General features: G+C 47.9%; 2 protein-coding genes across 5 annotated transcripts; both read right to left on the bottom strand.

The window, feature by feature from the left end:
- Window positions 1-11,699: 11,699 nt before the first annotated feature.
- KNCN (kinocilin) lies at window positions 11,700-16,602 on the bottom strand. The gene is made up of 4 exons (XM_070362384.1): window positions 16,452-16,602; window positions 15,343-15,411; window positions 14,605-14,679; window positions 11,700-11,779 (listed from the first exon to the last, which is right to left on the bottom strand). Exons 1-4 carry the CDS (start codon window positions 16,600-16,602, stop codon window positions 11,700-11,702), a joined length of 375 nt encoding a protein of 124 aa, XP_070218485.1.
- A 6,412-nt stretch (window positions 16,603-23,014) lies between these two features.
- On the bottom strand, window positions 23,015-68,904 carry MKNK1 (MAPK interacting serine/threonine kinase 1). 4 transcript variants are annotated; one of them, XM_070368115.1, is made up of 14 exons: window positions 68,798-68,904; window positions 59,405-59,586; window positions 51,218-51,324; window positions 48,939-49,040; window positions 46,398-46,495; window positions 43,596-43,675; window positions 41,608-41,681; window positions 39,424-39,528; window positions 33,885-33,940; window positions 29,432-29,527; window positions 27,732-27,926; window positions 26,912-27,076; window positions 25,673-25,716; window positions 23,015-24,342 (listed from the first exon to the last, which is right to left on the bottom strand). In XM_070368115.1, the coding sequence occupies exons 3-14, from the start codon at window positions 51,231-51,233 to the stop codon at window positions 24,093-24,095; spliced, it is 1,281 nt and encodes a 426-aa protein (XP_070224216.1). In that variant the 5' UTR covers window positions 51,234-51,324; window positions 59,405-59,586; window positions 68,798-68,904; the 3' UTR covers window positions 23,015-24,092. The 4 variants fall into 4 exon arrangements, with proteins under 4 accessions (XP_070224216.1, XP_070224217.1, XP_005894291.1 ...); XM_070368116.1 differs by lacking the exon at window positions 39,424-39,528; XM_005894229.3 differs by lacking the exon at window positions 51,218-51,324.
- Between the last annotated feature and the right edge of the window lie 478 nt (window positions 68,905-69,382).

Here is a 69,382-nt window from a genome sequence, read left to right as displayed (position 1 = left end):
CTCTGGAACCCTAATTGTGTACATGTTCAACCATTTGGCATTGTCCCACACGTCCCTTACACACTACTCTATATTTTCTAGTATTCCGCACCCTCCCCCCCCCACCGATTCTCTCTGGCTATTAATTCTACTCATCTGTCATCCAGTTCACTAATCCTGTCTTCACTTGGGTCTTCTCTGCTGTAAAATCCATCTATTCAGTTCTTAATTTCAATTGTTATAACTTTCTAGTTCTAGAATTGCCACTTGATTCTATTTCATAAATTCCAGTTTTCTACTAAAAAACTTCCTCTTATGTATTTTCTTGAACGTATTAAACTCTTTGAAGTCCATGTCCGAAAACTCCAACATCTGGCTCTCTTGTTTCTATTGTCTGTTTTATCGCTCTTGGTTTTGGGTCATTAAGTCTTATCTCCTGTAATGCTAGATACTTTTTTAATTAAATGCCCAACATTGTAGAGATAGCTTGAGCCCTGGATAATATTATCTCCTTTTAGAGAAGATTTACTTTTGCTTCTGACAGACAGCTGAAGAAGGGACAGGCCACCCTAACCCAATCTGTTATTGCATTGATTTCGAGCTATGGTTCAGTCTTCCTGAGTCTGGTCTATATCTGTTTAACCAGTATTCCTAGAAGATAGTCTTTTGGGCTCCCAATTAAAAACTGGAGGTGTTTAACAGGGCCTTTCACCTTTTTCAGCCCTAAATCCCAATTCTGACTTTCCAACTCCATGGTCACCATTGCCCCCTACAAACCGGAAAATGCCTTAAGGAAAAAAGTGAAATAAAATATTACTTCTCTTTTCTTCAAGATCTTGGCCCCTCAAGCCCTTACTTTACTTGGTGAAGCCCAAGGCCTTTACCAATTGCCTTGGTAGCTCTCCCATGCCTTTGAACAGATTTTTAAATGTTTAATCCAGCCTTTTTAGTTATCCTCATTGAGTGAGTTGGTCTGATACAGGCTAGTCTTTCTTAGCCATACAAAAGTCTAGATGAGAATCTGAAATTAGCATTTTTAAATTGCTGACTAAGTTAGTTGTGTTATGTTGAGCACTTTGTAATAACACATAATTTAATTTTCACAGAATGTGATTAAGCATTATTGTCATATCCCCATTTTATATATGAGGATTTTAAGGTGCAGAAAGATCAAGTTTCCCAAGGCCAAGAGTATCAGTGGTCATGCCAGGATTTGAAAACTGGTGTCCTGATCCCGAAGCACAAGTTCTCAACCCAGGACACTGCTAGGTTTGCTAAGTGCTTATTGAATGACTGAAGCACAGGGCACAGGCTTTGTAAATAAGCTCCTGTAATTAGCATGCCAGCAGGGGACAGGGTGTGTTTTGTGTATCTCTTAAGGAAGGTAAGAGATACACTTAGTTCTTTCCTGTAATTAGCATGCCAGCATCGGACAGGGTGTGTTTTAAGTGTATCTCTTAAGGAAGGTAAACTCACTTTGCTCTTTCCTTGGCTTAGTACACTCAGTTCAGCTCAGTCACTCAGTCGTGTCTGACTCTTTGCGACCCCGTGAACCGCAGCACTCCTGGCCTCCCTGTCCGTCACCAACTCCCAGAGTCCACCCAAACCCATGTCCATTGAGTCGGTGATGCCATCCAACCATCTCATCCTCTGTCATCCCCTTCTCCTCCTGCCTCAGTCTTTCCCAGCATCAGGGTCTTTTCCAATGCGTCAGCTCTTCGCATCAGGTGGCCAAAGGATTGGAGTTTCAGCTTCAACATCAGTCCTTCCAATGAACACCCAGGACTGATCTCCTTTAGAATGGACTGGTTGGATCTCCTTGCAGTCCAAGGGACTCTCAAGAGTCTTCTCCAACACCACAGTTCAAAAGCATCAATTCTTCGGCTCTCAGCCTTCTTCACAGTCCAACTCTCACATCCATACATGACCACAGGAAAAACCACAGCCTTGACTAGACAGACCTTTGTTGGCAAACTAATGTCTCTGCTTTTTAACATGCTGTCTAGGTTGGTCATAACTTTCCTTCCAAGGAGTAAGCATCTTTTAATTTCATGGCTCAGTTCAACTAAAGCAAATACCTGCCCGAGAGCTAAGCTTCCAGGGGCTAATTGCCAAGAAGTGATTCTTATCTGCTCCTAGGAGGCAGCACTAACTCTGGAAGACAGACTACTCCCAGAGTCTCCACCCTAGGCAGAGAATAGGCTAAGGGCAGATGGGTGCTGGGCTGATTCCTGAAGTTGCCTGTGCTGTGCTGTGCTTAGTTGCTCAGTCCTGTCCAACTCTTTGCGACCCTGTGGACTGTAGCCCGCCAGGCTCCTCTGACCATGGGGATTCTCCAGGCAGGAATACTGGAGGGGGTTACCATGCCCTCCTCCAGGGGATCTTCTTCTCAACCAAGGATTGAACCCAGGTCTCCTGTGTTGCAGGCGGATTCTTTACCATCTGAGCCACCAGGGAAGCCCCCTGAAGCTGCCTCCACCCTGGCTAATTGGGATCTGGGGCACACAGGGCGGTGTTGGCAGTTGTTCAGCTGTTGCAATCCTGTCTGCACTACCCTTTCTGTCTGGTGGACTGTAGCCCTCCAGGGGGGGCTGTTGGGTGATGTTTTGCAGTGGGTGCTCTGGCTTGCTCTGCTGTGGGTGTCACTGGTGCTATCCACTAAATCGTTTTGGTACTCTGCCCTCTGAGCACATGTTATGATTGCATTTCCTGGCCAATTTGTGATTTCCTGGCCAATGTGTGATTGTCACATTCATCACTTCTAGGATTGTGCTCAGTTGCTCAGTCGTGTCTGACTCTTTGTGGCTCCATGGATTATAGCCCGCTAGGCTCCTCTGTCCATGCTATTTTTTAGGCAAGAATACTGGAGTGGGTTACCATTCCCTTCTCTATGGAGTCTTTAAATTCAGAAGCAGGATCCTCCGAGTTTGCACCATTGCTGTCTCTTCAAATATCCCTTCAAACTCTGTTTCATCCTGAGTCCAGTCCTCAACCCCATTGCCTGAGCAGGAGGGAAGGTCATTGCTTTGAATCTTGAATTTTAGTGAGCACCCAAGCTGCTGAACCTGTAGAAATCATCTTGTTCAATTCCATCATCTACATAGTGGTGACACTGAAGTTTGGAGTGAGGAAGGTCATGGAGGGAGCCTGTGGCCAAGCCAGACCAGACCCTGGCCTTTTCCCACAAAGTCAGGGCTCTGACCCCTGCTGTTCGCTGTGCCTGACTGACCCTGGTTAGGCAGCCAGACTGCCCCCTGCCTCACCTCGGCCTGGGAGACCATGTGGACTCTATTTGGGAGTCCAGGCCATAAACTCTATTTGGGGCAGAGGCAGACATGAGGGACTCTGTCTCAGATGACCAGGGTTCTTGACTTTGCTCTGCTGGGGCAACGCGGGCGGGCCAGGGCCCCTCTCTGGGCCTCCGCTGTGTGAATGTTAAGGGAAAGGTTGAACTGGGTGATTGTCTCTGAATCCGTCCTTCTGCTGCTAGTGGTTTGTGAGGGTGGGCATGAAACCTCTTCAGAAATTACTGCCAATATATTAAAAGATCTCAAAAAATGGTATATCCATCTGAAATATGGCTATTCTTTGCTTTGGGATGTGATTAAGTCATTCCCACTACCCTGCCCTGCAGAAGCAACCTGCTGCTTGACTGCTTGATTCGGGGGTGGGGATGGGGGGGGTTCTGATTTTGGGGGAGGGGCACTCACATTGAATAGCGACTCTGTGCTAAGCCCTTTCCCAGCACTAACATGTTTAATCGTTACTATGACCCTGTGGGGCTTCCCTGGTGGCTCAGATGGTAAAGAATCAGCCCGAAATACAGGGTTCAAGCCCTGAGTTGGAAAGAACCCCTGAGAAGGGAATGGCAGCCCACTCCAGTATTTTATCCTGAGAATTCCATGGACAGAGGAGCCTGGTGGGCCACAGTCCATGGGGTCACTAAGAGTTGGACACAACTGAGTGACTAAGTGACTAAGCAACTAACACTACCATGAACCTATGAGCTGTTGCAGTCCTGAACCCAGTTCACCCAGTGAGAAACTGAGGCTGGGAGAGGAGAAGAACATGGTTTACTCAACTGTAACAGGTAAAACTGGGATTCGAAGCCAGCTCTGTCAGATTGAAAGTCATGTTGTTTTGCTACAGCAGACTTTCTGCTTACTGGAAGGTACAGAGGTGTTGGATTATTTTAAAAATTAGCAATTGATTATTACTATCCAGCCAACAAGCTTGGGGCCCTGGGAGGGTGGTCCTCTGTTAGGTGGATGCAGAGCTCCTAGGGCGGGGGGCTCTGTCTGAAACCCCTTCAGGTCAGCCTGCCCCACCCAGTCCCTGAATCTGGGATGTCTGTGTTGTTCTAGAGCAGTTGCTTAACTGGGGGCAGCTGCCAGGTCTCCTGGTTCCAGATTCCTGCTGCAAGGGCCCCAGAGCTTCCGGGTGAGGGTGAGGGGGCTGGGGCTTTGGTCGAAACATCAGGCGCTGGACCATGCCCGCTGTCCTCCATGTGAAACCAAGTGCCTCATTTGCTCAGTCTGAACCCCTCACTGTGAACCCTTCTATTTCCCTGAGCTTTGGCCCTTCTGTTCCCCTTCAATCCCAGAAAGTCTGGGCCAGCCCCCTCCCCTGGTCTCCCCATTGTCCCCCTCCATCCCACCTCCATCCTCAGGGAACCTCCCACATCACCGTTACTCATTGCCGGCTTATTCACTACCCTGGAAACTCTCATCTTCTGCCAACTGAAGTCTGCCTCCTGGGAGCCCCCAGAGCTGTCACCACCCCCGCCCTAGCCAATCCTAGAGCTCCCCTACACCCTGTCCAGGCAATAGACTCATGTGTGCGTGGACACACACACACACACACACACAGGCTCACGCTGATTCTCTGGAAACAAGAGAACAGAGAGAATGAAGTCTGGAGGTGTGGCTTGCCAGCTCCTATGTCAGACACCTGCGGCCTTGATCCTCATCCCTGAGTGCTTGTGCACACATATACACACATACATCACATGTGTACACTCAGTGGCTGGATATACCTGGAAACACATACACAGGTGCATTACACACTGACAGCTGAAGACACAGGCCAACACATAGCCAGCCAGCCAGACACTCTCCGTTGCCTGCCTATCTGGTGAGAGGAAGCTGCTGCCCAGCAGAAGCACCCTGGAGACCTGTCTGCCTGGAAGCACGGAAATGGATAGCAGACTGTCTGCAGAGGACTGCCCTTCCTGCCCACCTCCTTCCAAGGCTTTGGGATGTACGCTTGCTCCTCCAGTGCAAATCCCCTGAGGGGCTTTGGCATCCTTTGCACAACTGCCTCACCCTGCACCCTCCTAGTGCCTTGGCTCCTCCTCTCCAATTCCCAATTCCTCCCTTCCACCCCAGCTACCCTTCCCCTCATCACCTGTGTCATCTCCCTGAAAGCCGTTCACCTCTGAGAAACCCAGCCATCTCACTCTTGACTAAACTGTTGCTACCACTATAGAAACACCTGTACAGCGCTGCCATGTGCCAAACACTGGTTTAAGTCTTTTATATCGTTGTTGTTCAGTTGCCCAGTCATGTCTAGTTCTTTGCAGCCCCGTGGACTGCAGCATGCCAGGCCTTTTATATCATTAACTCATTTAAGCCCTGTGACAACCCTATAGATAGATGCTATTGCCATCTTCAGCTTTGGATGGGGACAAAGAGGCTCAGAGAGGTTGAGTCACTTGCCCAAGGTCACAGACATGGTGATAATAAGTGGCAGTGTGGGGACTCAAACCTAGGCTGTGTGGGGCTTCCCTGGTGGCTCAGTGGTAAAGAATCTGCTTGCCACTGCAGGAGACACAGGTTTGAGCCCTGATCCAGGAAGAGCCCACATGCCACAGAGCAACCAAGCCCATGCACCACAGCTATTGAGCTCCAGAGCCACACCAAAACTACTGAAGCCCTGTGTTCCGCGACAAGAGAGGCTGCCGCAACGAGAAGTCTGCACACTGCACCTAGAGAAAGCCTGCGCAGCAAGGACGACCCAGCACAGCCAGAAATAATAAATAAAATTACATTAAAAAAATCTCAGGCTGTGTGTTTTCTATACCTGTGCTCCTCACCATGACTGCACAGCCTCCAGCTGTAACTGTGCTCTGATCTAAGGCCATCCTGGAACTCTGCTTTTTCTCCATGAGCCTCTTGTCTCTGCTTCTCTCTGCATCCACCCGAGAACCCACTCTGCCTCACTTCGCTTACCCTCTTGCAGTTTACCGTGTCTTGCAACTTGTTCCTTTGTCCTTCTGTCAAAGCTGCCAGAGATGCCTCAACTCTGCATGGGTCCAGCTTTCTGCCTCCTCCACATTTGTGCCCAAACTGCGAAGCTTTGTAGGTGAAAAGAAGATCAGCTCCTAGGCAGCAGGGCCTTCGTGCATCCCTGTCTTTGGTTTGACTCTGGCAGCCCTCAAGGCTCCTAGGGATGACATCCCCCTTCCTCGTCAGTGTCCATCACCCCCTCACCACACCTGCATCTCCTCCTGGAGGCACTCAAGCCTCTCCCTCTTGAAACCAAACAAAGCCCCCATCTCCCCTACATCTGCCTCCATTTAACCTTGCCCCCCCTTCTTGGGAGCGCTGGCTACACCCCTACTTTACCTCCTTCTCAAAGATCAATTCACTCCCATATGGCTTCTGCGCCACCACACTTGACTGCTGGCTCCAAGGCCACCAGCCGCCTCCTCGTTGCTGAATCCGGTGAAGATTGTTCGTGACCTCTCCACAGCTCTGGACCCGCTAGACCCTCCTCCCTGGAAACATTCTCCTCCTCTTGGAAAAAGGCCTCTTAAACTTCATCCTCTCCCACAAAGCCCAGACTGACAGCCAGAGACCCAGCTTCATTCTTGCTCCTCCTCCCCTGGATTGTCCTCCACACATTTCCCCTCTTGTCCGACACCAGCCCTGTAGGCGCTTCCCTCCAGGGGTCTCTAGAGCCCATCTCTTCCTCTCTAGTCTCACTGCTACCCCACGAAGCTCTCCTCCCTTCCCCCTCCCGAGGGAACCCCTCCTGGGCTTTCCCAGCCCTGGATCCCTCTAGGCCACCTCTCGATTTTGCTGGAGTGGAGCTGAACTCACCAGGTGTGGTCGGGTGACCATGCTGCTCCTGCTGCTTTACCTGGCTGACTCCAGTTCAGAGCGCAGCTGGGACGTCACTTCCTCCAGGAAGCCTTCCTTTGCCTCGGTGATGGGGAACTCCTGTGTCCAGGTCTGCATTCCCCCACTGGTCTACCTTGAGGATCAGAGTTATATCCTCCTTCTTCACTGCCACATCCCCCTGGTCTCCCCAGGTGCCCAGGGAATGTTGGTTAAACAAATGGTTAAGGTCAGAGGGACCACTGTCACCTGCCTTTATCTGTCTCCTGATTTGGAGGTTGCTCTGTGCCCACTTCTCTCTGATTCCCTCCTTACTTTCTTGGGAGGGTGCGGTGGGCAGCTGGGTGGGGACTGGAAGTGGATTCTAGGGCAGTTTCTTACTGAGTTAAAGAGTAGGAGGGGTTAGGGCAGAGCAGAGGGGCCCAAGGCAGCCTCTCCATGCTGTGCGTCCCCCTTCTCCTGTTTCCCCTCTCTGTGGTTCTCATCTCTTTCCAGAGGACTGTGCTCAAGGTACAGGTCCTTGCCCTCTTGTCTGCAGCTACTCAGTTCCTCTGGGGTTTAGGACTGGCTGGAATACCCCCTCTAGTTCTAAAGCTACCCTCCTCATCTTCTCCCCTCTCCTGCCCTCCTCTTGCCTTCTCTCCAGCCTCCCCCAACACCTGTAGCTTGCACTTGCCTGAGCCAGTTCAGTGAACACTTCTTGGTTGGTTCTGCCTGGGGCCCTTCAAGGGAGGAAGGATCCCTAGAGAGCAGGGCAGCCACGGGGCGCCCACTTGATAGGGCTGGATAGGGCAGTGGCCGCTGGTCCCCCTCACTCACCTGGTTGACTGCTTGCAGATCCCGGGCTTAGCGGGTGGGCGGGGGAGGAGGGCGCCAGGGAGCAGCCGCCAGGGACTGGGAGGGGCCAGTGGCAGGCTGCGGGCTGCGCAGGTTCTGAGCGTCCCTCTCAGCGTCGTGGCGGCTCCTCTGCTCCCTTTGAGCCCCCACGGATCATCGTTCGCACCGTCTCCTCTCCTCTCTGGCTCCAGCTCCGCGCCGCCCTTCTCCCTTCCCGGTTTCTAGGTTTCACGCTTTTCAAGCGCCTGGCAGTGAACTCCCAGCCGCCCACACGCTCTCCAGTCTGGACTTCTGGAGTCCGAGTCCGGGATGGATACCTTGCCATTCACTCTGGAGTGAGGGGTGTAGGTTGCACTGGCTCTGTCTTCAGTCTGCGGGAGATTCCCCACCCTGGGCGTGGGAGGGGGATGGAACTGTGGGAGCAGGAAGATTTTTCCAGACATGAGTCTTATTTTCAGCACCCTTTCTCCAATCACCCTCCACCAATCCTGCACCGTAGAAAGAGCTGTGGTCGTGAGCCCCTTATACAGCTCCTGGTGGGATTTGTAAGGGTTTCTTAGACAGTGGAGGAGGGAATGGGAGGAGGGAGTGCTGGGCACCAGCGCCTCCAGGCTAGACTGTGTTGGAAAGGACTGTGGGAGTCTGAGGTGCTGATTTTCCAGGATCTGGGGAGTTCAGCTGGAGGAGCATCTCCAACCCTCTCTTCATTCATTCACTTAGCCATTCATAAATCCGCCCTGTTGTGAATCACATGCCAGGCAACCTTCCTCCTGATAGTGGTCTGGGAGGGACCACTACCCTTCCATATGTGGATGAAGATACTGTGGCTCCAGGTTTCAGTCTCTGGTTCACCTCTTCTGCCCCTCACCTGGTGAGGGGGTGCACAGAACCAGGACGCGAGTCTTATCACAGGCACAGACTCCAGTTCTCTGGGTTGACCCAGTGGGGATGTGACTTCCAGGGGGCTGCCTGGACCCAGCACCCCCCACCTTTGGTATATTCTCAGCACTCAGTCCAAGACTGGCCAGCACAGCCACAGCTGAGGTCAGAGTGAGGCTACTGGACAGAACTAATTTCATTTATTGAATAGACTGCTGAAAGAGCTGGGTCCAAAGACCTCTCTCTGTCCCCTCACTCCCATGCTGAATGGAGGGTTCTGGATCTGTTCAGAGGGGAAGGGGCGCTTTCCCATCACACTGCCCACCACACCATCCCTGCCTGCTAGGCCCAACCTCACCTCCTTCCAAAGCATGCATGGGGAGAAGGCAGTGACTCCACGTGGCCACTCTGTGACGAGGTTGAGGAGGTGGGGGAGGTCAGGGGCGGGGGGTGGGTCAGTTGGGAAGGAGGTATGCAGACACTCACCTGGACTGGGGGGAAGGGAGGACTCAGGAAGCCTGGGGCAGGGAAAGAGAAGAAACAGGCCCAGGCCTGGAGAACTCCCAGAGCTTCAAGGGTCCTTTGAGCCCCCACACAGTTCTTCCTCAATGGACGTAGCTCTCGCCTTTTCATGTGTTCATTTCTTAATTTATTGCACTCTGATCCCCAGCACTACTCTGTATCTGACCCTGTCAGGCATCTGGGATACCATAGGCCAGCCTGGGGGAGATTATGTCTGGGAAGGGTTGATGGTGGGTGAGGTGGGGACCACAATCCCCATGGCTCAGGCTCCCCCTTCCCCACTTCTACCCCATCCACCCCTGGGCATCTCTTTGGGGTGCTGCTGGTGAAGACTGAAGATGGACCAGAGGAAGGGTTTCCTTATTGATTAAGGAAACCAGATCTGAATTATTGTTCATGATGATGATGTTGAGGGAAAGGAGAAGGGGCATGGGGCAGGCAGGAGGGACGTGAAAAGGAGGGAAATGGAAGGAGGGGAATGTTGACTTCCCTTGGGCTGGAGGAACCAAACACTCCCCAGCCCACCAGCATTTGGGCAACTGATTCTATCCATGGAGCTCTATCCCACTGTGGTCAGGCCCCTGGGGCCTGTGCAGAGGGCAGCAGAGGGTAGAGCTTTGGGCAGGTAGAGAGAAGGATCCTGAATGCGAGGTGTGGCTCCACAATCTCTCACTGTGGGACTTGATTCCTTTTCCTGCAGAGCCTCAACTCCCATCTGTACAATGGATGGTCTCTGCTACTTTTGATGTAATTTTCCAACATCCACTGGGAACTTTCCATGTGCCTGGCTGTCAGCTCCCTACTTTAATGAAGGGGGGAAATAGAGGCCACTAAGAGTGCTGTGGGCTGTGATGGAGCACAGAGAATCAGGCGAGGCTTCCAAGAGGAGGCGTCATCTGCAGTGATCCTTGGAGAATGAGACTCCTCATAGCTTGTCTTCTGCTCAGGACAGACAAGCTACAGGACAGGAGCTTTCCCCTACCAGGACAGGAGCTACATGGAGCAGAAGTCTGCTCAGAGGTCACCTTGAGGGCACAGGCGTGTGAGGAGCAGTGGGGAGGGAGGAGCAATGTTTTCTGCACAGTCACACACCGGTCAGGTCTGCGGCCCCAAACCCTGTGAATACGTGGAGCCTGAAGTGGCTTTCCAGGGATAGCCTAGGGAATTATTTCTCCATCAAACTGAAGCCATTTAACATTTACAGAGAAGGCCATGGCATCCCACTCCAGTACTCTTGCCTGGAAACTCCCGTGGGCGGAGGAGCCTGGTGGGCTGCAGTCCATGGGGTCGCTAGGAGTCGGACATGACTAAAGTGACTTAGCAGCAGCAGCAGCAGCAGCAGCCGCAGCAGCGACATTTATCGAGCATTTACTGTCTACGCTTATGCTAACTGGAAAAGGGCAATAGGCAGTAGGTTTAAACAAAATTAGTAATTGTTTTGTGAAAAAGGAGATTTCAACCTGTCTGGAGAGTGTCGAGAGAGGGAGACAGAGGCTGGTGGAAAAGGACGTGGAGGGCATTGTGGTTGAGGGACACTTGGAAGGGGGCCTTCAGAGGTGGAGGTTTGATAGGCAGAGAGGCACGAGTAGGGGACATCTAGAACACGGGCCAGGGCTTGGCAGCGCCAGGGCTTGGAAGCTCGGATGCGTTTAGGTTGCTCAGGAGCAGTGAGAGGGTAGGGAGGAGAGGAAGGCTTGGAGGTCTTATCTGCAGTCTGATCTTGAAAAGCCTTAAACAGTGGAGTCAGACCCCAGGAGTCTCAGCACAGGGGTCAGCTCAGGAGCCGCCTCCTCCTGAAAGCCTCCCGGCCTTGCCTCCTGGGCTCCTGTCAAGGCAGTGGCCACTTCGTTTTTCCAAGCTCTGCCCCTTGTCTGGTTCACTGCTACTCGGGGCCTGTCCCTGAGGAGTGGTTCAGAGCTTCTGATATTCAGAAGAGTCTGGTCCGGCCCCTCCATCCAGCCAGTGAATTCTTGAGGCCCGGGGCCAGGCCTTCGGGGCTGAGGGCTCAAAACCCGGCTGTGGTTCCCCAGGGCTTGTAGCTCACTTCCCTGGCCAGGCTGGAGCAAGGGACTGGGGCATCACTGGGCCCCACATTCCAGAGAAGCCAGTCAGGAGATCAGAAAGGGAAGAAAGCTGAGCTGCCGTCCAGAGAGAAGATCCAGGTCAAGAGCCTTCTGAAACTAGAGACACCTTGGTCCCAGCCCCGCCCATCACAGGAATCCATTTCCAATGGCTTTTGCGGATGCAGGTCTGGCGTCTCCAGGAGCTGGTTCTTCTCACGTTCGGATCCAGGCAGGCTCTGAGACTGGGGGAGCAGGGGGAAGAGCGCACAGGGCAGGGGGCAACCCCTCAGCCCCTGCCTCAGCCCTCCCCAGTCCCCCGGCCCCCAGCCTTCAGCTTCTCCAGGGTTCTGCTCACGGTGGACAGGCTGCTACGGGCTCCTGTGGGAGAGACCAGGACAGGGCGGCTGAGTGGACAGATTCTGGGTCAGAGCCTCCCAGAGGGACCTGGGGTCAGAGGGGATAGAATGGGGAGGGAGGGAGTCTTGGGGGGCAGCCTGGTTTAAAGAGACATGGATGGTCAGAGTAGCCCTTCAACAGGACAGCAACATGGTGTGGGAGTTAGAGGCAGGACTGGGGGCTGACGGCCTAGTTTCTGGCCCCACCACTTCCCAACTGAGTCTCATAACCTCCCTGGGTCTCAGTCAGTTCAGTTCAGTTGCTCAGTCATGTCAGACTCTTTGCGACCCCATGGACTGCAGCACACCAGGCTTCTCTGTCCATCACCAACTCCCGGAGCTTGCTCAAACTCATGGCCATCGAGTCAGTGATGCCATCCAGCAATCTCATCCTCTGTTGTCCCCTTCTCCTCCTGCCTTCAATCTTTCCCAGCATCAGGGTCTTTTCCAATGAGTCAGTTCTTTGCATCAGGTGGCCAAAGGATTAGAGTTTCAGCTTCAACATCAGTCCTTCCAATATTCAGGACTGAATATTCAGGACTGATTTCCTTTAGGATGGACTGGTTTGATCTTCTTGCAGTCCAAGGGATTATCAAGAGTTTTCTCAAAACCACAGTTCAAAAGCATCAATTCTTCAGCACTCAGCTTTCTTTATAGTTCAACTCTCACATCCATACATGACTACTGGAAAAACCATAGCTTTGACTAGACAGACCTTTGTTGGCAAAGTAATGTCTTTGGCTTTTTAATATGCTGTCTAGGTTGGTCATAACTTTTCTTCCAAGGAGTAAGTGTCTTTTAATTTCATGGCTGCAGTCACCATCTGCAGTGATTTTGGAGCCCCCAAAATAAAGTCTGACACTGTTTCCACTGTTTCCCCATCTATTTGCCATGAAGTGATGGGACTGAGTGCCATGATCTTAGTTTTTTGAATGTTGAGTTTTTTTTTTTTTTTTTAAATGTAAGAGCATGTCTGTGCTCCAATAATACTTTACTAACGGACAATGAGATTTGAATTTCAAAATTTTCACATTTTTGTTCTTTTGCTTTTTTTCCCAAACATTAAAAAATGTAAAAATCATTCTTAGCTTGCAGGTCATACAAAAAACAGACAGCAGGAAAGTTTAGACCTACAGGCCATAGTTTATGGCAATAGGTAAAAATTAGGATCTGAAAAATCACACTGGTGATTCAGAGTAATGTTGGAAGGCCAGTAACTCAGGTCCAACTACTGACAGTAGTACTGGAAAGCTTTTTTTTTTCCCTAACCCAGTGTCCCAACTAGCAGAATACAATGATCGTAACTTTTGAATCTCAGTGAATAATCAACAAGTATTGAAGTTTTGGGTACATTTTCAGACCTATGGAAACACATGAGAAAATACATACAAGAAATTTAAGGCTGTCTGGCAGGAAAAGTTTGGATAACTGTAATATGAATAGGAAAAAATTATTTTTTCTTGAAATCATTCCTTATACTCAGTAACCCTAAACAACCCTTGCTGCTGTTGCTGCTGCTAAGTCACTTCAGTCGTGTCCGACTCTGTGCGACCCCATAGACAGCCTCCTACCAGGCTCCCCTATACCTGGGATTCTCCAGGCAAGAACACTGGAGTGGGTTGCCATTTCCTTCTCCAATGCATGAAAGTGAAAAGTGAAAGGGAAGTCGCTCAGTCATGTTCGACTCTTAGCGACCCCATGGACTACAGCCTACCAGGCTCCTCCATCCATGGGAGTTTCCAGGCAAGAGTACTGGAGTGGGGTGCCATTGCCTTCTCCTGAATGTTGAGTTTTAAGCCAACTTTTTCACTCTCCTCTTTCCCTTTCATCAAGAGGCTCTTTAGTTCTTCTTCACTTTCTGCCATAAGGGTGGTGTCATCTCCTATCTGAGGTATTGATATTTCTCCCAGCAATCTTGATTCCAGTTTGTGCTTCCTCCAGCCCAGCGTTTCTCATGATGTACTCTTCATAGAAGTTAAATAAGCAGAGTGACAACATACAGCCTTGATGTACTCCTTTTACAATTTGGAACCATACTGTTGTTCCATGTCCAGTTCTAACTGTTGCTTCTTGACCTGCATACAGATATCTCAGGAGGCAGGTAAGGTGGTCTGGTATTCCCATTTCTTTAAGAGTTTTCCACAGTTTGTTATGATCCACACAGTCAAAGTCTTTGGCATAGTCAATAAAGCAGAAGTAAATGTTTTTGTGGAACTTTCTTGCTTTTTCAATGGTCCAACAGATGTTGGCAATTTGGGCCTCAGTTGCCCCATTGTATAAAGTGGGGCTAATTATAGGACCTGCCTCATATGGCTGTTCTGAGAATGAAACAAATCAACATATGGAAAGTGCCTGGAACAGTGTCTGGGATGGAACCTTTTGCTGAGTGCTCAGCATCCTACCATGGGTGGCAGACACTGGGGGCGGGGGCACCTTTGAGAAACTCTTGCCCTGGAATTTCCCAGTGTGGCGGGATGGAGGAGGAAGGAGATGCCCAGTTTAGGGTACCAGCTCTGAGAGTTGGATTCCACTATGGGAGAGGAGAGTGAGAAGATAACTGGGCATTGGGCTGGGGGAGGGAGGGCAGGGTGGTGCTGTACTGGGCCTGACAGAGAAATCTTGGGGACCAGAGGGGCTAGCTCGCTGGGAGCAAGAAGCGTTTTGACTAAGCTCGTGGAAGAACTATGCCACACTTCTGCCTCCCTGTGATTGGAGAAGCCCTCTTTGCACTTCCATCATGGTGGCTTCTCTGGGCTGTGTACCCAGAGGGGAAGATGGAAGGTAGACTCTGGAATTTCTGGAACTTACCCTCTTTATTTCCATTGGTGCTGGATCTTCCCTCCCCATGGTCTGCCCCTGGCTGGGGGTGGATTCTCAGGCTCCCTGTAGGAGGAGAGCACCACAAGCCCTGCGGTTACTAAGCCATTCTCAAATCAAGTCCAGCTACAGGAAGGGAAGTCCTTCCAGTTGTCTACTCCCCATCCTGGCTGCTGTCTTTGCTCCACTACTTCCTTTACGTCTCCCACATGATCTGCGCAGATTTAGGGAGGGAACAAAGGTGGAAGAAATGGGCCCTTGAAGGAGAAGACAGCAGATATTCAAGGAGGTGAGGGTCCTAGGGAGAACTGGGGATGAGTGTGTAGGGCTGACGAAGACGGGAGCACCTATGTGGGGAGCTGAGACGAGGTGAGGAGCTATTTAGGGTCCTGAGGTCTCAAGGGAGCTAGAGGGTCTTCATGGAAGCTCAGGGATGAAGTAGGGTTATCTGGAGGCCTCGGAGGCTTTGGGGAAGAAGAAGAACTTATCAGGGGACGTGGGGGTTCTAGGTGTTCTGAGCCGGTTCAGGGACTTAGTGGAAGGCTGGAGTCTGTGTGCAGTCACGACAATGCCTACACAACATACACACACATACACAGCATCTCTAACACACGCAGCCAGTACAGTCACTCATGTGGGCTTGGCTGTACTGCACAGTGGGCTGCAGACTCACACACAGAGGGTCTCACGCAGTTCTTGGAGGAGGTGGGGGTGGGGGAGAGGACTCACCTATCGTGGGCAGGATGTGGTCCAGGTTGAACCGAGACTTCAGGAAAGGGTAGGCCAAGATGAGGAGCCCTAAGAAGAGAGACACGGAGGGGTTTCATGGTGAGGAGGGAGCCTGTTTAGGCGAGCTGTGTGAAGCTGGGGCTGGGCTCTGGGTGTGAATGGGAGCAGCGTGAGTGAGCAGGGTTGGGACTGTGGGTGTGTGAATGTAGCCTGGGAGTGTGTGCACCAATGGGGGGCATTCCCCAACACCCAGCCCCAGGAGGGGGTGGGGAGCGGTGCCTTTGGGGGAAGGGGTTACTGGCTGTGAAGGCCTAGGCTCCTGGCTCCACCCTGCCCAGGCGATGGCAGATTGGTTTCTTCCTTCCTCTGCAGCTGGAAATGGGCCCATTGGCACCCCCCAGCTCTGGTTCCCCACCCTCCCCTAGGGCTCCCAAGGGCAGGACCGGAGGCTCCTCAGTGAGCTGGGGAGGGGGTCGCGGAAGAATGGGTCCTGCTCTGTCACTCCCCAAGGTTTTGGCCCCTGGCCTGAGTTCATAGGTGCAGATGCCAGAGCCCACTGACCTGGTGCTTCTGGTTCTGCCCGGGGATGTGGGATGTACCTAGCACCACTGTGGGGATATCAGTGGGCCTGGCTCGGACAGACAGATGCCTGGATAGACAGATCTGCTATGGCAACATTCCAGGAAAGAAAAGGAAACCCTTTGTCTGAGCTGGATCCTGTCAGGGCTCAAGGAGGGTCCCACAGAGACCTCTGTCCTTCTCTACCCACCCCCTACCAACTCATCCGGAACAAGCTTATGAGTCCTAACACTAACTCAAGAGCCCAGGGCTTGGGACTTGGGAACCGGAGCAGGAGTGGCCCGAGAGCAGTGTTCACCAGCTTCTGCTCCACGCCTCCTCACCCCTGCAGTGTGCCGTGGGAATCTCACCCCAGCCTCCCTCTCCCTCCCTGTACCCCTGATGGCTGCCTTGCTCACACCTCCAACTTCTATCCTCCCCAACTGATTCCTGATGACCCAGCTCTTCCCTCCATTTCTTGTTCACCTGGCTGTGGTCCCCTCACCCCACCCCCCGCCCCAGGTCCCTCTCTGAGCCCAGCACCTTCTTACCGAGACCAGCAGCGCCAATAAAGATCCCGCCCACGGCAGCTGCAGCTTTGGAGATGGAGACGCCGATGATGATGCTGCCCGCCACGAGGCCGAGGGCCACGCAGGCCAGCTGCAGGCAGCGGAAGTCTCTGCTGCTGATGGGGATGTCCATGCAGGCCTGCCTAGGGCACTGCCTCCACCAGCAGAGCCTGTCCCGAAACAGCTCTGGAGGTCTCAGTCCTCTAGGGTGTCTCCTTGCTGGAGCTTCACCTGCAGGAAGAGAGTCTAACCTTTGGGTTTATCTGCAACCCTATCCCACCACAGTCTCAGGGTCCCCACCTTGAGTGAGGATCTCTCCCAGGTCACCCCAACTTACTATTCCTCCCTTATAGGCTCCTGAAGCTGGAAGCCAGTCTCAGGATTCCTGCCTGACCACATCGGGCCTTGGCTGCCAGAGCTCTGGAGAGCTGGGCCTGCGCCCTGGGGGTTCCCCTGCCAGCCTTCTCTCTGGAGAGCTCAGCCTGAGCTCCCCTGCCCAGGACATCCTGCCCCAGGTCCCTGGAGCCTGATCGGCTGCCAGTGAGCTTCAGCCTATTAAAGTTTAAAGCAATGGTTGCAAGGGGGAGGGGGTCCAGAGGACCAGGCTTCCTCAGAGATGTAGGCAGCAGGAGGTGCTGAGTTATTCATGAGGTTGCAATGTGAGTTGCTGCCGACAGGCCCATGAGGGAAGTCAGCCCAGGTTCCACTGTGGGTCCTGGAAGGGGCCGGATGAGTCGGTGGCTTCATATGGGGCTCGGCAGCCAGAGATGTGAGGACTCCTGGCCACATGCTCAGGACCCACTCTGCTGCTCCTTTGATTGGAGGTGAACCCAAGGCCCCTGCTTGGGGTCCTGGAGACGGAGACCTGGAAGGAGACCTGGATGAGGCTCAAGAGACAGACAGGAACAGCGACAGGGCCAGGAGGAGGTGAGGGGTCCTTCCATGTCCACTCTTTACCCCCACCTTGGCCCTCTCTGGGCCCCAGGCAGGGTGAGGACGGTCTCTTCTCCTCAAGTAGGTTCCCGTTTAGTTGCAGAGGGCTGAGAAGGGGAGCCCCTCCAGCTCCCCTTGGGGTCCTTGGTGGGGAGGCTAACAGGAAGGAGCAGTGGTGGGGGCAGGGTGGGAGAAGGGGTTGGCAGGGGCCAGGTTATCAGCAGCTGGGATCTGGAGATTGGCATGAGGCTGGCGCCTCCTGACCTCCAGGCCGAGCTCTGTCCAGCCTGCCTGACCTACTTTCAGGATCCACCAAGTGAAGATCAGGCAGCGGTAACCCACCCCAGCCCGGCCCAGCCCTGTCCGGTACCCTGGGCCAGCCCTCAGCACTAGCTGCATTCTCTGGCCCTTTATGGATCACCACAATTCCCGGGGTCCCATCACCAGCCCCAGTGGCCTCTCTTTAGATCGCCTGTCTCTCCCCTCCATGTCTACCACCTGACATAGCCTGGCTATGGTAGGAAACCCTCTGGCTTCCTCCTGCCTCCACAGCCCCTGGCCGCCTTCTCCTCTGTGGCCCTTCTGCTGAATGTATGCATGGCTCCTGCCGCCTGGAGACCCCTCATCCTGCAGGACCCTGCTTGGGCAGCCCCAGCTCTGAGGAGCCATTCCTGATGGCAGCTGGGTGGTCACGTCACCATCAGTGTGGGCTACCTGTCCCTATTCTCTGCCTCTTCTGTAGACTGTGAGCCCCTTAAGGGTAGGTTCAGGGACTGAGCGCCATTGAATGGCTAGAGGGCACCTGGAGTGGGCTTCCGGACACAAGGACATTGCTCAGGGAGGTCTCAGACCTGCACAACCATCTCGGATTGATCGTGGGCACCATGGGAGCTCTGTCTTTAACTGGAGGCTTTCCTGGTGGGGATAGAAGCCTGGGAAGACCAAGGACATCTGACTGAGCTTCAGCTGAGGGAAGGGCCCGCCAGGAAGCTGGAGTGAGACCTAGCAGGGCAGGTGTGAACTCAAAGGTGTGGAGAAAGGAGGGTTGACCACAGAACAGCAAGGGGACCCTGAGCCATGTTCCTGGCCCTCGTTCGGGGAAGCCCCTGGGGGTGGGCATCTCCAGCCACAGCTGCAGCTGCCAGCATCCCCTCTGCCTCTCACCAGGATGAGGTCTGATTACTCTTCTAATTAGGCATCAAATGACAGCCCTGTCTCTGTCACACGTAACTGATCCCCCACTGACTAGTTTTAGAAAGAGCTATCAAAATAATTGTCCATGGAAATGTGTTCCTGAGACATCAAGCTCTGGGAACCTGAGCACCCCCTACAATGCCCTTGGCCTCCATTAAGTGTTTTCATAACTCTGGCTGGGCGAGGCCTGTCCAGCTCTTCTCCCGTTGTCAGGCTGAGGGTGATGAGTGCACGCCATCAGTAAGACAGCGCTCTGGTTCCACGTCTCTGAGGTGGGAGCCTCCCACTGTGGGCCTCGCCTTGCTCATCTGGTGAATGGGGATGGGGATGGCAGGGGAGTCGGGGGTGCCTGTACATTGCGATTTTCTGATTCCAGAACACTCTGATCTATAAAAACTGGAGACAAGTTCTAAATTAGAGATTTTCTTTGACACTGTAAATCCCTCCGGGCAGAGAGGCAGAGCAGAGACTGTGGAGGAGAGACACATAGAGCCATCCTCAGCGAAAAGATCAAAGAACCTCCCAGCTCCTCTCCAGAACAGATGGGGACACCGAGACAGGGGGAGGTGGATGGACAGCCCAAGTCCACGATGGGTTCTGGCATCCAGCTTCCCCGCTCAGTTGGGAAGGGGGCCAGCACATCTCTAAATTGTCTTCTCTGAGGTGGGACGAATTGGCAACCCCACCATCAGTGGGAGACATTGTGTTCAGAAGACTCAGCCAAGTCCTGCCTGGTTCCCTCGTGACAGGAGTGTCACTAAAGGCCACTGCAAAAGTGTGACATCTCCTCTTCTATTTATTCACACTGTTCATGGGGTTCTCAAGGCAAGAATGCTGAAATGGTTTGCCATTCCCTTCTCCAGGACTGATTACAAATGGAGAGATGGGAGACTTGCTAATTTTTTCCTGCAGCAATTTTGGCCATACCAGCTCTGAAAAAGCAAATGTATGCTTGCCCTTGGGTGATGCACTTGCTGTCACAGGTAAATGAGATGGAAGCCCAAGGCTCTAGAGCCTGACCACCCCACATTTCCTCACCCCCAAGCTCAGAACCGCCCCCCACCCCCCGAGCCTGGGTCCTCCAGGCCCCTGGATCCAGAGTGTGGCTGGGCCTTGGGTTACCACTGAATTCTGTCAGGAAATCTCTTTTTCTCAAGGGGAGGGTTGGAGGGGGCCTGCCTGTGCTCTTTCCTTCCCAGAAGCATGAAGTCCAAGAGTGGCATGGGATGGGGAGGAAGGGTGGGTGAAAGATATCAGCTTGGTTTAGTTCTGTTTGTTTTCCTTGAGGGCTAAGGACCCTGGAAAGGAGTGTGATTAATTCACTGATCCCCTGGGGGATGGGCAGCTTTCCCAGACTGTTCAGAAGCTGAAGTTGGGGAAGCGGCTTCCAAGGCAACTGCTACCATGGCAACAAGTGCCAACCGTTGGGGGGGACCTTGCTTCTCACTGCTACCCTCAGACCTCAGCAGCTGGAGCAGCTGGCATGGGACCAAGGCACCGCTGATCACTGAGCTGGATCTGGCAAGGGGCAGTCAGCCAGGAGGGAGGAGGGGCCCTCAGAGCTAAGGAAGGTGGACCCTCAGAGGGAGAAAGACTCCAGCACTGTCCCCGACCCCCCCATGGAGCTCAGACAGGAGTGCTCAGGGTCCTTGAGAATCAGGACGGGCTGGGGCTGAGGCCTGCCAGCCTGAGTCTGGGGCATTGCCACCCTCCTCTAAGGGCAGCCAGCGCATGAACATACAGCTGGGACACTGGCTGCCACACTTCCAGGTTCCAGAGCCTCACTTAGCATGTCTGCCTTGCCCCAGCACAGCCAGGCACAGGGCCTGGTCCCCAGAAAGGGCAGGAGACTTCCCAAGGTCACCAGTGAAATGACAAAGGAAGGACTAGAACCCAGGGCCCCTGGCCCCCAACCTGGCTCTTCCCCTGGCGTAGCAGCTGCCCTTTGGGGACAGGGACCCTGGCTCAGAGGGGCAGAGCAGAGTGTCAGCAGGAGAATCCCACAAAGGGCCAGAGGTCAGTCCCATGTGGAAAGCCCAGACCCATCTCCACCCACACAAGAAGCTTTTCTCATCTTCATCACTGGGGTCCAGTTGAGCAATTCTGGACCAGGAGACCATTAATAACTACAACTATTACAGCTAACAGGCTTCCCTGGTGCTGCTGCTGTTACTGCTGCTAAGTCACTTCAGTCATGTCGGACTCTGTGTGACCCCATAGACATCAGCCCACCAGGCTCTCCTGCCCCTGGGATTCTCCAGGCAAGAACACTGGAGTGGGTTGCCATTTCCTTCTCCAATGCATGGAAGTGAAAAAGTGCAAGTGAAGTCTCTCAGTCATGTCCGACTCTTAGCGACCCCATGGACTGCAGCCTACCAGGCTCCTCCATCCATGGGATTTTCCAGGCAAGAGTACTGGAGTGGAGTGCCATTGCCTTCTCCCTCCCTGGTGGCTCAGAGGTAAAGAATCTGCCTGCCAATGCAGGAGATGTGGGTTCAATCCCTGCATTGGGAAAATCCCCTGGAGAAGGGAAATGGCAACCCACTCCAGTATTCCTGCCTGGAAAATCCATGGAGGAGGAGCCTGGTGGGCTACAATCCATGAGGTTGCAAAAGAGTTGAACACGACTTAGCGACTAAACAACAACAATCACAGCTAATATTTACGGAGCACTTACTATGTGTGCTTGTAACTGCTCTAAATACTTCACATTTATTAATTTGTAACTTCACAACAGCACCATGAGATAAGCATTAGCTTCCTCAGTTTCTTTCTGGTTTAAGGAACTGAGACCCTTGGAGAATTAAGTAACTTGCCCAAGGCCAGTAAGTGAAACAGCTGGGATTTGAACCCAGGCAGCACAGCTCTGGGAATCAGGTCTCTGTGGGAAAAATTCCACTTCTACCTTCCTAGCTCTACAGCTGTGGGCAAGCTGGGTTTTTGTTTTTTTTTTCCTTGCTCTGCTTGGTTTTTCATGTTAAGTGCCATAAAATAGCACTGTAACTCATATGACTGCTGAGAATTAAATGAGATGCCTGTGAGCTTCTCAGAAAGTACTCAGTAAGCGCATGAAAATGACAGCAAAACCGAAGTAGGCACAGTGGTTGGGAGAGCAGAGCCATGGACAAGAGAGATCTTGCCAGGTGCACCCAGTGAGTAGGATGGGGGACTACTTGGTCCAGGAAGCTCCCATAAGTCACACCCTGCTGGGCCAACCTGGAGGACTGACCAGAGTGGGGTTGGAGTCTAGAGACAAGACTCACACCCTGGTTCCCAGTCTCCAGGGACAGGGAGACTTAGAGTCAAAAGGCTCAGAGTCTGTAGGCCTGTTTATCCAGCCCATCCCACGTTGGGTAGATGAAGGGATGCAAGGATGGCAAGGGTTCCTGCAAAGAAATGACCATCATCAGAAAGTACATCCTCGTCACCACGGACGGTTCACAGTGTACAACAGCTGGCAGCCTGGCCCATGACTCGCCCCCACAGCAAAGAGCCCTGCACCCCGTCTTGGCTTCCAGCTCTCCCAGGGAGAAGAGCTAGCAGCAGAGCCCAGTTGACTGCCCTGACACTCGGACCTCCCTCTGCCAGCTCCTTGGGAATTTCTTTTTTTGAAAATTTGTACCTTTAAATATTAAAAAAAAATTTTTTTTAATTATTTGGCTGGATCAGTTTTTCATTGCATCATGCAGACCTTTTGTTGTGGCACATGGACTCGCTAGCTGTGGCACATGGTCAGGAGCGCCTGGGCTCAGAAGTTGTGGCAGGTAGGCTTGGTTGCTCTTCAGCATGTGGGATCTTAATTCCCCGACTAGGGATCAAATTCACATCCTCCTTGGGAATTTCTAACAGCCCTTCCCAAACAGCCCTCTGAGTCTGGTTCTGAGGATTACTAGGGCAATGGGCACAGAAGCCCTCTGCTAGACAAACACATGGATGGAGGTGCCGTTTTTCTTTGTTGCCAACTCTGGGAGGACAAACACAGTCCTGGGCACACAATGGAGCCTCGAGGAAGTCTCAGTGCTGCTTCAGACAGGGGACTCTGCTCTGCTTGGGTGGGTGGGCTGGGCTGGGGACAGGGTACACCTGTCGAAGTGCTCTTTGAGGTTAACTTGCATGAAGGCTGCTGACACAGCCTCTTCCACCCGATGGGAGATCCTAAAAGGCAGAGGCTGCTTCCTACTTCTCTCTGGGTCCTGGCACAGAGTAAGAGATTGACAGATGGTAGGTGAATTTCATTTCCTCACTTAAAAAAGAGAAGCAATGATCTCTCCTTCACCTTGTGTCATGGATCCAATGAACTGCTGTATTTAGACGTCTTGACAAGAGGCACTCCACCCCCTTGGCTAGACTCAGCCCCTCTCCAGAAGGTCTGTCTCCTTTTCAGGACTGCAGGTGAAGAAAGGACCACCAGGAAGACACCAGAATTGAAAACAGTTTTATTAAAATAAGTGCAATGTGTTCTTGCACCGTATAAACATGACATATGCAAATCAATTTTCTTGGGTAACTAAGCAGCTCAGCTATCTGATGCTGGATATGCCTCTGTGCTCACCAGCAGCGGACACCACTTGGCTCCAACCAGGGTGGCTGGGCAGCCTCCAAACTCGCACCACATCAGGCACAGAGCTCCTCACTGCCCCAGACCTGCACTGCCCTCCGCAACAGGCCCGAGGGAGGAAGCAGCAGACAAACTGGTCTCTAAGTCACTCATTGTCTGAACAGCTTAAAACCAGTTAAGAGTAACAGAAATAGCTGATTAACATCTTCCAAATGCATGGACATTCAGGAGAGAAGGGTGAGTGCCAAGAGCTCTGGAAAGTCCATGGGCTCATAGGGGGAGTTAAAAGTCTCATCTCTGCTGGAAGAGTGTGGTTAAAAACAAACAAACAAAAAACCCGCATCTTTAAAAACAAAATAATACTGACTTTAGCAGCAACCCCAAACAAGGAAGATGATAAATGAGGGACACATTTCGGTCACAGCAAAGAAAGATTATGTGCTTCTCTGCGCCATCGACTGGAAGACTGATCTGGCTTCCTGAATTGAGGGGACGGCTTCGATTAGCCATGGGGGAGGACATCCGGAGGACACAGGAAGGTGGAAGGACCGCCAGAGCGGGTGACAGTGCGGTGAGAGGGAAGAGCCTCTGTCAATGGACGCTTCTCAAGGCTGGCTCCCTGAAGGCCGCAGCCCCAGCCCTACAGCTGCCTGGCGGTGAGAGTGGGCTGGATCCTCCATCCACGGGTGGGTGAGCAGGTGGGTAGGAGCCCAGTGAAGAGACGTCCCTGCCGCAGGCCATTATGCAAAGTGACAAGTGATTGCTTTCCTTTTCAAAGACGACCCTCCCCCACTTTGGAAAAAGCTTTTTCCATGAGGACTCTGGGGACAGGAGGATGAGAGCCTTCATGGAGGAAAAGGCCTGGACGGAGCTGCACAGCAGGCCTCTCATAGGTTTCCAGGGTGGCAGGGCCTGGCAGGCCTGGGGCCCAGAGTGGGTCAGGGCGCTGGTGTTGTGGGTGTCGGGCTAGGTGGCGCATCTCCACTGCGACCTGCCTGGGCCAGCGCCCTCCGTCGGGCCAGGCGAGACTTGGAGGGAGGGGAGAGCTTCACAGAGCAGAGGCCCTCAGCCAGCGCCTCGGACTCCTCGGCCAGCTTGTTCTGCTCGTTCTCCTCGTGCTGAGACAGCTGGCGGTTAAGGGCGATGGCCTCAGCCGCAAAGAGCGTCAGGTCCATTGTGCTGCTATTCCTGCAGGGATGGGGGAGAGGAGTACGGAACAGAGGGAGGCAGGGTTCAGCGGGGTCCGCTGGCCAGCTCCCCTACACCTGCCCCAGCTGCTGCGGTTCTGTGCTCCCACTGGACTTTTCCGAGCTGGCACAGGTTGCTCTTCCCAAAGAGATTCTTGCATGGGTTTGGAATCTGACTCACTGGGACTAGAGAGGCTTTGAGCCTCAAGGACAGTCTCTGGACTTAAGAGCTGGGACAAACGCTCCCTTCTATCCAGAGCCCCCTCTTCTGAGCTCTCAGGGCTCTGCACACAGCTCCATCAGAGGAAGGGCCACGGCACATGAAACTCACCCACATACATCCCTCTCCGTCAGGATAGGGGGTTCCAAGAGCAGGGGCTATGCCTTTATGTCTGAGTCCCAGAACCCGGCTCTGGGTTTGCTGAACCAGTATTCTAAGGTGGACCTGAGGTTTGGAGCCTCGAAGATTCTTGATGCAGCTCTACAGAGTCAGGGAGGAACCCAAGTTGGACTCAAATGATTTGTGACTATAAAGTAAAAGACTTCCCTGTTTAGTTCTGAGAAAATGGCCAGGAGGTTGGCTCCCAGAGTCTTTAGCCCTGGCTCTTGAGAAATAGGGAGTGCTCACTGGGAACACGATCTGGTGTTAAAAGGCACTAGTGTCAAATGGATCTGGTTCAAAGTCTCACTCCCTAGGCTACTGGGTGTATGCGTGTGTGCTTAGTCATGTCTGACTCTTTGCAGCCCTATGGACTGCACCCTTAAGTTAACTTCTATTCTTCAGTTTTCTCATCTATAAAATGGGAGCAATAGGAACATCCCTCTTTTAAACTTATTGTAAAGCTTATGGGATACAACACATGCAAAGCCCTTAGTACAAAACCTGGTGGGTGGTATTTCTTATACAGTGGCTGTTATTATTGTCTGTCTAGTAGTGTATATGACTCTTGGTCCCTCTGCCTTACAGGGCCCTGGATTTCTGCTACTTTTAACAACCCCCTGCAGTAGAAGGAAACCTTGGTGTGTTTTGGGCTGTAAATAGTGATTTCCAGTTACGAATCATGAGGATCCACAAAACAGGTTTTTCTTCTGCAAACAGCCTAGGGAGGGATATTAAAGATATTGGGGCAGGGCAAACCAGGTGGAAGAGAAGAGAGGGAGCAGATTTACTGTAGAGGGAGACAAGGAAGAGAAGCGGGAAGAGGGAGGCCAGACATCTGAGCTTAGAGATGGGCTCCACGTCCCCCACCTTGGCCCCAGCATGGCTGAGAGCTTGAAGGAAAAGTTAAAGCCAAATGAAGAAGGGAGTTGAGTGTGACAGGAGCATTTACCTCTGGAGGACTTGCGGCGTGGGGAGTCCCCTTTCTGGAGCTTGCTAGAACGGGAAGGACAGATGTGTGGGTAAGCACTGCCCCCTCTTTCAAGTGCGGCCCCTACCCAAGCCAGCAGAGGGGGCAGCTTACTAGAGCTTCGGGCCCAGCACAGGGACTTGCCCAGGCATGCAGGCAGAGTCAGACCTTCCAAGGAGACAGCAAGCAAGGTACAGCACCCAACCCAGCTGCCTCTGCATGGAGAGCCCTCTCTCTCTCTCCCTGGTGAAGTCCTAATCACCCTCTGAGACCCCAGCTCCAGGTCACATCCCCGTGAGGCATTCACCTTGTCCTACTGCCCCCCAACCCCTGTCCCAAGCAGAGGTGGGTCTTTGTCCTGTGGTGCCCTGAGCACTTTAGATAAGCATCTGCCACCCTATCCTCATGTCCCCTTGGTTCCCTCTCCCCATCAGAGCATGAAGACAGGACCCTGGTCCTGCTCCTCCCACTACTGCCGGAGCGTGTCATGTGGCAGATGCTCAGTATAGACAGCAGCTCCTGGGTGGCTGGGAATTAGCCACTTGGAGACCCATGGATTGGGTCCCCACTTGTAACTGGGGCTGGCAACCAGCCCCAGGGTCAAGGGCCTGGCAGACCAACGAGACAGTAAGATCACAGGAGGTCTGGCAGACCCCTTGGAGGGACAGGGTCTGCTATCATGATTAACTGAGGAGGATGCTTAACAATGTTTTCGAGTGAAAACTTGGATCCTTCCTTGGGGAAAACAGCAGCATGTGCCTCTCAGGAAAGCTGCAGCCAGACCCCAGCACCAGGAGGAGAAGTTATGAGCCCCCAGTGCAGCTGCACAGCAAGCAGGGTGGCTAGGCCCTGCTTTTGCACACTCTCAGGTAGTGGCACTTCTGTGTAAGTGGCAGTGCTCCCAGCCAGGCTGCTCCCTGGGCTGTGTGCCTCTGCCAAGGGTGGGAAGCATGTGGTGAATCTCCTAGAGGCTTCTGTCCATTCCAGAGACACATGGGTCACCTAGGGGCTTAGTGTGTGGTCAAGGTTAGGTCCAAGTCAGTGATATCTGTAAGGGGTCAGCATGGGGTGAGGTCAGAGGTCAGTTCAGTTCTCTATGCACAGGGGATGAAGCTGCCATCCGACTCCCCTCAGCTGAGGTCAGCCACCAGGATGTGAGAGCTTCCTCATGGTTTCGCTGCAGGCCTGAAGAGGTGGATGCACTCTCCCTGGGTAACTCACCCCCTGCACCCATGGGTGCTGAAGAACTTGGGCAGCGCTCAGTCTCTGCTTCGCATCTCGGACCAGGAGCTTGGAGATGAGGTCTTTGGCCTCGTTGGAGATGTGAGCCCAGTCCTTGTCAGGAAACTCATACTTGCCTTTCTGGATGCTCTCAAACAGCTTGTTCTAGGTAAAGAAGATTCCTCCTGAGGCCATAGCAGCCAGGGGGTGGGCAGGGTGTACCTGTCATGGTCTGATCATATGGATCCAATCGCCCTCAGCTGCAGGTGCAGCTGGTGGCCCGGGTAATTCCCGCCAGGGCTCCTTCCCCAGCCCCTCCCCTCCCCTGAATTGTCAAACTGCACAGAACACGCTGGGTGGGTGCGATGGCTATACTACTTGGGCGGCCGGGTGGGCGGCTAGTGAGGAACGAGCAACCAGAGAATAGCGCCCAGTTCCTCAGCCCTCCGTCCAGATCCCTGGGCTCCTCTCCCCCCCACCATCATCCTTATCCATCCTCCTCCTCCCTCGACATATGCAGCTGTTACAAACCTCCTGTCTTCAATCGTCTTGTTCCTTCTACTTGCATTTTGTGCCTCTCCTCCCCTGGGGCCAGACTCTGCCCCTAAGACTCACTCAGCTCAGGAGTGATCTTCTCTAACAACCTCCCCTGAACTCCTCAGTGGCTAAGGGCCTGATTATCTCCATCTCACCTGATGGCTGCCCTTGGCCAGAGAGGGACAGGGCACGATCCACCTGCTTCCGGATCAGGCACAAGCACCGAGCCCTGTCCTGCTTGGCCTCCCACAACCCCTGACCCCGCAGCAGGCCCTGGGCTCACCTGGCACACTGTGCAGACCTCTCCCCGGTCCCAGCCACAGTCAGCCCCACAGTGACCCACAAAGGGCGGGTAGCCGCTCAGCATGATGTAGAGGACCACGCCCAGGCTCCACAGGTCACAGCGCTTGTCGTAAAAAGTGGCCTCGTCCGTGAAGACCTCCACCACCTCGGGGGCCATGTACTCTGCAGAGCCGCACTGTGGGGGCCAGACATGGGGAAGGGGGAATGGCAGAGAAGAGACGGGCTCAGTCCAGGGAGAGGACTGTGATGGGACTTGAGTGAGAGGATGGAGTTGCAGAGGAAGAAGCTGTCAGGAAAGTCAGCCAGAGAGCTTGCTAGGTGCCACCAAGGCACTTAGAAAAGCTGGGTCACTGGACATTTGACACCTGAGTCCTAGCATTCTCTATGATCCACAGCCCGGTTAGTTCCAGGTCACCCCTATGATCTTCTCAGGTATGCAGTATGCAGAGACCCTTGGTCAAGAAGCTCCAGGCATCTCTCCCTGCACTGGCTCTCCGCACACAGTCACACAGTGAGCAGGTACTGCCATGTCCCGGGAGCATAGCTCTCAGAAGACGGCCAATTCCATAAAGCAAGGATTTCTTCAAGTGAAGTCCTGCCAAACCTCCCTGCTAGCTTTGAGCATTCTGTAAGAATTTAGAATTAAGACACCATCAAAGCTAGGAGAGCTCTTAGAACAAAGCCAATCTCCTCAGGTCTCCCATTTACGGAGGTGAAACCAAGGACTAGAATGGGACGGGGGTTTGTTCAATACATCAGTAGCAAACTAGGACAAGAAACCAGGATTCCTTCCTCCCATCCTTGCACAGAAAGCTGCTGATAAAAACAAAATAAATTCCTTTTACTCCCCTCTTCATTATTGCAGGCTCACTGGGAGACAACCCTCCTCCCAACTCCCAACATACAAGACTAATTTGGTGGGAAGATGGCGAGTGCAGAAAGGACATTTTCTTTGTTATTGGCAATTAGAGTTAATGACTTTGAAAACAGGGTACCTCAGTGTGGTAGAAGCTAATACAGAAACATCTCTAATAATGTTGCTTAGGATGAGACACGGGCATATTTAATCACAAGTCTTAAAAAAACATTATAAGGAAAACTCACTTATGAAGCATGCAGATCTCAAAAGAACTATATAATAATTAGAGTATAGCCAGTATGTACAAGACATGTCTGAGGAAGAAATAGCTTCCAGCAGCCCATCTGGGGAGGAAATGGGAAGTGAGAGAAGCAACAGGATAACTTGGCCAGGCTTACGTGCAGAGAGTCTGGACCTCTCAGTTCTCACCACACCACAGAGACATTCCTCATCCTCACCACAAAGTGGATGTGCCCCAACTCTGTGGTGGGAATGGGAGCTGTCCACACGCCATGAGCAAAAGGGTGGGCCTGGGAGTAGTGCCTGTCACCTGGGACAGGGGTCAGGACTCAGCCAGTTCTTATAGATACAACTTGTCTCCTCATTAGCAGTGCACCCATCCCAAACTAAAAGCTCCAATGTCAGTTTCATTGAGTAGGGGAGGGGTGGGGGATTGGGGGTGGTTATCAAGACAAGAAGTCAGGCTAAGCAACTTAGGTAGCAGTAGATACACTTGGTTTCCCTTCCCCAGCCCTCAGTCTGTCTCCAGAGCTTTGGGGACAGGAGCTCAGGAGAGGGCACAGGTGCCCGGCCATACATACTGGAGTAGTCAGCTCTGGTGTGGTTATGGGGGTGCAGGAGTTGTTCAATTTCACCCCACTGCCCAAGTCAAAGTCACAGATCTTCACTGGAGACACCTGAGAAGGAGAGCAGGAAGCAAAGTTACAAAGAGGAGCAACCGAAGAGCATGAGGAGACAGCATGTGTGGGTACAGTCATGCGGCCGCCACACTGGAGCCCAGCTTTACCTGCGGTCATTTTCCCCTCCTTGAGTGAACTAGAGATCACCTGAGTGTCTGTCCTAAGGTGTCCTCTTCCCCGTGCTCTTTCCTTATTTCCTGACTAGGGGAAAATGTGTGTACCACCTGGGGTCAGACTGTTGTGGACTTGCTAGAAGACAGGAGCAAACCTATGGACTTCCTGCCAACAGTGCAGGCTGCAACTCAGAAGTTAAGAGAACTTAGTATGTGTCCCCTAAGTATGAACTATCCCTTGTAGCTCATTCACTGCAGGGCAAAGGAGTTTTGCACAAAACCCTTGACCACTTCAGGTGGCTTGGGGTGACTGACCAGGTTTTGCTTGCTTGGGGCTTTGTTGATTTAAGCATTGAAAGTTCTATGTTCCAGGAAATCCCTCAGGCTAGGAGGGCTGGTCATTCTGGGCAGCAGCAATGTAGCAGCCCAGCTCCCCTAGACTGGACACTGCACCTCAGGCGGCAAACGGCACAGATCATCTCTGCAGCCACGTGAGGCCACTGTGCACACACGTGGTGTGGGAATGGTCTGCGAGGTGGAAGCAGCACAGTGGGTGAGTCAAAGTGCCAGTCCTCACTCACTATTTGCCTGCTATGCCTTCTCCCCTCCCTTCCTTGGCTCTCCCTTATAGTCTACCCTTCCCCTTTTCCTTTTCACTTAGTTTCTCTTGTGGTTAAAATACTGGGTTGGCCACGAAGTTCATTTAACCCAAATGAACTTTGTGGCCAATCCAATATATATAATATAAATTTTAACTATTTTTAAGTTTACAATTCAGTAGCATTAATTATACTCATACTGTTGTGCAACCATTACCAGTGTCTTTCCAAAACCCTCACATCACTTCAAACTGAAACTCTGTATACATTAAGCAATAAATTATTCCCCCTCTCTCCAGCCTTAGTAACATCTAACCTACTTTCTGTCTCTATGAATTTGCCTATTCCAGATATTTCATTAAATGGAATCACACAAAATTTGTCCTTTTGTGTCCAGATGGTTCATCCAAGTGGTAGCATGTGTCAGAATATCATTCCGTTTTACAGGTGAACAATATTCCAATTGTATGGATATACCACATTTTGTTCACCCATTCATCTGTTGATGGGCACTTGGATTGTTTCCAGCTCTGGCTATTGTGATTAGTGCTGCTATGAACACTGGTGTTCAAGTCTCTGTTTTCAACCCTTTTAGGTATATACACAGGTGTGAAATTGCTGAGTGTTACGGTAATGCTATGCTTAGCTTTTTGAAGAACTGCCAAACTTTTTCACAGTGGTTGCACCATTTTCACTCTCACCAGCAATGGGCAAGAGTTCCAATTTCCCTACATACTCATCAATATCAGGTAAGGCTTTATGGGGGTCCTTGCTGCAGCAAGGGGGAGCAAAAACAAGCAACAAATTCTCCTGTTTACTCACCCCCAAGGGCATGGTGAGCTTGTTCCCTAACGGGGTGAAGGTAGGACGTGTGTCCAGGAGTCAGGCAGGAGAGGTGGCTTAAGTGGTTTTGTTTACCTCTTAGGTGGCATCTCATCAACACTTTTTATTTTCTGTTTTCTGTATTATAACCATCCTAGTAGATGTGAGGTGGTATCTCACTGTGGTTTTGATTTGCATTCCCCTGATGACTAAGGGTTAGAAGAAGCACAAGCTGGAATCAAGATTGCTGGGAGAAATATCAATAACCTCAGATATGCAGATGACACCACCCTTCTGGCAGAAAGTGAAGAGGAACTAAAAAGCCTCTTGATGAAAGTGAAAGAGGACAGTGAAAAAGTTGGCTTAAAGCTCAACATTCAGAAAATGAAGATCATGGCATCTGGTCCCATCACTTCCTGGGAAATAGATGGGGAAACAGTGGAAACAGTGTCAGTCTTTATTTTTTTGGGCTCCAAAATCACTGCAGATGGTGACTGCAGCCATGAAATTAAAAGACACTTACTCCTTGGAAGGACAGTTATGACCAACCTAGATAACATACTGAAAAGCAGAGATGTTACTTTGCCAACAAAGGTCCGTCTAGTCAAGGCTATGGTTTTTCCAGTGGTCATGAATGGATGTGAGAGTTGGACTGTGAAGAAAGCTGAGCGCCAAAAATTGATGCTTTTGAACTGTGCTGTTGGAGAAGACTCTTGAGAGTCCTTTGGACTGCAAGGAGATCCAACCAGTCCATCCTAAAGGAGATCAGGCCTGGGTGTTCATTGGAAGGACTGATGCTGAAGCTGAAACTCCAATACTTTGGCCACCTCATGCGAAGAGCTGACTCACTGGAAAAGACCCTGATGCTGGGAGGGATTGGGGGCAGGAGGAGAAGGGGACGACAGAGGATGAGATGGCTGGATGGCATCACTGACTCGATGGACATGAATTTGAGTGAACTTTGGGAGTTGGTGATGGACAGGGAGGCCTGGTGTGCTGCGATTCACGGGGTTGCAAAGAGTCGGACACAACTGAGTGACTGAACTGAACTGATGACTAAGGATGTTGAACATCTTTTCTTACTGGCCATTTGTATACCTTCTTTGGAGAAATGTCTTTTCAAGTTCTTTGCTCATTTTTTAATTACATTGTCTTTTTGATGTTGAGTTTTAGAAGTTCTTTACATATTTTGGATATTAAATCCTTATCAGATATGTGATTTGCAATATTTTCTCCCATTTGTGGGTTGCTTTTTCACTTTCTTGATGATGTCATTTGACACTTAGTCTCTTTTAATTTTCATTTTTCAACCATAAAAAGGGGCAACAAACCTGTGTTATGAAGATCAAATGAAACAAAGGATACAAAAGTACACTGTAAATCAGAGGTGCTATGACAGAGTGGTTCAGAGCACCAGTGGAGTCCGGGATCAGACTACCTTAGCTTTAATCTCTGAAAGTGTTAGTTGCTTAGTCATGTCTGACTCTTTGTGACCCCACAGACTGTAGCCCACTAGGCTTCTCTGTTCATTGAATTTTCCAGGCAAGAATATTGGAGTGGGTTGCCATTCTCTTCTCCAAGTTTTAATTTCTGCTACTTATCAACTGAGTGACTTTGGGCAATTTCTTACTCTATCTAAACTTCAGTTTCCTCATCTCCACAAAATGAAAATAATAGTATCTACCTCATGAGATTTTATAAAAACTAGGTGAAATAAGTGTAAGTGCCTGGCGCAATGTAAGTACTCAAAAAATGTTAAACATAATTATTAATATTAACCATAATTATAATCATGATAAATTATAGTTTTATGCCAGAGCAATGGACAGGAAGCCACAAGCTCTTATTTGAGTGAATTTATTTCTATCTCCCACAAAAGCATTCTAGTAGCAGGCTGATTCACATGTTCCCTCACAGTCATTCCTTATTTATGAGCTCTCTCCGAATCCATTCCAAGACACGTGTATCGTGAATATGTACATGTATACACACAGAGCGAGGAATGTGGGCCATCAAAATAACCCATGCTTAAACTCTCCTAACAAAGAATCTGTCAAATTCACATATGCTTATGGAAATGCAAACACTTCCATTTAGTAACAGCTTAAGATAAAGATTAAAATAGGTTGCATTTGGGGACTTCCTTGGTGGTCCAGTGGTTAAGAATCTGCCTGCAAATGAACATGGGTTCAATCCCTGGTCCAGAAACTAAGATCCCATATGCAGTGGGGCAACTAAGCCCACACACAGCAAACCACCAAGGCCGTGAGCCAGCACAGCCAAAAATAGGTAAATAAATCCAATAGCTTAAAAAGAATAGGTTGCATTTGTTCAACACCAAGTATAAATGTCTTCTTTTTAATGGGTACCTTTGGAAATAAAAATGGAAGCAGAAACCCTTTTTAAGAACTTGCTTCCTAACTATAGCTTGTAGTGGTAGACGATAGCAGGCATACATTCTATAACATAAACGTCATTCACAAGCCAAGATTTGCTTGATATAAGATCGAATTGTTGTTTGACTCACATCTACTGCTCTAAACGTAGGTGCAGTGGACTAGAAAACAATCACTGTGTTTAGGTCTCATACATTTTACAAATTCTTAGGTTTACGGCAACTTGCTCATAAAGAACACAGAAGGGCCCAGGACTAGCCCTGCCTGGGACGTAGAAACACTACATATTAGGATAAGACTCTCACGTGTCTGTAACAGTCAGTTCAACTGAGGCTGAGAGAGCCGCTGATGATTTACACTGAAAGTAAGGATGGCTTCCCTGCATCTGTGTCAACTGTGACACCCCAAATCAGGCCCCAGGTACCTTTTCTGGAGATTCACACAGTATATTTTCTGGCTTCAGATCACGATGAGCAATGCCTGAAATGACAAAGAACAAAGAAATGGTTAACATATACACACAATTATCAAACATTCCACACACAATTAATTTTTTCCAAATGCTGTTGTTCGCAGATTAATTCCCAATTATGGTACATTAAAAAATCAACGAGCTACAGGAGTCAGAAGTAACCAGAGACACAAACAGAAAGCCCAGTTGATTCTGCAAGTTCTTCTGAAGCAGAAGCTTTAGAAGTCTGGCAGGGATAAGAAAGGCTAAATGAATCCCAGCTAGCCCACCTCTCAGCACTGCACTGCCAACCCTGAGTAAGCAGCCTAATACGAACCAGAGCAAAGAGCCCTCCAAACAGCCCTGCTTGGAACAGCAGTGAAGAAATAATTAGTGTCTTGTTTAAGAGCATCTCAGGGGGCTGGAACTACTTTACCTCATTTCTTATTGTGTGGCCAACTTAAAAAAAAAAAAGATTCCTTCAGTAGGACTCCCTGAATATTCAGAGGATTGAGAGTTAGTTAACAAATCTCCCAAAGCTTGTCTGACTCCCTTCTTACTTGCTCTGCATGTAGAAGACAGTCCTATCAGAAGGTCAGCAAGGACTGCTCTGGCCCAAGGGTGCTGTTCTTAAGAACCTCCCCTGTATTTTAGGCTTCCCTGGTGGCTCAGTGGAAAGAATCTGCCTGCCCCGACTCCAGTACTCTTGCCCGGAAATTCCCATGGACGGAGGAGCCTGGTGGGCTCCAGTCCATGGGGTCGCTAGGAGTTGGGCCCGACTGAGCACCTTCACTTTCACTTTTCACTTTCATGCATTGGAGAAGGAAATGGCAACCCACTCCGGTGTTCTTGCCTGGAGAATCCCAGGGACGGGGGAGCCTGGTGGGCTGCCATCTATGGGGTTGCACAGAGTCGGACACGACTGAAGCGACTTAGCAGCAGCAGCAGCCAATACAGCAGACATGGGTTCAATCCCTGGATTGGGAAGATCTCCCCTGGAGAGGAAACAACAACCCACTCCAGTATTCCTGCCTGAATAAGACCGTGGACAAAGGAGCCTGGCGGGCTAGTCCCCATGGGGTCAAAAAGGAGTAGGATGCGACTTAGGGACTAAACAACAACAATCCCTGCATTTTGGTTAGACCTCCTTGAAGGAGACTACAGGTAGCAGCTTACACGAGGCATTAAAAGCTGCTGACTTGGCCAACAAGGCATCTGAGGGTAAACCATATTCTAACCAAAGACACTGACAAAGACTCATGGCCATGGTATTTTAGTGCTGGACTAAGAAATCTCCCATTCCTTTTTCCTCCTGCAGAGTATATGGTGCAAAGATAGAAGAGCCGTAAAATAGAGTAAAAGTCCAACAGCTACTGCTTGGAAGTACTGGGAAGCAGCAGAGGATGCATGGAATAATGGAGAACAGCAGACTCTGCTTCACTATACCTCCCTTGCTGATGAACTTTGCCGGCAGCCCTCTGGCTTACTGGCAGGAGGAAGAGGTCCAGCCCACCGGACGCTCTTCACTAGGGAGGAAGAACCTAAGCTCCAGCAGGCTAAGTAACTTCATCAGTCACCTAATTGAATGAGAACCCAGAGCAACTCAGTCCAGGCTGCACAAATTGAGCCAGGCTGCAGCTTGCTGCACTAAAAGTGAAAGATATTTTCCATTACAGCAAGTGCTCCCACAGAAGGATCACAAGCCACACATGGAGCCTTACTCTTCAAATAGATGCCTGTGGCCCCGTCATCCCCCGGCCTGAGAACTAAGAGTCAGGCGATAATAATGGGCCTGCCTTGGTGAGCACACCGGCCATCGAGCTGCTTCAGTTCATTTCCCAGAGGTTGAGCTGCACTGTGTCCAGTATTTAACAGTATGGAACTTGTTTCAGGCTGACCCATTCTAGCCCAATTCATCTTTCAGGTGTGAAGTTATTTAGAAAACAGCCAAGTTCAGCTGCAAATCGTTTTTCATCCCCTCCAACTTCTAGTCACATGGGCAGCTGGCCATCTAGATGTTAACCAGCTCACTTCAGAACTCCTAAGACACCACCAGCCTCTGGTCCCTGTAGTGCATTCTGGTGAAAATAAATAAATAAATAAGAAATAAAACCACCTTTACCCCCCTCCAAGGTATGGATCTTGTAAAAAGCGTGACCCAGTTTTGCAATCTACCGAGGCTGCTTGGAGAGCAGTTGTAAATCTCTGTCAGGCAGGTGTTACGTACATGCATCCCAGCTTTCAGAAACAGAACTACTGCTATTCATCATGTTGTGCAAAGTACGGATGCCCCCTTCTAGGAATTTTCATCCCATGTGCAAGTCAGGCCCCTAGCGTGGGCATGGAGCAGTTTCCTCAGGCCCCAGAGGAAGTGAGGTGGATCAGTGAGCCTCCCCTCCTGCACACGCCTCACCAGCTGCACTGTATCACTGGCACAAAGCAGGATGCAGGAGCACCATGGCTGCAAGTGGACCTAAGCACTCCTGACCAACGAGCCTGGCCACTGTCACAGAAGTGAAAGGAGCAGAACTAAACCTCAAAGTATGCGCTCCACCCCCACCCCCAGAAGGCAGGATACTTTTCTTTAAGGAATTAGTATAAAGAGGAAAAATGCTGCCTGCCTGGTGGGGGTGGAGGGTAGAGGAAATATTTTTGAAGAACTACTGTGTGCCAAAAAAGCAAAATGGCTGTCTGGGGAGGCCTTACAAATAGCTGTGAAAAGAAGAGAAGCGAAAAGCAAAGGAGAAAAGGAAAGATATAAGCATCTGAAGGCAGAGTTCCAAAGAACAGCAAGGAGAGACAAGAAAGCCTTCCTCAGCGATCAACGCAAAGAAATAGAGGAAAACAACAGAATGGGAAAGACTAGAGATGTCTTCAAGAAAAGTAGAGATACCAAGGGAACATTTCATGCAAAGATGGGCTCCATAAAGGACAGAAATGGTATGGACCTAACAGAAGCAGAAGATATTAAGAAGAGGTGGCAAGAATACACCGAACTGTACAAAAAAGATCTTCACAACCCAGATAATCATGATGGTGTAATCACTCATCTAGAGCCAGACATCCTAGAATGTGAAGTCAAGTGGGCCTTAGAAAGCATCACTACGAACAAAGCTAATGGAGGTGATGGAATTCCAGTTGAGCTATTTCAAACCCTGAAAGATGATGCTGTGAAAGTGTTGCACTCAATATGCCAGCAAATTTGGAAAACTCAGCAGTGGCCACAGGACTGGAAAAGGTCAGTTTTCATTCCGATCCCAAAGGAAGGCAATGCCAAAGAATGCTCAAACTACCGCACAATTGCACTCATCTCACATGCTAGTAAAGTAATGATCAAAATTCTCCAAGCCAGGCTTCAGCAATACATGAACCGTGAACTTCCTGATGTTCAAGCTGGTTTTAGAAAAGGCAGAGGAACCAGAGATCAAATTGCCAACATCTGCTGGATCATGGAAAAAGCAAAAGTTTCAGAAAAACATCTATTTCTGCTTTATTGACTATGCCAAAGCCTTTGACTGTGTAGATCACAATAAACTGTGGAAAATTCTGAAAGAGATGGGAATACCAGACCACCTGACCTGCCTCCTGAGAAATCTGTATGCAGGTCAGGAAGCAACAGTTAGAACTGGACATGGAACAACAGACTGGTTCCAAATAGGAAAAGGAGTATGTCAAGGCTGTATATTGTCACCCTGCTTATTTAACTTCTATGCAGAGTACATTATGAGAAACACTGGACTGGAAGAAACACAAGCTGGAATCAAGATTGCTGGGAGAAATATCAATAACCTCAGATATGCAGATGACACCACCCTTATGGCAGAAAGTGAAGAGGAACTCAAAAGCCTCTTGATGAAAGTGAAAGAGGAGAGTGAAAAAGTTGGCTTAAAGCTCAACATTCAGAAAACAAAGATCATGGCATCCGGTCCCATCACTTCATGGGAAATAGATGGGGAAACAGTGGAAACAGTGTCAGACTTTATTTTTTTGGGCTCCAAAATCACTGCAGATGGTGACTGCAGCCATGAAATTAAAAGACGCTTACTCCTTGGAAGCAAAGTTATGACCAACCTAGATAGCATATTCAAATGCAGAGACATTACTTTGCCAACAAAGGTCCGTCTAGTCAAGGCTATGGTTTTTCCTGTGGTCATGTATGGATGTGAGAGTTGGACTGTGAAGAAGGCTGAGTGCTGAAGAATTGATGCTTTTGAAGTGTGGTGTTGGAGAAGACTCTTGAGAGTCCCTTGGACTGCAAGGAGATCCATCCAGTCCATTCTGAAGGAGATCAGCCCTGGGATTTCTTTGGAAGTAATGATGCTAAAGCTGAAACTCCAGTACTTTGGCCACCTCACGCGAAGAGTTGACTCATTGGAAAGGACTCTGATGCTGGGAGGGATTAGGGGCAGGAGGAGAAGGGGACAACAGAGGATGAGATGGCTGGATGGCATCACTGACTCGACGGACGTGAATCTGAGTGAACTCCGGGAGTTGGTGATGGACAGGGAGGCCTGGCGTGCTGCGATTCATGGGGTCACAAAGAGTCGGACACGACTGAGCGACTGAACTGAACTGATCTGAACTATGTGCCAGGCACTGTGCTCCACTGTTACATGTGTACAATACACACACAAGAGACATACAATTATGTAAGTGAACCGATATATATATATAAAAGACCTAGGACAGTGCCTGGCACATAACAAGTGCTACGTGTTAGCTACTGTTGATGATGTCATTATGATCTCTCTTATTTCTCACCACAGCTCTAGGAGGGAGCCACTGTTACTGCGAGAGAACATAGTTGGTAAAAAAAAAAGGTGAAGCCAGAATTCATTTTTGCCATGGTACTGCTGTTAGGCAAATTTTAAAATGTATGTGATAGTAAATATATTTCCAGAAATGTGAAAAGATATATTGTGCAAAAATATTTAATTGACTACAAAAGTTCTAGATAAGGAACCATACACTTAAGTGTAATTCAAACAATAGTAGCCTGCTATTTACTATCACAATCAATGTTCAACTCCAACTTACCATGTTAATAGAAAAATGCATTTCCCATTTATTGTGAACAAGATATAAAACTACACATATACTACCATGCCAATTTTGAAAAGAGAGATACAGGTGATATATTTTAAAACACTAGACTGAAAAATACCCAAATATTCAGCCTAGAATCTAGGTTGTATTATGCATGATTTTTGTATTCTTCATTAGTAAAGGAAAAGATCATTCATATACACACACTCAGACATCCCTTGTTCAACATGAAATCTATTTTTTCCCCTCCTTGCTCTTTCTCCTGCATCCCTAGCCTGCATAATAGCTCCACAACCACCTGCCATCCCCCTCAGAAGTGTAGGAGCCACCCTGGCCTGCCCCCTCACCGTCCTGGGTGTGCCTGCTAGCTGCACTAGCTCCCAGCCTTGTACCTGGCCTGCCCCTCTCCCTTGGCCCTCAGAGGCAACCAGCCCAACCCACGCACTAAGGCCAAGGCCCGGCTCACCCTTGGTGTGCAGGAAGTCAAGGGCGGCAGCGACATCCCGCACCACTCGGCTGGCTTCTCGCTCATTGAAGTGCTTCTGCTTCTGGATATGGGCCAGGATGGAGCCTGAAGAGCAGAGGGGGCAGAGAGAGCTGTCTTTTCAGGCTCTAGTAAGAATAGTACCTTCTCAGAGGCCAAGTTTTCAAAAGTTTCAGGTGGGGACACAGGCTTACTCATCACTGAATGTCCAGCACCAGTGTGGTATCTGGCACAGACCAGGTACCAGCACAAAACTGGACTGAACAGAACTGGACAGCTATCTTCTGCACCTGTCTATGATGAGTGCAGAAGGGCAGATGTGGAGCAGATCTGGCTTCTGAAATCGAAAAGAACTAAAAGTGACTCTACCTGGGGCTGGGGGCCTCTCTAGAGGAACTTTTCCTCCCTTGCATCTGAGCTCAGGTCCAAACAAGAGCACAGGCCTTCAGGTGGAAACGCCACACCTCTACTGGTTGTGTAAAGGTCTAGAAAAAGGGAAAAAACTGCTTTCTCGCCTGAAATTTCCCATTTATTATTATTATTGTTGCTGTTATTTTGTTGGCAATGGCTAATATTTATTGAGTAGTTGCTCTGTACCAAGCATTATGTGGTATTTTTTAAATAGATTATCTTATCCTCACTGCAACTGGACATAAATGTACACAACAGAGTAATCCTCACTAACCTGAAGCCAAAGAAGGTTAAGCAACTTGTTCCAGATCATGTATCAGTAAATGGTGGCGTCATCAGGACTCGAGCCCAGTAAATCTGGCCCCGGGGCCTGGGCAGACCTCTCCTCAGCAGGACTTGTGGTTTGACTGCTTGGGGGATAGGATTCCCTGAGCCAACCAATCACTCTTTTTCACCCACTGAGTCTGGCCTCAGCAGAGCTGTGCTCTGAGTGATATGGCTACAGATGAAGCCGGCTGCATCAAGCATCTCAGAACAGGTAATTCACAGTGCTAGTGTCGCTGGGTGAAGCGGGGCACACACAGGCATGAGCATATGGCTTGGTTCCATGTGGTCTGTGCTCACCACTGGAAGCCAGAATTTCTGGCCTGAAGGTGCTCTGTGTCCTACAAATGGCACATGTTTACTTATTATCTCTGGCTTTTGAAGTGGGAAGAGGATGAAAGATCTTTCACTTGCCAGAGTAAACAATCAAAGGATCCCAATACACTGTGGAACATTCTGAGAAAACTGGCTCTAGGTTAAGTCTTGGGCTTGCTCAAGTCTTGTTTCCAAATTTGTTAAAAGGGAAGGTGAAGAGTACGTGTCTACAATAGCCCCCAGGACACCCAATTATTTTAATAATATTAACAGCTGACATTTATTAAACCTTTACTGCCCACTGGGCACTGAGCTAAGCATTTCACATGAATTATCTCATTTAATCTTGACAGTGTTCCAAGGAAGTAAGAGCTGTCATTTCCCCTATTTACAGATTACAGAGAGTACCATTTGGAAAGGTTAGATGACTTGCTCAAGGTCACACAGCTAGTAAGAGATGGAGCTCCCTTAACCACCTAGCCCCTCCCCGTGTAGACCTCCACTCAGCTCCAGACATCCTCCTTAACCTTCACCTTGCAAATGTGACCTAGGGATGGGCGAGTGATAGGGAGGGAAGGGGCTTCTCTATGTCAGAAAAGCAACTTAAATATATATTCCAGCGATCATGTGTGTGGGTGATGGCAGTAGCAGTGGTGGTCAAGAATGGCATCTTTCCATCTGCAGGATGGCACTTCTCAAGCCTCCTTTCTATCCTGGTCTGTGTCCTAAACAATGTGTCCCTCCTTCTCCTCTGGTGAGCCTTTTTGCACTTCGCAGTGTATGTAAAAGCTTCTGCCCCATAATTAATTCCATTAAATAGTGAATATGTCATCAAAACAATAGATTGATAAATTGATGATGAAATATATCTATATATGAGCCCTATTATAATAAGAAGGCATTTATAGAATGTACATACCAATGACATTCTAAGTCCTGCAAAATGCTAATTATCATCCTTCCCTCCGGCCTCCCTTCTCCCAAATCAAGGGCAGTTTTAAGTCCTTCATCCTTTTTATTAGCTTGACTCATTTTAGAAGTCTCTGGGATTCATGATGGATGATCACTACCCTGGGTCTTAATCAGAAGTCCGAACACACGCTCAACAGTAAGTACCTCCTTGCAATTTCTCAAAGACCAAGTAAAACCTTGTGTCGTCTTCAAAGAACTCAATCAGCTCCAAAATGTGCCTTAAACAGGGAAAAATAGGAGGAAAAGAAAAAAGGGAAAATGGTGTTATAGATTGAAGCTCACTTTTAAATAGACAAAAAAAAAAACCACAAACAAACAGATGCTCTGTAATGGACAGAAATCAACTTGAAATCAGAATGCTTATTAAAGACCCAGGTTTAAGAAGTAGCCAATGGTGTTAGCAAGATTCAGGTCACCTTATCTTTCCATAATGTTTAGTCTCTGGTGTTTTCACCAAGTCTGTGCTGTCAAACCCCAACCCTAAAACCCACTAGGTAGAGTTATAAAAAAAAGTCCCGGTCACATTAAACTGAATAAAATCTGCAGCCGACTGGAAGCAATTGCGGCTAATAACACTGAATAGTAGGTGTGTGTCCTGGAGGCAAGCAGCAAATAATTACTTGCCCTCCCTCTTGCCCATAAATCACGGGGCAGTATTTACATTGCCTGGAGAAAATGGAAACATCTGTCAAATAGACTTGGGGCCTAACGTGGGCACCGCTAGCCCCTAACTGCTAAGCGCTACTTAATGAAACGGCCGCATTCCCCGCCACCATAGCACTTGTGGCCTTCCCCGGTGAGCACTCTCTGTCTGCCTGAGCATTACTGCGCTCTGCCAACAAGGTCGTCTTGTAACTCAGTAGGGAAGCCACCAGCCTGGATATCAGAGGTGTTGGGGGCTTTTTTTCTTTTAAAGAATGAAATAAACCAAGTAGAGTCTGTAACGCTGAACTCAGAAGCTGCAGGGCTGAAAATAAAAATCTGTCTCTCATAAAAAAATGCTGACCACTTTGGGACAGACATCAGGCTTTTACTAGCCAAAAGGCGTCCGAATAAGATGGCCAAAATGGCCTAATTTGAAAGAAGATTGTAGAGGCAGTGCCTGGAGTTAAATCAACAGCAGCCCCCTTCTTCCAAGCTTAATGACAAAGCCATCAATACCGGCCACTGGCTCCCTGCTGACCCTGCCATGACAGGAGAGAGCGGGAAGCGGAGTCTTAGAGGTGACCCTGATTTAAAGCCACAGTGGGAGAGCCACTCATTCGGAGCTGGTGGTGAGCAGAATAAGATGGGGCTAGAGACCACCTTGGCCCAGTTATCAAGCAAAGAGTGTTAAACAAGGTTTCAGGACTCTTGGTAGTAGCTGAAAGTCAAAGTTGCTCAGTCATGTCCAACTCTTTGCAACCTCATGGACTATACAGTCCATGGAATTCTCTAGGCCAGAATACTGGAGTGGGTAACCTTTCCCTTCTCCAGGGGATCTTCTCAACCCAGGGATTGAACCCAGGTCTCCCACATTGTGGGTGGATTCTTTACCAGCTGAACCACAAGGAAAGCCCAAGAATACTGGAGTGGGTAGCCTATCCCTTCTCCAGCGGATCTTCCTGACCCAGGTATTGAACCAGGGTCTCCTGCATTGTAGGTGGATTCTTTACCAACTGAGCTATGAGGGAAGCCCTAGTAGTAGCTGCACATATGTAAATATGCCAGAAAAAGAAAACAGCACAAATAGTCTCCATAGTTATCATCATCCTCATCTATTTACTAAAGCAGGTCCCTATAGATTTCTACTCGGCAACACTCAACCTACTTTCTACAGGTGCTTGCAAGAAATAAAACCTATTTTTTCCCAAGCAGCCACTGATGCAGATTGCTCGCTCTTCTAACTTGCCTAAATTCCTGGTATGTACAGTATTTCAGCCTACACAGAAGACAGCTTCTTTGCTGCTGCTGCATCTCTCTGTCTCTCTCTGTCTCTTTTAAAAATTGTAAGATGGAAGGAGTTATATACAGTTGTGGGGGAAGGAGCAAGAGCTAACTGCTGGGGTTGGGAGATGGTGAGAAATAACCTCCTTTTCTGCAGCCAACCATCCCCCACAGAGAAGCAGCAAGTCACCTAACACTATACTCACTTGTTTCCTTGACACTGATAGAGCGTCTCCACCTCCCGAAATACCCTACTCCGACTGTGTCCTGCGTGTTTTTCGATGATCTGTGTGAAAAATAAAACTTGTCATATACACCCACCTGGTCAAAACACTCCCAACAGGTGCCCTCTGGCAGAGTGCAAGGCCAAATTCAGCCCAAATCCAGTGTCAAGCACAAGTCTGGAGTAGGCCATGGCGACGCAGGCACTGTGGTTCGGTCAGCAAAGCAACAGACTGGCCCCAGGACCTTCTAGCCCACCTGTTTGACTCTGGCCAAGTACATCACCATCGAAGCCTATGAGGGTGCCACCCCAGCAGCCCAGGGGAGACTGAGGCAGCCAGCAAGACAAAGAATCAGCTCTCCCAAGCTCCTATTCTGAAGGCATCTCTCTCTGCCTTAAGGCTAAGAACTTACAAGCTCTACTGAAGGATCTTCTAGTGCTGGAGGAAGAGCAAGGGGATAAGGGATACAGTAAAGAGGAAATAAAACTCCAACACCCAGCTCAGATGTCACTTCTGCAATTCTTCTGAGACCTTACCCTTTGGCAGGCATTGTATGAAGTCATTTAGGTACATAATCTCAGTTAATCCTTACAACACAATCCCGAAAAAACAGGCAGAGGTAAAGCATTTTGCCCACAGCTCTGCTAAGTGGCGGCGCTGCCATTCAAGCCCAGAACTGCTTCTAAAGCCCTCGATGTCCAACATCCGCTTATATCCTACACAACTTTGCTCAGAGAACCTGGAGGCTCTGTCTCTCCAATGATGCTGTGAGCTGCTCCCCCTCCCCACCTATACCAGGAGATGCCTGGCAAGTACTGACTGAAGGAATGGGCCAGCCAACAGATGAGCAGGGGGTTTATGTGGGGACTGGCTTACTCTGCACATCTCACAGACCCATTCAGAGCCCCAGATCACTGCAGGTAGAGCCTATGAGCAAGTCTTCCACAGAGCTGGTACTGGCTGACAGTCCCATGTGTGGGGTGGGCAGACACTGGGTCCTTTATCCCAAGACTGTCACCAAAGACACTTCAAGTGTCTCCAATATGTAGCAGCACACACATCTACAACCAAGTGTAATTTTCTAAGTAAGTCCCAGTTGGTTAGTAGACCAATGGACTCCAGTTCTGAGCTGTCAGAGAGGTGTGATTCTGGGGCACAGAAGCTATTCAGCTTGTTCGTTCATCAAGCAGATCACAGTTAGGAAGAAATTCCCAGCAGGCAACTATCCAGCATAGCTGGATGGCATGATTTTCTCTGAGGAGGTAAACAGCTCTTGCTACCAGAGATCATAGGGGTGTGCAAAACATGGAAAACTATAAGAAGTTACAAGGGAGGCTCAGGACCAGAATATCTTGAAATTCCATTCCAAGAGTAAGACTCTAGGATTCATCAGTTGGATGGCTGTTATGCAAAGCCCTAATAAAATCAAGTATAGTGGAGCCAGGCTGGAGAAGTAGCCCACATCTGGGGCACTTTCAAAGAACAGGAGAGATGTGAGACATGGGCAGCATTGCTGAAACTGAAGCATTGCCATGCCCAGGTCTGGTATTTGCCCAAAGATGCCAGGGAGCATGGAGGAAGGGCAGCCTTAAAGAAGTAGTTCTGTCATCCACAAATGTATTAAATATTTGACAATCAATTTACATTTACCCACTTAGGCATATTTTTAAAAATTATTTGAAATTTATACTGATCTGTTTAGAACAAGGAATCAAGATAATGCTTTTGCTACCACATGAAGCAACACTCCAGCAAAAAGGGCTGTGGCTTAGCAAAAGTGTTCTCCTTTATAAATCCATCTGGGACTATGACCATTTGGTTAAAAGGAGAAACATATCTTTCAAAAGCCAGTTTGGCTGGGTTTACCCATTTGAAGCAGCAATGAGAGCTGCTGGCTCAGGTAGATGTCTTGAAAACTTTGGTGGGTACCTGGATGGTTCAAATTAACATTGCTGGGGCCTGCCCCAAGTTTCTGATTCAGCAGGTCTAGGATAGAGTCAAATAATTTCTGTCTCTAACAAGTTCCCAGATCATCAAGTTGCGCTGATGCTGATAATGCAGGGACCATACTTTGAGAACCACTGCTTTAGATCCAACCCTTCTTTCATGTAGCGTCAGCAAACAGAAGAGCAGAGGGGCAAGGTGAGCCACTCTGAGGTCATGTAGCTGGAAAATACTTCTCCTGCCCCAAAGCTGAGCACTTAGTCCTTGTCAACACACTGTTGTACATCACTTGTACAGCATCTTGTAAACTGTGAAATGTTTCTGCCTCTACCAGTTCATTTTTGTTTCCATCTTCATAACCACTCCATGAGATTGGAAGGATTGGTATAATTATCTTCCTTCTAGAAGTGTGAGAACTCAGACTCAAAGAGGTTCAATGACTTGTCCCAAGTTAAACAGTAGTAGTTTGTCAAAAAAGAGATTCAGATAGGCCTTCTAATTCCAAATCTGACTGTTTTCTGAAGCTGACTTCATTCACCAGAGGCACTGCCCTAAGCACTTTACACATATTAACTTATTTAAACCTCACAACAATACCATATAGGTTCTATTATTACACTCATTATACAGATGAAGAAACTGAAGGACAGAAAGGTTAAGTAACTTGTCTAATGTCTCACAGCAAGTAAGTAGAGAAATTACCGAATCCAGTGAGTACAGCTTTGGAGCTCCCATTCTTATGAAGCCACTATGCTGTGAAATGTAAAATGTATCTGGTTTAGGACAAGCTGGGACTCACTATCTGTAAAGTAAAGCCTGGCATCTATATGAGACACTCACTTTGACAGCATACTCGTTGCCATTCTGCAGGCTCACGGCAACTTGAACTTTGGCATTGGCTCCCTCTCCCAGCAGTTCAGAGGTCAGCTTGTACACATCTAGAGGTGAAATGGAGGAGAAGCATAACAAGATGAGTCACCCCTTGCAGAGAAGGAAAGAAGAGCAGCGTCACTTGGCTTCCCCTGTCTGACAGCGCAGGTGCTCAAGGACCCAGCAGTGCTCATTGATGAGAAAGGCCACTAGTGCTGCCGGCTGCCTTGGGACTCAGCTTCACGACAAGCAGGTCTCAACACAGGATCTTGTTCCTCATTTTAGAGATGAGGTCAGTGAAGGGGGTTCAATTCAGCACATGCTTCCCAAGTACCTACTGTGTGCCAGACAACTTGTCAGACTCACAATAGGGACAGAGTGAGGAATAAAACATAGTCCTTGGCCTTTGAGAGTCACAGTCTGCTGGGGAAGACAGACAGGTAAGTACACAAGTGACCCCAGAATAAACCAGAGAAGGACAAAACACAGTAGGAAAAAAAAGAGCAGGGGAAGGGGAAGGTTAAATCTGCTCAGTGGATCTAGGGGATCCTCACAGAAGGGATGTGATCTGAATGGACATCATTCATTCACTCACTCATTTGTTGAGCACCTACCACATGACCAGTGCTAGGAACTGGTGATACAAAGGGGAATAAAGCACTGCTTTATTTTATACCACACATAGTGGAAGTCACTGGAGATTTCTGAGAAGTTTCCAGCAGTTGCCCACAGGAAACAGGAGAGAGAAGTAAGATGCAAACGGATGCCTCGAGGTTTTTAGAGTGCTGAGTCAGAGCGATTCTAACACAGCAATAGCTCTGGGTCAAAAGTATATTTAGGTGATCTCCCAGGCCCACAAAGAGCACAAGCTCTCTGAACCCCTTCCAAAGGAAGCCACAGCTCCATCAAGGTCTCTGCTGAGCTGACCTCTTCCTCCCCTGGCTACTGTTCTTCAGCTTTTTCCTCTAAAGGTAGCCTAGCATTAAAACCCGCAGAATACTGTTAACCATGAAATTAGATTTTATCACTTAGTTATGAGAAACTCCATAATTGCACAAGTCATCTGTGAATAACAGGAAATACTCTCTTGTTCATTGAAAGAGAAAGACCTTTTGATTTGGAAACTATTCTAAAACCCTTGGGACTTGTGTTCATTCCCCACCCTCACCCCCTCTGCCATACACAGACTATTGTTAAACACAAACAGACAAAACCTTACACTAAGCACTTTCTTGGTTCCATCACTGTTTGGTTTTACAGCTATTTGGATTTTAAATGACATGCTTCTCTCACAATGGATACTTGGAAAGTAGCAATATTCCTGACTTATAAAGGGTTTGTTGTAGGACCACGCTACAAAACAATCAATTCACTAGTTACGTCTGCAGTGCTGGAAAGAGGGACCATACAGGGAAGCTATTTCAAGTCTCACAATGAAAGAAACAAAAGTAGATGCTGGGGGTCACTCTGTCATTTCTTGGTTACTCCTAGGAATAGCAACTGAGACTTGCAGGTGTGTCCAATGAGTCACTTCATCCCGTCCAGTGTCCAGTGATAACAGGACCAGCTCCGAGCCTGGTGCCTCACACACAGTGTTCAAAATGTTTGATGACCTGATCATGTCCCCTGAACACAATATGCACTCTTTCAATGGAGTCAGAGTCATCCAGCACAAATGGCTGCAATCTCTAGGAGCTGAATTCTCTATTGATAGAAGATTTAACTTTCTTTCTTTCTCTTTTTTGTCTGGCCATGCCACATGGCTTGCAGGATCTTAGTTCCCCAACTAGGGACCAGGCCAAAGTAGTGAAAGTGCGGAGTCCTAACCACTGGACTGCCAGGGAACTGCCTAGAAGGTTTAAGTTTCATTTGCAGCCACGGCCTTTGATGTTTCATCTTCCTCTGCCATGGCTATTCTACCTCTCGGCAGCTCCTCCAAGACTAGCTGAGGGAAAGATTACATCTGAAAAGGGGCTGAAACCTACCAGGTGACCTTGCTCCATGTGCAACTGTGACAGGCTGCCTTCTGTTCCCTGATGAAGCGCTCAGACCATTCAGAGGAGGCCCGTGCATCACCTGGGAGCTCTTCCCATCCTGGTGCTCTTTCTCTGTCACCCCCTTTCTATAAACCATCTCATCTTCGTCTTTTTTTTTTTTTTTTTAATTTTCTCAGCTTAAAAATGTATTAGTCAGCTAGCGCTGCCATATCTAGATACCACCGACTGGGTGGCTTAAACCACAGAAATGTATTTTCACACAGTTCTGGAGGCCATAAGTCCAAGATTCGAGGTGCTGTCAGATTTGGGGTCTATGAGGCTTATAGATGCCACCTTCTTGCTGTGTCTTCACATGGCTTTTTCTCTATGCTCATGTCTCTCACTCTTATCCTTCATGCCTATCACACGGAGAAACATGAAGCTGGCTCTAAGATCTATACTCAGGGCTACCAGGATGCTGGCATACTTGGGGAGTCAACGACCCAGCTCTAAGAGATCAAAGAGAGTGACCAACCTTCAAACTTTCCTGGCAAGGAATCAGTGGCCCGGGCCTTCCGCTTCTTCTTCTTCCTCTTGTCACTTTCTGCAATGGGAACGGGTTCACTGCTACCCATCTCTGGGAGAAGAGAGGAGATGGAAGGGAAATATCACTGGACTGATCAAGCTATAAGTAAGTTCACTAAGAAGAAAGAGGAACAGGGAGACCCAGGAGCTTTACACACGTGGCTTTTAAATATCTATGAGGACTATTGATCTGTTTTGACCCAGGAGGCAAAACTAAAGGCAAACCATTATAGGAGATCATTAACTGTGGAAAGGAATTCAGACAGATGGGCTAGATTAAAATCGGATAGCAGAAGCCTGCTGTAACCAAGCTCATTAGCACACGGATTTAGATGTGCCCCCAAACTGAGCAATGAATCCATAAGCAGAATCCTACCTGTGACATCTTCCAGCCTCAGCACCAGAAAGGTAGGACCCAGGGAGCTAAGCAGAAAGGGAGACGGGTTTGGGAGGGCAGTCCATACATTGAAATGACATGCTCAGTAACACTCCTGTGGATGTGCAAAGGATTCAAAAGGCCCTCAGTGGAGACTGCTTCTGTATAGGTACAACAGGGCAGGGGTTTGGTTTGAGGGTGGCCCTAAATTCCTTCATGTCCAAGAGCACAGGCTGGAGGGCCTGTGAGGCCCGGGGCACACTCTGCCTCCTTAGCTCTTTATTTCAGAGGATGCAGGTAGGGTCCATTCAGAAGTCTGCCGTTAACAGGTCTACGCTGTGTTGCTGGATTCAGTCATTTTACAAAAACATTATTATCTCTCCCTGGAAGGCACCTGGCTCCCCACCTTAAAGGGAGGATTTGTGAGGCAGACATTTAGACATTGGACAGAAAAGGGTAGGGCCAGAGAAAATAAAGCAGGAGACTGAGAGGGGGAAAGAGAAAAGGAGGAATAATGAACCAGTGGCCAATCATAGTCCTGTTTCTAAGACACTCTAGTAAGGGCCTTCCCCTGTTAAAGATAAATTACTTATAGAACATGTCATGCCCTTGATCCAGAGTGGAGCCTTAATACTCTTTGCCTGCAGTTAGAAATAATAAGATTTCTCTCAAGTCTCTGGGTCTAAATCCCCACCAGGGTGATTAAACCTTTACATCCTTCTAAAATAGAGGCGCTCGAGTGCTGATGGGGTATACAATGTGAGAGACTTTTAGACCAACCTTCAATAAACACAGGCTTGGGTTGTTGGATTTCTTTTTTTTTTTTTTTTTCCTGAGATTTTGAAATGGAAGCTGGCTCTTTGCCCACTGAGGGGAAAGGCCCACTCTCTTCTCAGAGGACCCCAGCTGAACACGATCAGAAAATTGGCAAGTCTGCTCAGGAAGACTGATTAGAGCCTAGGCATAGCTACTGTACACCGTTCTCAGAAGCAAGTATGCGACAGCCATTAGGAGAAAGCACATAGAACAATGGCATGTTTCAATAGCACAATCCAGGAAAACCTAGCTAAGCAGCCAACTGTCTGACAGCTCAATGGAGGTGCATTCTTCCTTCCTTTTTAGGATCTGCTGACAGCAGACTTTCATTTACATTTTAGAGTACAGATAAACACGTGAAAAAAGGAATCCACAGAGGATCGCCACTACTCTAGTTGAGAGCTTCAAGCACAGGATGTATCTGGACACTGCAACATGCTATGAATTTCAAAGAACTGAACTTAAATATTAGCACCCCAAGATCCATCCTCCCAAAGGGAAACTAAAAGGAAAAGAGATGCCCAACATAGTGAGAAATTCTACAGAAATAAAACACAGGGTCACTTATCTTCAGGACCCCAGGAAGGGGGCGCTGGCCAATGGGACAGCAGGCTGAGGAGGGACCACTGTCCCTCTTGCCCTGCCCTTGTGTGCAGTCCAGTGGCAAGCCCCTCCCACCCCACCCCACATCTATTTTCTCACTAGCACTGCGAGCCAAGTGCAGAGTGGACAGATCTCGGATTCACTTCTCTTTTTCCTTCCCCTGTCCACGCTCTGAAGGAGGGCTGAAGGACAAGCAAAACAGCCCAAAGGCAGCAGTGGAGAGGCGCAGCAGGAGAGCTGGCGGCGTTATGGTTCACGGGGGACGCTCAGACATACTTATGACTCTAGCTAGAAAACCCCGTTAGTCGCAATTTATACTTGGTTTTCACCACAGCAGGGCTGAGGGAGCCGCTCGTGGAAGCAGCATACCTCTGACGCACTGCCACACATGCGATATAAGATTTTATGGCTTCGCACACAAAAGGATAGAGTACCTGGTCTATTCTGCATGGAATCCAATGGAAGAGGGTATGCCAGAAGGGACAGATGGTTAAGACTTTCCTTGGAAACAGAACTTGTTGAAGGAGAGTTGTTTTTGAAACTAGGAAGAAAAAAATGTAGGAAGGCAGTGAAGTGAAAAAACATATTTAACTCCCCTGTTTACAGTGGGGGTGGGTGGGGCAGGAAGTGGGATGGAGACATGTCATCATCTTACAAAGGGCTGAAAGCTCTTTACCTGGAGCCTGTCCATACACTGTCTTGGGACTTTAGTTTATTATGTGTGTAATCATTTGATAAAGGCTTCCTCAGGGTGCGAGGCTCCACAATCAAGCTGGTCCTTGGCTCACCTCCTTTCCTTGGCCTAAGAACTCCTCTCAGCCATCAAAGCCCAGCTCAAAAGTCTCTCCTCTCTTATAATAAGTTAAGGTTTTCACAAATACTTTGGAAATCTATGCAAACAGATTACTGTACTGTACTGTGTTACTGTACAGAACTCAAATAGGGTCCTCCATCCACTGCTTCCAAACACCCTGCTAGCAGCTAATACTAGAGCACTGGTTCTATTTGGCCTTGAGCTCTCTCCAACGTCCTAAAGGCCAGGGCTGTCTTCACCTGCTCACCCCTGTGTCTTCTAAGTAAATCATGGTGCAGTGTCAGATGCATACCAGGTATCAGAAAATGTGCACTAAAATAAAAATGATACAAGAGGACACACATCCTTGGGCTTAGGTGCAGGCCTGTCACCAGGCCCTCTAAGTACCAAGTGTACACACTGAAAGAAATACAGGGACACCTTTGCCCTGTAGGCAGCACAGAGAATTCATTCACTGAATTCCCTGAAACACTCCCTCTCAACAAAGCCCCCTGACTGAAAGGTCCTTAACTTTCTAGCAAGAAGCCTGTCTCTGCTATACGATCAGCTGATGTGTCTGCTATTTCAGAGGGAGTGAGCACTTCCTTCACGTCTGAAGACAGACCTCAGCTAGTACTTCACTGCCTCCAGCCCTCGCTTTCCTCTTGGGCAAGGCTTAGGGGTCCACTGCTCGTGTACCGGTGGAGGTGAAGTTCGAGAGGAAGCACACTGCTGACAGGAAAGGTGTGTGGGCTTGGCGTTGGGAGACCTAATGACAGTTCAGTTCAGATATTACCAGATGTAGCACCAAGACCAAGTTACTTTGCCTCTTCAAAGTACCAGTTTCCTCATCTACAGATTAGGTTTAAAAATAATACCTGCCCTTTCCAGCAAGCTATGAAGACCCAGTGTTTTACATAAGATAAAAGTGTTTCAAAAAACATGTGTATGCATAAGTCTGTATGCACATACACAGAGGAGAAAGACTAGACAGAAGTACATAAAAATGTTAAACTATTACAATCTGAAAGTGTTGATTATGCACCAAGCACAGGTATTTTACATACATTATCTCTAACTCTCACAATAATCGCCAAAGGTAAGTACTTCACTGTATTTCAAGTGAGGAAATTGAGGCTCAGAGGTTAAATTATCTGTGCATGTTAGTTGCTCGGTTGTGTCTGATTCTCTGCGACTCAATGAGCCTGCCAGGCTCCTCTGTCCATGGGATTCTCCAGGCAAGAATACTGGAGTGGGTTGCCATTCCCTTCACTAGGAGATCTTCTCAACCTAGGGTTTGAACCCAGCTCTCCTGCATTGTGGGCAGATTCTTTACCATCTGAGTCATTGAGGGAAGCTAAATTATCTACTGAATGCCAAACATCTAGTTAGTTGTTTAACTGGAATTCAAACTCAATGCTGCCCTTTCAAGTCCAGGTTATGTCTGGTCTATAGCAGTTTTCTCTGTGTGATGGGGTGATTTTTATTTTCTTTATATTTTTCAGTATTCTCCAAATGGTACCAATGATGTTTACTATTTTATTTAGTGCTATTACTGTTTCAGTCAAGTTTTTATTTTTCAACAAAATATACAATAATATTCTCTAACGTACATTTGAATTTAGTCTGTACAGCTTTACAAATTATACCTAGATTTCTTTATATCAAAATTCAACATTAGGTGGAGAAAAAAACATTTCATGAATTCTGGTGCCTTGAATATATCATTTTTATAATTATGAAAAACAACAAATACCATTTTAATTTTTATTTTTATAAATACTATTTTTTAAAAGGAAAAACTTTGTGGAAAAAAAAAACCAACTCTAAAATAATGCATTGAACACTTGTGTCTGAGATACACCCTTTTAAGTCCTGGCTCTTCACACTGTGTGAGCTTTGGTAAATTGCTTAGCTTCTCTGAGGATCAGTTTCTTCATATACAAAACAAGGTCAGAGTAAGGCCCCCGACTCTCTACATCAACAAGAATTTTCTGAGGATCAAATGAAAAATGAGAAGTGAAAGCACTGCTGACTTATTCATTCAACAAACACTATATTTATTGGGCACCTACTGGCTGTCCAGTGCTAGACACTGAGAACACAAGAGAAGACACAGTCTCTACCCTGATGGAATTTAAATCCACTGGAATTTAAAACCATTCCAATTCAGTGGGATAAGTACTATGACAGGGGAGCACCAGGTGCTGTGGAGCAGAAGACAGGCATTTAACTCAGTTTGGTCACTAGAGGAAGGGACAGCTAAGCTGACACCTGAAGGATGATGCTGAAGGAAGCAGCCAGGTGGGGGCTGGGGAGAGAGATAGAAGAGGTACACGGCCTGCAGAAGAGGCCGTGTGGCCAGCTAGTGCCACAGCAAGTCATTTAGGCTGGCTGGAGTGCAGAGGACGTGGGGAAGTGGTGATAAGTTAGTTGAAGGGGTGAGCAGACGCAGATCATATGCAGTCTCTCTATCATAGTATCATCACCATCACCAGTTTATGTGTTTCTATGCCTCGGCTTAAGTTTATCTTGCTTTCTCCATTAAAATAAGAGGAGGGATGCATAGTCTCCTTTCTTTGTAAAACACATTATCAAGTGGAAGTGTAGTAGGTTGGATCATATAAAGATATGATCATATCTTTATATGATCCAACCACGAACCTAGTTCCTGCATGTGGAGAGGGCCCAGAGAACTCAGAGCGCAAATGCATTGAGGGGGCTTATCCTGTAGGACTACAAGAGCCACAGATACTCCTGACATCCAAGTACCCATCCACTGTTCAGCCCACAAGCTGACCTTGAGGCCCAGCTTCTGACAGAACTGTGTGATTTCTCCACGAAGTCTTAGGAGCCACACTGCCCCCAAAGGCACCAGATCTGTTCTCCACCTTTCGGTACAGCTTAGAGAGAACTAACCAGCACAAACATCTGGTATGTGACACCAAAGATGATCATTTTTCTCCAAGAACATGACTTTTCTAGCTAAGTCGGCTTGGCAAACTTAGTTCATGCTCCTCTCCCTTCTACCCTAGAATTCTTGTTAAGGTCTATAATTCACTTTCCAACCTGTGAGAGTAGTTCCCTTAGTCACTGGAGCTTTCTAGAGAATGAACAGTGGTGACAGTAAGCTGCTGAGGATAATTATTCATTCAGCTGTCTTCCCAGTCATCAGCTGGCTAAGGGCCCCCAAACGAATGGAGAACTAAGAAAATGAAAGGAAACTGAGGAAATGAAAGGAAGGGTGATGGACACTCCTCAGGAAGAGGCTGAGACTAAGGAATCTGGGCAGAGGATGAGGCAGGGAGGAGGAACTGGGGAACCTGGCCTGGAACATTTACTTCTCTGAAGTAGTAGTAACAGTAGTAGTAGCAGCACACACACCACACTGACTTGATGCTTACCACACGCCAGGCAAAGTTCTGAGCATTTTACAAATACCACAGTTTACATAAACTGACTTACTCAATCGTTAGAACTCTATAAGGTAAGTATAATTATCATACACATTTTACAGATGAAGAAACTGGGTACAAACAGATTAAGTAATCTGCCACAATTATACTGCTAGTAAGTGGCAGAGCTGGGATTTAAATCTATAGAGTCTGGCTCAGAATTCAAGCTTTTAACTATTACAGTATATTTAAACATGAATGCTGAAAGGCAGAAGGGGACAGGCAGCCAGAGTTAGCCAGGTGCCAGACAAGAATGCTTTTATCTAGAAACCTTAGCATGGAGCCTCCCCTCCGATGTGCTGTGAGCTACTGATCCTCTCACCAGCTGAACAACATCACTTTTTCTTGTACTATGATGTCAAAAACATTGGGCGGCTCTAGCTTACATAAAACAAGGTCATGACTTACCACATTATCATTATTAATCTAAAATCTAACTACCCAGAAATTTCCTCTCCCTTGCTCTCACTGAGGCAGTTTTGTATTTTGTGTTTTGGCCTGTTACAGGATGAGTTACCAGCCAGTCCAACTACGTTATTCCATGGCAGTTCTGATATCAGGACAAGGCTACTGTATTCTTCTGTCTGACTGATTAGTTGGTTGATTTGGTTTCTGGTGGTATCATTACTATGTAGGGGACAAGATCAAGGGAAGGGCACACTCAAATGGAAGTCAAATTTAACACATGATGGATGAAAGGAGCACCTTGTGAAATCAGCTTGTCCTGATCAAAGGACAGCCTGTGAATGTGATTCCAAGGGTCTACAGTATTTCACAGGTTTGCCCCAGTGTCCAGGGTGCAGCGAGGCTGGGCAGCATTATGCAGACTGCAGCCTACCACTCAACTACAGTGAGGCCCACTAAGGCGCCAGTGGGGTGATGATTCACAACAGGCCTCAACAGGGTGGGGATGGTAAGATTCCCAGGGGCAAAAGGTCTAGTTTCAGGACCATCTTCTTCCTCTGTTCTGATTATGGGCTCATGTGTAGCCTTCAGAGCTGTCACTGCATCATCTGGTAGAAGGAATGAGAACAGGAAAGTTGGAGGGGGTAAAGGGAATGTGTACTTAAGAAATGGTAAACAGGAAAATAGAACTACCATATGACCACACCTGGGTATTTTTCTGAAGAAAATGAAAACATTAACTTGAAAAGATACCTGCCCCCTAATGCCCACAGCAGCATTATTGACAATAGCCAAGATATAGAAACAATCTAAGTATCAACTGATGGATAGGCAGATAAAAGAGTGTGAGATACACACACACATACATATATTCACACAATGGAATAGTATTCAGCCATAAAAAAATGACATCTTTCAATCTGCAATGATACAGATGGTCCTTGTGGGTACTAGGCTAAGTGCAATAAGTCAGACAGAGAAAGACAAATACTATGTGATTAGTGAATGTAACTTATATGTGAAATCTTAAAAAAGAGAACAGACTGCTCATTGCTAGAGGTGGCAAGTAAAGGGTGGGTAGTCAAAAGGTACAAAATTCTAGTTGTAAAATAAATAAGTCATGGGATAGAATGTGCAGCATGGCAATTATAAGGGCTTCCCTGGTGGTTCAGTCGGTAAAGAGTCTGCCTGCAATGCTGAAGAGCCAGGTTCGATCCCTGGGTTGGGAAGATCCCCTGGAGAAGGAAATGGCAACCCATTCCAGTATTCTTGCCTGGAGAATTCCATGGACAGAGGAGCCTGGCAGGCTACAGTACATGGGGTCACAGAGTCAGACATGACTGAGCGACTAACAGACGTCTAACACAGGACAACTACTCTTAATAATACTGTATGGTCTATTTGAAAGTTGCTAAGAATAGGCCTTTAAAATTCTCATCACACACAAAAATTCTGTAACTGTGTACAGTGATAGATGTTAATGAGACTTACTGTGGCGGTTGTTTCACAAATATCAAATCATTATGTTGTACACCTGAAACTAATAAAATGTTGTATGTTGATTACGCCTCAGTTTAAAAAAAAAAAGTAGCAAGCAGGAGTAAAGGACTGGATTTGTGTGAGCAGGACAGTATAAAGAGCCGGTCAGCTCACCCAAACTTATTAATACAGCCCACAAGGCCCTTCAACATCTGGTGCCCATCTACTTTCCAGCCTCACCAACCTTTAGTCATTTATTCTTTCAAGGAAAAATGAAGAATGGCTAGTTCAGCTTGCAATTCACAAACAATCTCAAAAGTGCTTTTCCTCAATAAAAGTGCTGTGCTTTGATATAGAGCAGGAGTGCTTTGAACATTTTCACTGTGTCACATGGAATATTAAAAAGTTGTGTACTCAAGGAGATTCAGTAAAATTAATGATTTCTATTGCCTCATTAAGGACAGATTTAAGTGAACATGGTATTAAAAAAAAACAACTCTAAGTGTGTAGTGGTAAAGAATACAATGACTGTGAGTACAGTTCAGTGCCACTGCCAGGGTTTGTGCTAAGGCACCAGCAGTTTGCCTGTTGTTGCTCTGCAACAACAAACAGCATCTTGGCACTATTATGAAAACAGCTTTGACCTTGTAGATACCCTGAAAGGTTTCCAAGGCTCCCCAGGGTCTGCAGAGCACATTTGTGAACCACTGTTCTAGGCAATGGGGAGGGATTGGCCACCCCTGGAGCTGTGCTTTAGGGCAGGGGTCCCCAAGCTCCAGGCCTTCTGTTAGATCAGTGGCAGCACTAGATTAGAAACAAAGTGCACAGCAGATGTGTAATTCACCTGAATCATCGCTAAACCACCCCCAATCCCCCGTCCATGGAAAAACTGTCTCCCAAGAAATCAGTCCCTGGTGCCCAAAAGGTTGGGGACTGCTGCTTTAGGGCCATCAAACTGGCTGTGATGGCAGAACAAACTGTAGGCTGGAGGGGGACTGGAGGGCAGAGTGAGGCTGTGGCAACCCAGAGGAAAGCAGGGAAGGAGTGTAGCTGAGGTGGGGACAGAAAGGAAGAAAAAGAGGTGAGGGGTGTTATGGGGAGAGGGAATGAAGCCATAGAGGCAAAGCTGGTCCTGATCCTGCCCAGTGACTGGAGATGGAGGAGGAGTCAAAGACCACTACCCTCCTCAAAGGAAGGCATGGGGCCTAATGTCTCTCCGTCCCCACTGTCTTGTATGGAACCAGGCACAGAGGGTTACCTCAATATATGTTACCTAATCAAAGTCAGGTAATGTAAGAACAGCAGTACCATCAGAGAAGGGGAGAATCCACCAAGGGCAGCTCGTTGGGGATGGGAAGCAAGAGAAGTCTGTGTCCCTGGCAAGCTTCAGCCAAAGGAGGGTGACATAGCAGCAAAGTAGGAAAACTCACAGGTCAGGATAAAGCCAGTCTCACCTAGCCCACAGCTAAACCAATCAGCAAATGAGGCACTGTTGTAACTGTGAGGCATGATGAGACCTCAGGTCAGCATGTCATACAGAACCCTTCAAAAAGTCCTCAGATACGTTAAATTTATTTTAAAAACCTGAAAAGATATATTTCAAGATATTATTAACAGCAGTTACTTGGGGAGAATGAAATTAAGGGGGTTCAGAATTTTATTTTTTATAGTTCTATCATATTTGATTTCATTTTGTTATGATACAGTTGTTTTACCTTTAGGGAATAAATGTTTTATTTACTGCATGGTTTTCCTTATGAACCTCTCTGCCATTTTCTTCTTGTGCTTCTCCCTGCTTAGTAACTGTCTTAGGTGTGCCAAGGAGCCCAGCTAATCCCAGTTGCCCAACCGAACACTGAAGTCTCTGACTAACTGCTTCCTCTGGCAATATCAGATACAGATCTACACTGCTTATGGAAAAGTTCACTTTATGCCACTTTGCTTTTATGAAAGACCTTTGTTAGTATGTATACATTTCCAAGAAATACTAAGAGGGTTTTCCTTTTTATGAGAAAGGATGAAAAGTGAAAATGGAGTTCAGCACATCTTGAATGTTATAGTGGCAGCACGCACCGTGGGCAGTGAGAGCGGCACCACTGAACTCCTTCCCTAGGAACGACACTCAGCATCTAGCTGATGGAGCCTGGAACTCTCTCTGTGAGCATCTGTGCTTGATCTCCATTTATTTTGTGCATCCATTAGCAAGACGTGTCCTAACATAATTGCTTTACAGCATTTCGGCTTAAGGAAGATTTCACCAGAAGGTTCTACTTTCAGATAGACAGGAAATCTGTAATTTCAACCTGACGCAATCTAAAGCATTAAGTAAGGGACTTCCCTGGAGGCCCAGTGGTTAAGACTGAGTTTCCAATGCAGGGGACACAGGTTCGATCATTGGTTGGGGAACTAAGATCCCATGAACCATCTGGTGTGGCCAAAAGGTAACAAACTTTTTTCTAAAGTTATGTAAAATGGGCATCCAATCTTACCTATAGGTCAGCCCAACTCTGTGAAGCGAATCCTCTGTAAACTTGAAACTTCAAATGCAATAATGCTTCTGTCAGGGGCTGCTGTTTTCCAGCTAACAGGAGAGCTTTCAATGGCCTCTGTGCACAGCAGACATTATTCAATTCTCCATCGGCCTCTGCTTCATCACATATGGCATGAAAATCTTCAGAAAGCAGAAACGTAAAGGATGTAAAAATATTGACTTAATGACCAGAGAAGATAAAGATCAACCTGTATTCCCTGAATCTGTGTTATACCAGTAAGTAGGTAATCACAAGGCAATCATAGATTTCCCCAGTCTTTAAAATCAGGCATTGGAGCATTTAAAATGCTGACACAAAGCTTTGACTTAACAAGTGTCTGGTTTAAGTTTTCAAATTATGCTTCCACTGTGGCATTCCAGACCCAAAAAGAAGTAATTGGACTCGGATAACAGATATGGACACCTCTGTTCCCTGAAGAGCCTCGCGCAGAAGGTAAAGGCTGCCACTGCTCTGTTGTCCACTTATTTAGAGATGAATGAACTCTGGGTCCATCTCCCAGTTGTCAGGTCTAAGACTCACAGTGGGGAGGCAAGAGTCAGAAAGGAAAAGCAGATGCTGAGAACGGCAGGTGGCACGAACAGGAACAAGGTTTTCTGCCAATTGCCTAACTATTGCTGGTTTTCCATCTGATGACTTCATTTTCCAAATGTCCACTGCTATTTTTAATCTCATGGTTCCACTTATCAGCTGCCAAGGTTGATTTGTCAATTTCTCTATGCAATGAGTATGTACTTCCCCTTTTCCCAACAGAAAAGCTCTGAAAATGTAGTTTAAATCCGAATTCTAGGCCCTTGTGCTAACATTTCTAAAGTGTTTTCCTAACTGGAAGCCGGATGTGTTTCATCATTACCTCAAATCACATGTCCCAAACTGGACTTGTCCCTAACCCCCAGCTACCACTTCCTTCCTCCTTTCCCTTTTTCTCTATCACATTATCACCCTGCCAGTCACTCAGCCACAGAACCTTGAAATCATTTCTAATGTTGCTTTCTCTTCCAACCTCTTAAGCTCCAACTATTACTACGGTCAGGCTCTCCTTCAGCCTGGTATGTAGTTCCTTGAAAAGTAACACCCATTCATCCTTCCAGGCCCATTATAAATTACTGAGAGAAGTCCCACAAATTACAGGAATAGTCCCTGACTTTTTTTCTACTTCATCCAACATTGAATTGAAAGCACATCTACTATTGTAATACTCAGAGTTGGCTCCCCTCACGCACACGTGGCTCTCCCATGAGGCTGTAAGCTCCTCAAAGGCAAGGACGTATCTTTTTCATCTTTGTATTTCCAGCATCTAATGTAGTATCTGGCACAAAAAGGGGCTCCAGTTAATATCTGAATGAATTATTTCATCCATAAAATATTTCTTTATTGTTCAGAAGAGAACATTAACACACAGAATAATCCTTCCTATTGTGCATTTTATTCCCAAACAAATCTCTGTGGCCCAAGGAAACTATTTCCAAGGTCCACGAAAGCTCAGGTTATGTTCCCTCTCCCTGTGGCCACAATGCTTCCAGGGACAACCTTGAACACCCTTGACTTTTAACTCTTTGCTTTCAGTCTTGCCATAGGTTTGAATCTCTTGGCCCCTTCTTGTTGCCTATAGTAGGGGTTGGCAATTGTTCTCTGTAAAGGGCCAGAGTCAGTATTTTATACTTTGTGTGTCACATGGCCTTTGTCACAACAACTACTCAATTTTGCCTTTGCGGAGCAAAAGCAGCCAGAGATGATATGAAAATGAGTGAGTGTGGCTATATTTCAGTAAGACTTTATTTATGGATGCTGAAGTTTTAATTTTATATGATTTTTGTGTCACAAAATATTAATTTTCTCTTGAACTTTCCCCCAGCCATTTAAAAATGTAAATGGCTTGCAGTCCAGACAAAAACAAGTGGTGAGCCAGATATGGACTGTAGGCCATAGTTTGCCAATCCAGGTTTCCTTTCCTCACCAACTCCATCCTTCTACACACACACACACACACGCACATTTCTGTTCATTTCCACCTCTAGTAGAGCTAAATAAAAACAGTCTTCACAATTCCTTTATGGACTTTCATGTTATTCTGTTTGGAGCCACTCCAGGGCTGGGGAGAGAGAAAGTGAGTGGGCTTTTGAGTCATTAGGGCCTAGATTCAGAGTCTAGCCTTATTATGTAATAATGAGGTAACCCTGGACATAATATTTAACCTCTCTTGTGTTTCACTGTCATCATCTATCAAAAGGGAGCAATAACATCTATGTGACAGGGATTTTGTGAGAATGAGCTAATCTGTATCAAGTTCATGGCACAATGCCTGGCTTATAGTATGCACTCAATAAATAGTTAATTGTTACTCTAGCTTGGGATATAGCTTCCTCAGATCAGCTGTGACTCTGGAAAGCAATCCAGCCACTCTGTAAACTACAACTGGGCAGCAGAGAGAACAAACTGAGAGCAGAGTACAAAGGCAGAGACAGAATTTGGAGGTTTTCAGACACGTGATCCAGGATTCTGAGTGCCTGGTTGACCCCGATTCCTCCTGACACCATTCCAAATTCCAGTGGGCCTCTTTTCCTCCTCAGAAAGAACTTCTGACTCTCACACTACCTGAATCTTCTTAGCATTCCATATGAAATATCCAGAAGAGCCCTGGAACCCTCTCCTCATTCCCACACCTCTTCCTGGTGGGAAGGGTGGGAAAGGGTGAAATGTGACCGGGCCAAATCTCACAGACTGGTCTGCCACCGGATCTTACACAGGTCAAGCACCCAAGTCTCTCTCAATTATTCACGAATTTTCTGCTGTACAGGGAATGAATTTTTTTCAGAGTTCAAAAACTCTACAGAAGCTTTAGAGAAAAAAAAACAAGTACACAAATAAGACATTTCCCCCCATAAAACATCAGTCAGGGTGCAGATAAGACAGATAAGCTTGTGGTATCTTTGTCCTTGATCCGAAAAGCCAGATTTGAGCCTGGCACTTTCCTGTTCCAACACTTCTAATGGGTATCTACTGCCTCTGGAATGACCAAGCTCCCATGCTGTCACTCAGGGCCTCCACAGTCTTGCCCTAGCCCACCCCTCCGGCATTATATCTTACCACTCCTCTACAGAAGTCCTCACCTATAGCCCAGGCAAAATGGATAGTTTCTACCTAACTTCACTGAACAGTTTCCAGCTTCCCACACTTGTACATAACTCAGTCACAGTACCTGTAGCATTTTATTGCACATCTCCCCCTAGACTGTGAGCTAGCCACAGGGCAGACTGTCTGATTCACCTCTGGGTCCCCTACCCCTAGCACAGTGCCTGACATGGGGCAAACATTCAATAAATGTTAATGAATGAATGAAAACATCTGAAGTTATTCTGCCCTTAAACTGCTTTAGTTGGATTCCTATTATCAGACTAAGCACAGTCTAGGTCATTGTTGAGAAGGAGAAAGACCTAAGAGAAAGAAAAGCATGACCAATGTGATCCAAGCAACAGAAAATATGTTTTAATACTGAACTAAAAGAAAACATAGCTGTTTAGCCTCCAGAAGAGAAGATGAAGCCCAATTTGATTCTGGTTTTAAGTCTACAAAAGGTTCTCATGAGAAAATCTTGATCTCATCCTCCCTTATAATCAGAGGGAACTTTTCCATATTCATGGAAAGTGGAAAAAGAAAAAAACAGCTTAAGTTCAGGCTAGAGGGGCTTAAATCGGAGAGAGAGAAGAACCAAATCAGGTAGCACTTTTCAAAAGACACTGTTACTGTACTTTTTGGCAAGTGAATTGAAGGGGTTTGGCTGAGTACTGTTTTTCTGGGCTATGCTACGCAATTTGTGGGATTTTAGTAATCTGACCAGGGATTGAACCCTGGTCCTCAGCAGTGAAAACACAGAGTCCTCTGGACTGCCAGGGAATTCCTGGAAGGCACTTTTGTTAAAGGCTGTGCAAAAGGAAATAAACATGCAGCTCTGTTCCTATTTGCTGTGGAGACCAGGTGGGTGAAACAAAAGTCAGGTAAGACTTTTCTAATGAGTCACTGACTCTGTTTTTTTAGCCACTGACTTTTAATTGACCCTTTTCCTACTGGCACTTTTTGTCATATCATCCTTTGCAGTCCTGTGATGGAACAATCTAGTACAGGCATACCTCAGAGATATTGCATGTTTGGTTCCAGATCACTACAATAAATCAAATCACGTGAATTCTTTGGTTTTTTGGTGCATGAAAAAGTTATATCTATACTATATGGTAGTCTATTTGGTACGCAATAGCATTATGTCTTAAAAAAAACAATGTACATACCTTAATTAAAATTAATCATTACATTAAATCAATTTAATATTATTAAAATTAATTAAAAATAATAAAATACACTTATTGCTAAAAAATGTTAACCATCATCTGACAATACATAGTTGCCACAAACCTTTAATATGTAAGAAATACAATATTTTCGAAGTGCAATAAAATGAGGTATGACTATGTTTCAAATTTTCTTGATGGGACAATGGAAAGAAAGAGAAGGCAATGATATCAGAATAAGACAGTAGGGAAATGGTCATAAAAATATACCTTCTATAAAACCAATACCTAATTGGATATCAATAATAATTATCAATAGTATTACTATTGGGACTTTCCTGGTGGTCCAATGGCTAAGACTCCATGCTCCCAATGCACAGGGTCCTGGTTCCATTACTGGTCAGGGAACTAGATCCTGCATGCCACAGCTAAAGAGCTCGTGTGCTAAAACAAAATGTTCCCATTCTCCAACTTTCTTTACCTCCTTTCTGAAGACAGAATAAAGAGCCCCAGTCTCGGCATTTGAAGTCTTGCAGTATAGTAAAAAGAACACAGGTCTCTGAATCCAACACTAACAGGTTTGAACCAAGCTCTGTCATTTATGAGCTACATGACTTTGGGCAAATCACTCTAATCTTTCTGAGGTCCAGTTTCTTCATCTTTAAATTGGGGTTAAATATCCCCATGTTATAGGATTCTGAGGATTAAATAAATTATTGTGTGTAATACATCTAATATACTCAGCCACAGAGCAGAGTAGAGACTAGATAAATGTCAGTGTTCTTCTCTTCACACCTCTATACATTATGGCCACAATTCATCATTTCAGTTTATTTCCCTTTCTCACCAAATCCATTCCTCTCCCTCTACCTCACCCCCACCTCTAGACCACTGCCCAGGCTGTTCCTTCTCACTGGAATGAACTTCCTTCAAGGCCTAGCATAAATTTTCCAACCTTCAGGAATCCTTGCTGAACCCCCTTTGGTCATGTTGGGATTGATTTCTCCTACTTTGTTTACATTCTTTATTAGATTTACTAGAGTCAACCTGATTTCAGTTATTTATGTACTTATCTGTCTTGCCAACTACACTTGAGGGAGAAGGCTCTGAAAAGACAATTACTTATAGGAGAGCAGGAAATGTGTTGCTCTCTTCTGTGTATATTTCTCAATACCAGGGTCCTGTATGTAGAAAGAGCTCAATATGTGTTTTTGAATTGAATCTTGCCACCATGGTTTTTCCAGTAGTCATGTATGGATGTAAGAGCTGGACTACAGAGAAAGCTGAGCGCCGAAGAATTGATGCTTTTGAACTGTGGTATTGGAGAAGACTCTTGAGAGTCCCTTGGACTGCAAGGAGATCCAACCAGTCCATCCTAAAGGAGATCAGTCCTGGGTGTTCACTGGAAGGACTGATGCTGAAGCTGAACTCCAATACTTTGGTCACCTAATGCGAAGAACTGACTTGTTTGAGAAGACCCTGATGCTGGGAAAGATTGAAGGCAGAAAGAGAAGGGGACAACAGAGGATGAGATGGTTGGATGACATCACCGACTCAATGGACATGAGTTTGAGTAAACTCCGGGAGTTGGTGATGGGACAGAGAGGCCTGGCATGCTGCAGTCCATGGGGTTGCAAAGAGTCGGACATGACTGAGTGACTGAACTGAACTGAATCACTGACTGACAAACTTTACAGAAAGCTCCTGGACTGAATTTCTAAAATTCTGCTCTCACTGCCTGACTTGTTTAACACACAATTTTTAAAGTATACTGATATTCCTAAACTAAGAGCCACCAAAACTCATGCAGTTTGCTTCATTCTATCACCCACTCTTTCAACACACTCTGGACTTGTCTAAAGACATTTCTTCAGGATATAGGAAGACATGGCTGGGAGGACATCACTCCCTCATGGAGGTAGGTGACCCTGAAGAACTGTTCTACCCCATCAGTTAGAACGACAGCCACTGAAACCATATTAAAAAGCAAACAGTATTCCAGGCCAGAATACTGGAGTGGGTAGCCTTTCCCTTCTCCAGGGGATCTTCTCAACCCAGGGATTGAACCCAGGTCTCCCACATTGCGGGCAGATTCTTTACCAGCTGAGCCACAAGGGAAGCCCAAGAATACTGGAGTGGGTAGCCTATGCCTTCTCCAGCGGATCTTCCCGCCCCACGAATCAAACCAGGGTCTCCTCCATTGCAGGCAGATTCTTTACCAATTAAGCTATTAGGGAAGCCCATAAAGCAAACATAAAGAACCCAAAAGTAGATCTGAATGATTTCTAGCTGCCTCTGTTCCCAAGTCTATAGAATACATAGTTTTGACATGTCACATGTAAAGCACTTAAAACAGTATATGCCACATAATAAGTACTCAATAAATCTTCGATATTTTCTTATAAAGTAGCAGACTGGAAGAAAACAGAGTCAGAATCTTTCACCTTTCATATTATCTCTACCACTGACTCATGTCTTGTCCAGTCTTGTCCCTTCCCTTGTCTGGGCCTCTTCCCATCTGTAAAATCGAAGAAGAACCAGATGTTGCCCAAGCTCCCTGTACCTTCAATAAGGTATATTTCTCTACAATCACCAAAGAGCCTTCCTGTTACAGATGGTGAAGCTGCTGGCAAGGAAAAATGGTAGCTGCTGGTTCCCAGAGGAGAGGGGCCATGGCAAGGTCAGAACAATTGATTGGTAAACCACCTGTGCACCTTCCCCTGTGTGAACTATAACACATTCAGTGCAGGTTCCTGAACAGAACATCACCTCCTTGCCAACAGAACTCACAGCAAAGGCAAGGCAAGAGGCTGAAAACAATAGTAGCAATGATGGATTCTGCCTTGTGCAGGATTCCTGCACTTTCTTACCTTTGATGCCTATAATTAGGGCACCATCAATCTAAACTAGGACTCTCCTTAGGCACAAAAAGAAGAAAGAACACAAAGGCCCACTCTGAACCTGAAAGCTCATAAAACAAAGACCAAAGTGAATATATAAAAATGTCACTGACTCATCTGACTGCACACATTGCAGAGGCCTACTATGTGCCAGGCAGAGGAGGGATGAAACAGACATGGTCCCTTTCCACCAATGTACTCAGAGCACATCCTGGGGGACATATCCCAAGGTATACTGTAATCAGAGCTATATTCAAGGTGTAGTTTCTGCTACAGAAGATGGGAAGGGGGCAACTAATCCAGTAGTGGGAATCAGAGAAGCTTCAATGACAGGTTACAGGAGACACAGGCCTTGAAAGATGAAGGTGGGGACTCTAGGAAGAGTGAATAAAGGAACATGCAAGGGAGTACTTGAGGGAAATTTAAAAGAAAAAAGTTTATTTTGCCTGGGCCATAGGGTGCAGATTTGAGAGAACAAAGAGAAACAGGGCAGGAGAGCGATTTGGGAACAGATTATAGAGGGGCTTTTCCATGAGGCCAAGGAGTCCAAACTCCATAAGGTAGGCAACAATGCCAACCAAGGTTTCTGAGCAGAGATATGTTGAGAACATTTCTCAGGAAGATCACATGGGCACCCATGAAAAGGAAAAAGGAACCAAGTTACTATATTACTATGGGATCTTCATAAGTTTGGGCCAGAACCCAACAGCTCCTGTTCACAGAACTTACTGCTCAGGTTCAGCTTCATGCAATCCAAGTTTAAGAGGTGCTCCCTTGCTAGGCCCTATAACCATCAAAATCTGCTAGCATAATAGGCCTCCCAAAGTCAAGAACTCAAGTAGCACTATGGATCACAGAAAGGGAAGAGCTGATGTGGGAGAAGTTGGGGAGAGATCACCAAAGTCTCCAGCTGCCCCAGCTCCACATTAAAAAACAAAACGAAACACCAACCTTCTTTACATTACTTCCAGCCAAGCCTTCTTTACAGGGGCTGAAGCTAAGGATAGTGGGGCTGAAAGCGCTTGGGTCAATGGCTGAAGATCCAGTGAAATAACAGACATGAATTGTCCAGTTCAGTGCTGGGCATATGAGGACTGGTCAAAAAGCACTGACCCAACCTGTAAAGTCGGCTCCACCTGTAAACCCCACTGAGGCTTCAAAACCTAGGTCACCTTAACTCTTCCCCCAAGGCCTTTCTAACGTCCAAAACGACCCAATTCCTAGAAATCACACTCATTTCACGTACCAAATATTCAGCACCCAATTCATGAGAGGTGCCACATTAGGGGACTGCAACTCACCTTCACAATGACCCTCCTGTTCCTTTTTAATAGAAGAGAAGCTAAAGCTCTGGGTGGGAAAACAACTTACACAGCTACTAAGTGGCAGATACAGTCTGTCTCCTTAGGGAGTTAGTTTCCAGGCTACCTGTCAGATGGTCAATGGCAGATCAAAGGCCAGGTGAAGGCACACAGCTAGTTAGGTGGCAGAGGTGAGATCTGAACCCAGGACTGCCTGACCCAAACTCGAGCATTTCCAACATTTCAATCCTGTCACCCACGCTGGCCTCTGATCTGCCACTGACCATCTGACAAGGTAGCCTGGAAACTCCCTAAGGAGACACTGTATCTCACACTATTCTCTCTCCTCACAGGACAGCGACCCACACACGTCAGGAACTTTTAAGTGAAAACAGTTCACTTTAAAATAATGGAGTGCACAGATATGAAACATTCCTCACATGAAAAACTATTCATGACGTTGGACTGCCCGAGCCTCGGGCCCAGCCATATAGCCTAATACGTACCGAGTCTCAAACCCGCCCCTGGCTAAACTCCGACGTCGGACACCTGTCACAAGCCAAGCCCCAAACCCAGGCGCCGGCTGAGCCTGGATTGGAGACACACGATGCGCCCAGAGCTCGTCCCGGACGGAGCCTCAAGGAGAGTCTTAATGAAGCTGCTCCTTCAGCTGTCCGCCCCCGCCTGCCCGGCCGGCCGGCAACAGAATAGAATCTGGTCGTGACCTCGGGCCGTTCTGAAAGCCTTGACAGCTCCTTCCCAGGAACAGGACTCATTCACGGGCCGCCCCTCCCTCCCCCGTGGGCGCCCCATTTTACTCGCAGGGATATCTCGCTGTCTGGGCTTTACCTCAGCTGACTCCTGGCGGAATAGGTCGCTCGCACTCCACCTACAGAACTCTCCCCCGAGAACGCGGAAGCTGCAGTACTAGCCCCGAGGGGCGGGCCCGACCCAAGAGAGGCGTGAGGGGCGGAGCTGCGCCTGCGCCTTGTTGGCTACGCGCTGGAAAGGGTGGGGATGTACTAAGTAAACTGCGCAGGCGTGCTGGGAGAGGGGCGGGGCGATTGCTGGGGTAGGGGGCGGGGCTTGGCGTCTTCTGACGCTACCTTTTCGGACTGGAGGTCAGGAGTCCTGGGAAGCGCCTGGAAGCAGGAGGCCGGGCAAGGAGCAGGTATAAGTATATTTACCGAGCGCTTCTGCATGCTTGGAAGGACAGTTATGACCAACCTAGATAGCATATTCAAAAGCAGAGACATTACTTTGCCAACAAAGGTTCATCTAGTCAAGGCTATGGTTTTTCCTGTGGTCATGTATGGAGGTGAGAGTTGGACTGTGAAGAAAGCTGAGTGCCGAAGAATTGATGCTTTTGAACTGTGGTGTTGGAGAAGACTCTTGAGAGTCCCTTGGACTGCAAGGAGATCCAACCAATCCATT

This window comes from Bos mutus, chromosome 3 (genome assembly GCF_027580195.1).
Source record: "Bos mutus isolate GX-2022 chromosome 3, NWIPB_WYAK_1.1, whole genome shotgun sequence".
Lineage (NCBI taxonomy): Eukaryota > Metazoa > Chordata > Mammalia > Artiodactyla > Bovidae > Bos > Bos mutus.
Note: the sequence above shows the minus strand (reverse complement) of the source record. Positions and strands in the feature narration are given on the sequence as shown.

What these genes read in the sequence shown, in the direction of transcription:
- KNCN (XM_070362384.1), bottom strand. Translation starts at nt 16,602, where the DNA reads ATGGACATCCCCATCAGCAGCAGAGACTTCCGCTGCCTGCAGCTGGCC. An exon ending in TATTGGCGCTGCTGGTCTCG is followed by an intron (nt 15,412 to 16,451) that starts GTAAGAAGGTGC and finishes CTCTCTTCTTAG; the next exon opens with GGCTCCTCATCTTGGCCTAC. An exon ending in CCACATCCTGCCCACGATAG is followed by an intron (nt 14,680 to 15,342) that starts GTGAGTCCTCTC and finishes CTCCTCCTACAG; the next exon opens with GGAGCCTGAGAATCCACCCC.
- MKNK1 (XM_070368115.1), bottom strand. An exon ending in CACCAGAGCTGACTACTCCA is followed by an intron (nt 27,927 to 29,431) that starts GTATGTATGGCC and finishes TGGCCCCCACAG; the next exon opens with TGCGGCTCTGCAGAGTACAT. An exon ending in AGGTCTGCACAGTGTGCCAG is followed by an intron (nt 27,077 to 27,731) that starts GTGAGCCCAGGG and finishes TTCTTTACCTAG; the next exon opens with AACAAGCTGTTTGAGAGCAT.